This window comes from Xiphophorus maculatus, chromosome 4, assembly GCF_002775205.1.
Source record: "Xiphophorus maculatus strain JP 163 A chromosome 4, X_maculatus-5.0-male, whole genome shotgun sequence".
Classification (NCBI taxonomy): domain Eukaryota; kingdom Metazoa; phylum Chordata; class Actinopteri; order Cyprinodontiformes; family Poeciliidae; genus Xiphophorus; species Xiphophorus maculatus.
Genome location: NC_036446.1, coordinates 812,244 through 882,894, shown reverse-complemented (window position 1 = coordinate 882,894; position 70,651 = coordinate 812,244). Strand labels below are relative to the sequence as shown.

The window sequence follows — 70,651 nt, the reverse complement described above, 5'->3', positions numbered from 1 at the left end:
TGTAAATGCTCTGAGTGAGGTACAGATATGAATCTCGGGACTATCGCAGAAGACACATAGGCCTCTCATACGCTCGAAACGCTTTTTGAATATGTATTACGGTTCCCGAACAAGAAGGATTTGTTTCCAATGCTTTTTTTCAGTAAACCGTGTTGGCTCAAACACACAATTGTGTGTTTGAGCATGTATGACTCACAGCTCACACCTGCTGAGACCATTATTTACCATGGCAACGGAACTCAAGAGGCTGTTGGCTGCTGATTTGGACTACAAATACGCATCATTGTAGTTCTATCTATCCTCAGTTGAAACAGATCAGGACTGAGAACTGGCCTTTAGAACTACCCGCTGCTATGGGCTGTATATAACTGATTTAACTCAGTAACTGTTACACATGGGATTATTTTGGAACTTTAAAATTAAGCATACTGAAAATTTCAAAATAAAAGCCTTGAATATTTTACATGACGTAATTGCTCTTTTTGGTCGTATATGACTTTTTCATCCAAAGCAATGTTACACATGGGATTAGTTCGGAACTTTAAAATGGAGCATAATAATAATTTCAAAATAAAAGCCTTGAATATTTTTACATCAGGTAATTGCTGTTTTTGGCTTTATGTGACTTTTTCATCCAAAGCACTGTTACACATGGGATTAGTTTGGAACTTTAAAATTAAGCATAATGAAAATTTCAAAATAAAAGCCTTGAATAATTTTACATGACGTAATTGCTCTTTTTGGCTTTATTTGACTTTTTCATCCAAAGCACTGTTACACGTGGTATTAGTTTGGCCCTTTGAAATGAAGCATACTGAAACTTCCAAAATAAAAGCCTCGACAACATTTTAAATCGTACCGAACGGTGCACGTCCGCCTCGCTTAACGTTCTTGCGGTTCTCCGCGTGCCACTGATTACGTCGCGGCATTCTTTAGCGTCGACGCCGATTTGTGGCGTGACGACGCCGGGCCCATGCCCGACGGGCGCGCCTTGGCAGGCCCCGGCTAAATTTCTTCCGAAATTTTCTAGTTCTTTATTTTTCTTCCGTAACCGTTAATGCGGCTCATACCGCTTGGTGCACACCTACAAATGAGGTATCAAAATGTGCAGAAAATTCACGCCATTGGAGCTATTACTTCTGGTGGGATTTGGGCTTAACGTGGCGACATAATTCGCAAAAAACTACGAAAAAAACCCCATTATAACTCAATGGGAAAAATCCTAGAAATACCCTATTTTTGAGGATTTGCTGTGTCGTCACAAATTCACCTAGAAATGCCATTCAAATTTCATTTTGTAGATACGTCTGTGATCTCTTCGAAAGTGAAGACGGCTCGTCGATACCAGTTACGGTTTGTCCACAATTTGCCTCTAAGCGACCCAAAGTTTCTCATTTTTCTTCAAATTAGAGTGACAGCCCATCTCGGTTCATATCTGGCCACAACATTTCTTTCTCTCATCACTGTAAATGCTCTGAGTGAGGTACAGATATGAATCTCGGGACTATCGCAGAAGACACATTGAACTGTCATACGCTTAAAACGCTTTTCGAATATGTATTACGGTTCCCGAACAAGAAGGATTTGTTTCCAATGCTTTTTTTCAGTAAAGTGTGTTTGCTCAAACACACTTGTGTGTTTGAGAGCTCAGAGCTCACAGCTCACACCTGCTGAGACCATTATTTACCATAGCAACGGAACTCAAGAGGCTATTGGCTGCTGGTTAGGACTACGAATACGCATCACTGTAGTTCTATCTATCCTCAGTTGAAACAGATCAGGACTGAGAACTGGCCTTTAGAACTACCTGCTGCTATGGGCTGTATATAACTGATTTAACTCAGTAACTGTTACACATGGGATTAGTTTGGAACTTTAAAATTAAGCATAACGAAAATTTCAAAATAAAAGCCTTGAATATTTTACATGACGTAATTGCTCTTTTTGGCCGTATATGACTTTTTCATCCAAAGCAATGTTACACATGGGATTAGTTTGGAACTTTAAAATGGAGAATAATAATTTCAAAATAAAAGCCTTGAATATTTTTACATCAGGTAATTGCTGTTTTTGGATTTATTTGACGTTTTCATCCAAAGCACTGTTACACATGGGATTACTTTGGAACTTTAAAATGGAGAATAATAATAATTTCAAAATAAAAGCCTTGAATATTTTTACATCAGGTAATTGCTGTTTTTGGCTTTATATGACTTTTTCATCCAAAGCACTGTTACACATGGGATTAGTTTGGAACTTTAAAATGGAGCATAATAATAATTTCAAAATAAAAGCCTTGAATATTTTTACATCAGGTAATTGCTCTTTTTGGCTTTATTTGACTTTTTCATCCAAAGCACTGTTACACGTGGTATTAGTTTGGCCCTTTGAAATGAAGCATTCTGAAAATTTCAAAATAAAAGCCTTGAATAATTTTACATGACGTAATTGCTCTTTTTGGCTTTATTTGACTTTTTCATCCAAAGCACTGTTACACGTGGTATTAGTTTGGCCCTTTGAAATGAAGTTTAACAAAACTTCCAAAATAAAAGCCTTGACAACATTTTAAATCGTACCGAACGGTGCACGTCCGCCTCGCTTAACGTTCTTGCGGTTCTCCGCGTGCCACTGCTTACGTCGCGGCGTTCTTTGGCGTCGACGCCGATTTGTGGCGCGACGACGCCGGGCCCATGCCCGACGGGCGCGCCTCGGCAGGCCCCGGCTAAATTTCTTCCGAAATTTTCTAGTTGATTTTGTTGTCTTTAGCATTTATTATGTTTCATATTTTTTCTTTATTGTTAAATTTTATATTTGTAATTTTATGTACATTTTTTATATTTGTATTATCTGCTTCCTAGTTTTCATTGTATATTTATGAAATATTTATATATAATTTTAATTTAATTTTTGCATCTTTAATTAGTTAATTGTATGCATGTATTGTTATATTTTTATTAGTTTTTATTTCTTTTACATGTGGTATTTGAAAGATATTTTAATATATGTTTGAATGTTTTTATGAATTTCCTAAGAATTTAACTTTATTGTAATACGTTTTGTGATATTAAATTATTTTTATATTTGATATTTTTTTGCAATTCACCGTATTTTAAAAATTTTCATAGAAAATATAATCTTTTCTAAGCTTTATTTTTAATATTTGTTTTACTTTTTAATTTCTTTTTATGTAATAAAACTATATAAAGTACTTCACTGTAACAATAGTGGTATAAATAAAGTTGAGTGATTGTTTAATGTTATTTTTAATATACATTTTAAATGTATTTCTATCTAATGCACAGTAATATATCTTAAAATAATGTAAAAACTAAATAAAAAATAATCTTTTATATAGCTTTTATTTCCTATGTCTCTGTTTCCCTGCAGCTGCCAGAACCAGAACTTCATCTTCATCGTCTTCATCGCCGGGCCTGAAGTACCGGACCCGGACCCCGAGCAGACAGACTGTGTCCCGAGCCGTCTCTACCTCATGTTCCAAACCGGCTCCAGGAAACAGCAGCAGGGAACCAAAGAGACTTCGCTCCCAGTCCAAGCCTCCCAGCAAGGTGCGGCTGCGCAGCCGCAGGCGGGTGGCGGCGGCCCGCGCAGACGCCGTCCCGCTGGGCCTCAGGGACTCCAAGGTGCTGCCGTGTAAGAGCATCGTCACCGTGAAGAAGGAAAAGGACGGTCCGGAGGTGGCACCGCTTGGCCCGAGGGGCTGCCTGACCCGACACGCCTCCAAGGAGAACGGTGGCCTTCCCGACGGAGGCCGCGGCTCCGCCTACAGGACTCGCAGGTCCATGCGGACCCTGAAGGCCCCGGAGCCCACACCGGGCGCCAAGCTGGAGCCCGGCGCCATGGACGGGCTCAGTCCGGTACCGGGCGGCGTGGTCATCAAAACGGAGCCGGCGGACATGGACGAGTACCTGCAGCACGGCGGCGGCCTGTCGCAGCCGCCGGTGCTAGGCGGCTACGGCCGGAGGAGCTCGTGTTCGGGCCGGAAGCGGCCGTCCCGGCTCCGGACTGAGCGGACCATCAAATGCGAAGGCTCCGACTGTGAGCCGTTTGCTGCGGGGCGTGATGGCGGGAACGTGTTGCTGAGCTTCGCCGACAGACACCGGGACTACAACGGCGTGGCCAACGGCGGCAAATCCCTCCGCCGCGATAAGAGCAAGAGCGGCTGCCGCTCACAAGACAAGGCCAAGAAGAAGCGGCGCATCACGCGCTACGACGCGCAGCTAATCCTGGAGAACAGCGGCGGCATTCCCAAGCTGACGCTCCGCCGGCGGAGGGACAGCAGCAGCAGCAAGACGGCTGACGGCACCGACGCCGTGGCCTCCTCCACACTCAGCCCCACCTCCTCTAGCAAGATCAGCATCAAGTTCAGCAAGGAGCACGACAAGGACAAGGCCGGCTCCTACATCGCCAAGCTCAACAACGGCTTCGCGCCCGTTGTCCATGGCAACGCCACCAAGCTGAAGATCCAGCTGAGGAAGGAGGACGACGCCCGGCGGCTCCAGGCCAACGGGGATGCGGCCGGCGGCGTCCATCGCACCCAGAAGGTCCTGGCCGACCCTTCCTCTGACGAGGATGACGACGACGATGATGATGATGAGGAGGAGGAAGAGGAGGAGGAGGAGGAGGAGGAGGAGGAAGACGACTACTTCCACAATGACTTCGAGGACGACTTCATTCCACTTCCTCCGGCGAAGCGTCTGCGGCTGATCGTGGGGAAAGACTCCATCGACATCGATATCTCCTCCAGGAGGAGGGAGGATCAGTCTCTGCGGCTCAACGCCTGAAGCTTCTGTAAATACCGCTGCCGCCGCTGATGATGGACAGGAAGTGACGTGGAACTCGAATCACCACGGAGCGGACCCGGGTGCTGTTGACCTGCGGCAAAGCTCTGCTCTCCGCTGAACTTCCAGTCGGACCGGATCCGGTCCAGGATCCGGCCGAGTCTCCAGTGGAAACGGGCTTTGTTTTGAGTTGTACTGTTCCTTTAAGAGAATGCACTTGTTGTTTCATCATGGACGTGTAGAAAGTGTACAGATCATGGCTTCTGTCTCCAGGCAGGTTTTTGCTCAGTGTCCGCGCTCAGAGCCGTTTATCCAGAGGCATTAGAGCCGCTCCGCCGCCAGGTCCGCTTCCGGTTCTGCTGCCGGTTCTGCTGGGCGTCCGCCGATCAGCAGCCAGGGCCCCACAGCCAATCATGTTCCTGAATGAATCACAGCTTTAGGTCGGGCTGAGTCCAAACAGCTGCTGATTTTTCCTGATTTCTGGAATTCAGTCATAAAAAACCATCCGGATCTTCAGGAAAACGTCACAATAAGCTAATATAAAAAAACCAATATGGAGTCAGCTTCCCAGAAAGCTGCGCTGTCCCTTTAAGAGGAGCAGAATGGATTTAAACTGCTTCAGCCTGGAAAAATTCGATTTTCCAAATAAAAACGGAAACGGCGTATCCATCTTCATTTTTCCAGACATTATTCCGGATCATTTTCCAAACAGATCAGGAATCTGGGTTTCAGTTTTCATTTTTTAAACTGATTGTTGAAGTTCAGATCCAATATCCTGACATGCAGTTTGGATCAGAAAGCACCTCAGGCTTTTCCAAACTCTCATTCCCAAATCCTTCCTCCTATCTGCTTCTTATTTACTTCCAAGTTGAAATGTTTATTTCGGAACGGATCCGGTTCCCTCTGGATCTGCTTCATTACAAATCTGTTTCCAGAAAAGTTTCTGGATTCTGAAGTGATTCTAAAACAAATCCTGGAATTGTGAGTTTGGAAACTCTGGAACGGTAAATGTGGATTCCTGGTTTGAATCAATGAACATTTGGACCTGACCAGGATAAACTCGACCCGGTTCTGCTTGTGGTTCTGATTTCCCAATGGTATTCCAGATTTTTAATCCCAGATTGGGAATCAGGTTCCGGCCCGGTTCCCTGACCTGGAATCTGATGGTATTCCCTGCAGGAAAGCTGCTCAGCTCTGCAGCCTTTCAGAATTAAAGCACAGGCCTCCTCTTCCTCCTCACATCACAGCAGAACTGGAACCAGAACTTGGCAGCAGAATCCGGCTGGGCTGACGTTCCGACCTGAAGCTGATGTACAGAAGGACCTCTGACCTCTGACCTCTCCCCTCAGCTGAGTTTTCCCGCTCCTCTCCCAGTTTCCCATGATTCTCGGCGTCGCTGACACTACAGCCTGTCTCTCTTCTTCTGTGGTGCTACTCAGACTTCCTGTCCAGAGTCGCAGGAAGACGGCGGCAGGAAGTGTTTGTTTGTTTACAGGAAGTTGTTTTCAGCTTCTCTGAGGAAGACTTCCTCCTCCTCCTCTTCCTCCTCTGAGGTCAGCTCAGAGATCCCTGATCCCTGATTGGTTGTCACCCCATTCCTCCTCTGTCTGTCTGAGCAGGATCAGCTGGGAACGTCGACCCGTTTCTGTGTTACCGTTCACATCACCAGCAGCCAATCAGCGTCTTGTCCCGCCCCCGTCGGCCAATCAGCCGTCTCCCTCCTCTTTCACTGTAAACTCTTCCAGGTGCGGCCGCCAGCTTCCAGCGGCCTGAGGCGGAGGGCGGAGCGTTGCCGAGCGCTAGCAGAACTAAAGCAGGCAGATATTGTCCAATATGTAAATCATGTGAACACATCTTGTACTTATTTAACAGTTTTGAATACTTGAAAACTATATAAAGTTTCTTTGTGACTCTTGTTTCTGAGCCTGTTTCTGTCGGGTCGAAGTCAAACGCAGCATCTGGATAAAGTATTCACACACTGAGAAAAACATCCAAACGTCATGTTGCATGACCTCTGACCTTAACCGAGCAGGTGGCCAGACCAGGCCAATGAATTTTAACAAGTCAAAAATAAAAATGTCACATTTTTAAAATTTTTAATTTCATCAATTTGATTTATTTATAGGTTTTCCCTTTTATGTCTTAATTGAAGTTGATCCTGTCAGCCTTTCTATGACCTGGTAACATTTTTAAAGAGGGGCCATGGCCCCCTGCCGCCCTTCTCTTGGGGTCGCCACTGTGGCCGACCCACTGGTGGATCGGTTCTATGTTTATATCTGGTTTTCGTAGTTCACAATTTAAAACAAATGGGGGTGAATACTTTTCAGAGCCAGGAGGAGGGGCTTAGCGCTGTCAATCATCCTCGTGTACTCGCTGTTCTTTATTACCAACTGATTAGACAAAATTGAAGTTTCTGGAAGGTTCGCGTCTCGTTCCATCAGCTGCAAAACTGTCAGATACAGAAAATAAAAATAAAAAAAACTTTAAAATATATATTTTTTAAGTAACTAAATAGTAAACTTTATTTTGTGACATTTTAGGGTGGGAAAACATACATCCACTGCCCTCAGCCTTAGTACTGGCTCTCCACAGGGCTGTGTGCTGAGCCCCCTGCTCTATTGTCTGTACACATACGACTGCACCTCTGCCCACCACAGCAACACCATCATCAAGTTTGCTGATGACACCACAGTGGTGGGGCTCATCTCAGGAGGCGACGAGTCCGCCTACAGGGGAGAGGTGGAGCGGCTGTTGCAGTGGTGCAGGGAGAACAATCTGCTCCTCAACAACTCAAAGACAAAAGAACTCATAGTAGATTACAGGAGGAATAAAACGGACATTACACCACTAACCATTGGGGGAAAATGTGTGGAGAGGGTAGCTGATTTCCGTTTCCTGGGGGTCCACATTGAGCAGGGCCTCACATGGAACATGAACACCTTGGAGCTGATAAAAAAGGCCCAGCAAAGACTGAACTTCCTGAGGGTTCTCAGGAGGAACAGCATCAAGGAGAAGCTGCTGGTGTCCTTCTACAAGTGCTCCATAGAGAGCATACTGACCTACTGTATCTGCGTCTGGTATAACAGCAGCACTACGGCTCAAAGGAAAGCTCTCCAAAGGGTTGTGAATACAGCCCAAAAAATCATTGGCTGCCCTCTCCCCTCACTGGAGGACCTGCACAGCGACCGCTGTCTAAGAAAAGCACAACACATCACAAAGGACACTTCTCACCCCGGACCTTCTCTGTTCACACTGCTGCCTTCAGGCAGAAGATACAGAGCAACCAGAACCAGAACCAACGTCTCAGAGACAGTTTCTACCCGACAGCAATAACAAAACTAAATGCAATCAAAAACAACCATTAATCATCATAAATGATGTTGTGAGAATGTGGCTGTTCTTATTTTTATTTTCCAGTTGTTTGTTGATTCTTGCGTTGTGTGTGAATTGTGAGACAGTTATTTTTTGTTTTTGGGCATGTGCACCGACTGATGGCACCTTTTGAATTTCGTTGTTCTTGTGACAATGATAATAAAGATTTATCTTATCTTATCTTATCTTATCTTATCTTTTTAAAACTAAATGTGTATTAATACAATTAAAACATTTTCAAAAAGTTACATTTAAATAAAATGAAACTGAATATGTTAAAGTTTATGTTGATCAATTAAAAAAGAATGCCTGAATATTTAAAAATATATATTTAATTTCAAACAATTTAAACTTAAAAATATAAAAACTTTAAACATATTTTCAGACTAAATATCTTAAATAGACATAAACTGAAATAATAAAAAAATGTCTCAATTAAAATAAAAACATAAAGTACTAAAAACAAAAACATACCAACAATCAAACATGGTGGTGGCAGCATGGTGATCTGCGCTTTTAGCCGCAACAGGAAGGTTCTGGAGTGGCCTAGTTAAAGTCCGCAGCTGATTGAGAAGCAGGACCTTCACCACCGCGGTCCTGCAGAGGAGGAAACATCAGGAACAGACGAAGCTCCGAACCAGCAGCAGAACCAGGCCGGAGCGGCCCGGCTCATCTTGTAATACTCATGTTGGCCAGCAGGGGACAGCAGCGCCCGTCCAAGCAGGAAAACTCAACAAGTTTTACCTTCTATTTTAATTTAGTTCTTATGTTTTATTGTTTATCTTGTTTTCTATTGTGGTTCTGATCCATTTGGACCAGATTACTCTTCCTTAAAGATCCAGGTGGCAGCAGTAATGATACCGGTCCAGATCCGCTCAGCAGAACCGGTGGGATCGGAACCATCTCCGGGCCAGTCGACCCGAAGGCGGTTCCGACTCGTCCGGGTGGGTTCTGGTTCGGTTCTGGGGCTTGAAAAGTTATTGCTACCCGAAAGACTTTGGAAATGGCTCTGGTTCGGTTCTGGACTTGAACAGAACCCCGGACTGGCCGGGTCAGCTGTCCTTTGTGAGTCAGTGAGGTCATGAGGTCACGGTGACGTCAGCTGCAGGACGGCTGGCGGGTCTGAGGAGAGGCTTTGTGTTCTGCAGACCGAGCTGACCTCACCCAGAGCGGTCCAACAGAACCGTGGATCTGGACTGATGTGACGTCAGCAGAACTTTTTCAGAGTCCATGTTGGTTCATCTGAGCTGAAAAATCTGATGATCGGTTCGAGGTTACTGTGAATTTAACAGATTAGTAATCTCGTTCGGTTCGGTTTTCGGGGAACCGAACCGGAAACAGAACCGTCATCCTTCTAAAAGTTTTCACACGCCTTCATGTTCCCCACATTTTGTCTCGTTTCAAACTCAAGCTTCAGTTTATTTAAATTTCTGTGAAAACAGAAAAAAATTATTTCAGATTTATTTTTAAAATCTGAAAAGTGTGGAATGCTTTTGTTTCCACCTGAGTCAGGACTTTAGAGAACGTCTGCAGAGTTAAAAACTTCTCCAGCTCAGTCAGGTTGGATAAAGAACATCTGAGAACATCAGCTCTGTCAGGTCTGGGCTTTGATTAGGCCATGCTTTGAGCTAAACTATCCCATAAAATCTTTGGCTCTAAGTTCAGTCGGGTTGTCCTGCTGGAGCCAGAACCAGAACCTTCTGACCCACTGCTGGTTCCTCCATGACGCTAGAGGTTCGTTACAGAGTGCCGGAGGTCAGAACCAGAACCTGTGGGCTCTGGTTAGCTTCAGTGACTTCAGAGGAAGTTTTGATGCATGACTAGAAATGTGCAGCACACGTTTTCTGATTTTTATTTGTAAAAAACAAAACAAAAAACACAAAAAACAGAGAAATGTAAAACAGCATGAATACTTTTGAAAGGTAACTTTAAAGAGAAAATCGGTTGAGAGATTTGATGCCAGAGAAAACACCAGACCCCCAGGACCCAGACTAATGTCCGACCGAGAAATATTTATTTATTTTAAAATTATTTTTTTAAATATAATTTTTAATTTATTTAAATATTTCTTTAAATAAAATCATTTTATTTATTGAAATATTATTTATTTAAAAATATGTCAGTAATTAATAGTTTCTCCAGTTGACCTGGAGGCTTCAGTTGGTGAGGGCGTGGCCCCCCTGGTGGCCACCTCTGTGGACCGCCTCTGAACTTTAACGTTTAAAAAGCCTCTGATTATTAAACTTTACACAGTAAACAGCTGATCAAATATGAAATGACTTTGTTTTCTTGATCCGGCAGTTCCTCTGCCGGCCGCAGGGTGGCAGCACACCGGGGGGAGGGGTTCCTCCCTCCCCGCCAGTCCGCCTCCTCTCTCGGTCTCAACAGTCGCTGCCGCCTCGTTGTTCACTTCGACCCGCAGGTCAGAGAGTCCGAACCGCAGAGTCCCGCACAGAACCCGCACAGAACCCACTTCTCTCCGCGCCGCCGCCGGAACAACAGGTGAGTGACCCGTAAGTCTGGACCCGAACCCGGACCGGTTCCGTCTGTCTGCCATGGTGAACACGAGGCGTGCGCGGCTGCTCGGGTGATCGGGTTCGGATTGATCAGGGGGGGAGGCTCGGTTCTGCTGGGTTTGACTGCGTTTTTGTCGATTCGGTTCGGTTCTGACTGAAGGAGTTTGACCTGAAAGTTCAGGTTAGTCTGAGGAAAGTGAAACTGAAGCCAATCCGGCGATTCAGCTGGACTTTGTTCCGAACTGGAAACTCAGAACCGGTTCGGATCTGGTTGCCGATTCTGGTTGTTCGGGTTCGGTCCAGTTCGGTTGGGAGCTGTTGAGTCCCGATCAGAATTTTAGATGCGTTCTGATCCATTCTGCTGGTTCCGCCGATCCAAATCAGTTAAAGCCATGTTCTGGACCTCCCAGAACCTGAACCCGAACCCGGATCCATTTTAGTTTTAGAAGCACCAGCATGTCATGATGTGGATTCCTCCACCACAGAAAGTAGTCCCTCCTCTGTCTTCACTCAGAACCAGAACAGAACCAGAAACTGGACTCTGTGGATCTGAATTGTTCAGAGATGGTTCTGTGGACCAGAACTCAGTGACCCGGTTCCAGAATTGGATCAGGATACTTCACAGTAGAAGGATCTACAGTTCCTACAGAAGGTCCGGTTCTCCAAGAACTGGACCTGGAGTTCTGTAAGAACCCGTGTCCTGTGTCCAGGTCCGGTTCTTAGAGGAACCGAGTTCTGTAAGAACCCGTGTCGGTGTTTGTTCCAGGCTAATTTTCTCTCTGGAAAAGGTGGGAATCGCCATAGCAACCGTTAGACTGATGGTAAAGTCTGTGGTTCTGGTTCTGGTTCCACAGATTTCTGCTACTGGTTCATGTTTTCCTTGGTAAATGTGTTGGATATGAAACTGGACCCGGAATATTTCAGAATCAATCGGTGATATCGGGTCTTTGGCTTGGTTTGTTGGTTCTTTCCGGTTCCTCTGGGCTTCGACTCGGTTCTGTTGGATGTTTTTGTTTTTCAACGTTCATGTAAAGAAAAACATTTGAACCGATTCCGACTCTGTTCTGCTAAATATGGATACGATCGGTTTAACACAGGTGAGTCCAAAGTGGGTTCTGGAGGCCCGGTATCCTTCACGTTTTATTCTCTGCCTGGTTTCAGTAGCAACCTTTCAGCAGGTCGAGGTTCTTCAGCCTCTAATGATCCATCGTTGGGTCCAGGTGCCTTAAACCAGGGAGAGACTCAAACATGCCGGGCCTCCAGAACCCACTTTGGACTCCCCTGGTTTAACGTATCGATCGATTACCAATCTCCTAAAGTTGTAATGCAGCTTCATGTTGAGGCGTAGAATCGGTGACCAGACCGGACCAGAACGGACCGGACCAGAACGAACCAGACAGTGTGGTTCTCCAAGATGACTCTCAGAAGTTTGGACTTTGTGTTCTGGATGGGAACTGTTCAGAGAATGAATTATCAGGACAAGTTTCCTCAAGTCAAAATCATATGAAGTCTCTGTAACACCAACAGAACCGGGTCTGAAAGTCCTGGAGCCGGGTCTGGGGGTTCTGGAACCGGGTCTGGTGCAGGTTTCCTGCTAGCGGTTGCTTTGGCGTTTCCTCTGTGGCTTTCTGATGTTCTGGTCATGTGACCTGAGGTGTGAGTTGAGTCGTCATAGCAACCCAGGAATAAATGTCCAAACCTCCCAGTTGCTTCAGAATGAAAGCATCAGAACCGGATCCGGCCAGAAGAAGAACCATCAATACTTCTGCATGCGGCCGCGTTGAAAAGCGGCAGAAATGATTCTGAACGTTCAGATTAATGAGTCCAAACCCGAGAACGGAAAACAAAATGTCTGCCGATTTATTTAACATGAGAAAATTCTGATCGTCGTTTTACTCAGAAATATAAAATCTCCAGACGAAGTTCATGCTGCTGCTCAGACCAACTAATAAAATACTAATTATTTATTGTTTCTCAACAATAAATAAACTTTAAGCTCTAATAATCTTTTAACACTGGAGCTGGAAAACATTTTAAATCCAAAATAAAGAAACAAAACAAAGTGAAAGTTCTGATCGGATCTTTCACTTCTTCATCCTGAAGAACTTCTGATGGTTCTGCCACTGGTGGAAAAAGTCTGGCTCAGACGGATCAATCTTTTATTGGTGACCCAGTGCAGCGTTTCGATCGGACCGGGCCCCGGGCCCCCCGCGGCCCCCGGCCCTGGGTTCTGGTGAATGTGGGTCAGAGTTTCACGGCGGCCGTCGATAAATCCGACTTTTCTTTGTGACCTTGATGAGGTTTGGGCTGCTGGAGGTCGGACCGGAGCGGAATGTTTGGGTCCTGTTGAGTCACGCTCAGCTCGGCCCTCAGGCGCTCCCGGCTCCAAACCGGATCATCCGGTTCCGAGTAATGTCGCTGCAGGGAATCGGGCTGGATGGAGCTTCAACCTCTTCCTCACACGACGAAGACGAGCAGAGGCTCAACGCTCCTCTGCCTCCCGTCCAGAGAAAAGGTCAGGGAGTCCAAACCTCCAGAACCACAACCGGGTCTCAATCTGGTCAGATTCCCACGCCGGAACCAACCAGACAAACATCCACCAACCCAGACCCAAACCGGTTTGAGACCATTTTAACGGTTTTGATCCATTAAAACTGGATCTAAAATCAGGGAAAAACCAGATTCACACAATTAAAACGGTCTGAATCTACATTTCAAACCAGATCTGGAACTGGTTTAAAACGGCGTCCTAAACCTTTAACAATCCACATCCCAGAGCAGTGTGAACTGGAGCATAAAAACCAGTTAGAAACCAGATCTGAAACCAGTCTGAAACTGCTCTGGACCAGTTTAAAACTGGACCAGTTTAAAACTGGACCAGTTTAAAACTGGAATAGTTTAAAACTGCCGGGTTTTTCAGACGCAGAAAGGAAAACATGATGACATCATTACCTTCCAGCCGTCGCCATGGATACGAGGTAGTGTGACAAACCTGTGGATCGCTCTGTGGGCGGCCCTCTGACTTGTCGCCATGGTAACCGGCACGGCCGCTCCTTTCTGATCAAACTGGTTTTTCCTTTCTGTACTGGGATCTCACCCTCTTCCTCCATAAACTGCACTAATATTTGATCAGACATTCAGACAGAAAAACATTCAGTTTCTGATTTATTTCACATTTAAACCTTCAATGTTTAAAGGCAGACAGGAGAGAGTCTGAACTGTTTCACTCTAGAAGTAAAATTTCTACGTAAAACATTAAATTGTCAATCAGAGCTGAAGTTTGTCAAACTCTGAAACTTTATTTACTGTAGCAGGTTTGGAAGTTCACACAATCACAGTATTAGGGCCGTTAGGGTCAGTAATGAGGCCGATAGGACACAATGGCCCTATTGGTGACCTTACTGACCCTATTGGTGACCTTACTGACCCTATTAGTGACCTTACTGACCCTATTGGTGACCTTACTGATCCTATTGGTTACATTATTTTAGTTTTCATAAAGGTTTTATGGAGATATTTAAGTCTTCCTGATTCGGGCCCAAAGCCTGGCAGTAAGAAGGTTACTGACTGACAGTGACGTGCGGTCAGGGGAGGCAGGTGAGGCACTGCCTCACCTGCCATCATGGAAAGAAAGAAAATATATAATCATAAAGTAATTTAAATTGTTATATTCATCCGGTGGTTTGTACTAAAAAATATTTATTTTTGATGTAGCTTCACCAATTTCGATTTTTATTTGTTCAAAATCGCTGAATTTTCTTATTTTCCCATTCAAATGCTTGGAAGCGATGCCGGTGAGGCAGCAGCGAGCTCTGCCTCACCTTGGATTGCGCAACCCCTGGCTCTGCGCTGGCTGCTAAGCGGAGAGAGCATGTTGCTGTACGGCGTCAATAAAATGGTTTAAACAAATTTAATATGTGAACTTATTTCCAATAATTTAGCTTATGTATATAATGTACAGTGCTTTTTGTCACCAACTGTGTTTGTGTAACGTGTTTCGTGTAATGAGCGATTATAAACGGCAGAGAACAGGTTCGAGGTGAGGCAGGCAGTTCTCTTGCCTCATGGCAGGGGGCGCTCAAGATCCCAGACGTTCGTCTTGTTCACTCCTCAACTGCCGAGTAAGTGACAGCGAGCTAGGCTAAACGATTCGGGAAGCAAGTCAAGTGCAGCGATAGATTTTGTGAGCTACAGTTTGTATGTGTAAGGATGCAGAAGTGAAACATAACCTGTAAACTGCTGTCAATCTATGCATCTATTTGCAAATCTGATTCTGATGACGTCAGTGCCTCACCAGCTATGAACCTCACCGCACGTCACTGCTGACTGATGACGGATTCCCAGAGCGAATTATGGAGCCTGGTGTCAGAAGCCCGTTGAAAGGCTGTTTACATCGTTTAAACTGCGTGATTGTGAATAAAAATACCAGTAGGTATTTGGTTCCATGTAACACAGTAGGAGTGGAACCAGTAAAACTTTAATGGATGCAAAAGCAAGAACCAACTGGATGACTTTGTGTTTCTGTGTTTGATATGATGTAAAGCACTTTGAAATGCCTGCTGCTGAAATGTGCTATACAAATAACATTTGATTGATTGATTGATGGTTCTGGGATTTAACAGAAGAAGCGTTCCCACTCGTCCCAGTTCTCCCAGTATGGTCGGGTCAGAACCAGCAGGTGTATCCGGGCTCCTGGTCCTGCTGACTGATTTTGTCCGGGTGTCGGGTGTCAGAGCGTTGCCGTGACAAAACGCCGCTTCCCACCCAGAGCGACGCCGCGGCGGCGGATCGGGTTTCCGCTTTTGTTTCCGTGCAGAAAGACGGCATGAAAGGTGCTTTATGTCCAACAGAACCGGACCTGGGCCACAGAACCGGCCCTGAGCCTCAGAACCGAACCTCGGGGAGGTTCAAAGTGCTTTACATCATAAAAGCGTCACGCAGTCATTGATGGAGAAACCAGAAACAAATATCGGGAAAATAATCAATACACCAAACATATTGATCTCTGTTCCGTCTCGTAGCGATCTGAGTGGCTCGAACTGGTTTCTAACTGGTTTCAGTCCAGATTTAAAGGAGCTCAGGGTTTCGGCAGTTTTTCAGTTTCCTAGAAGTTTGTTCCAGATTTGTGGTGCTTAGAAGCTGAAAGCTGCGTCCCCTCGTTTGGTTCTGGTTCTGCAGACCTGACCAGAACCGTTCAGACCTGAGTGGTGTGAAGGTTGATACGACAGCAGCTGCAACAACACCTGCCCCCGCCCATCCTCAAGACCAGGGGTGGGCACTCCTGGTCCTCGAGGGCCGGTGTCCTGCAACTTTTAGATGCATCTCTACTTCAACACACCTGAGTCAAATAATGAGGTCGTTAACAGGACTCTGGAGAACTTGACTGCACTTAGGAGGAGATTCAGCTGTTGGATTCAGGTGTGTTGGACCAGGGAGACATCTAAGAGTTGCAGGACACCGGCCCTCGAGGACCAGGAGTGCCCACCCCTGCTCAAGACGTTCTACAGAAGCACCATAGAGAGCATTCTGACCAGCTGCCTCTCTGTGTGGTGTGGAGGCTGCAGCGCCTCCGACTGGAAGAACGTGAGGAGAGTGGTGCGGACAGCAGAGAGGATCATCCGGGCCCCCCTTCCCTCCATTCAGGACATTTCATCCCAGCGCTGCGTGTCCCGAGGCCGAAACATCATCAGTGACCCCTCACACCCCCACCATGGACTGTTCTCCCTGCTGCCCTCTGGAAAGAGGTTCTGCAGCATCCGGTGCAGGTCCACCAGGTTCTGAAACAGCTTTTTCCCACTTGCCATCAGACTGCTGAACTCTTAACTGGACTGCACTCAAAATCTGGTCTCCACTTCATACCTTGCACATGTACAGAGCTAAATAACTTCTATTTTACTGTCAGTCCTGCACTTTATATTTTATATTTATATTTATATTCATATTTTATACTGTATTTTATTTTATTCTGGAGTAACCTCACAACATTGAAAGCTCAAACATTGTCCTGAGCCGTATGCAACGAAATTTGGTTCTGTATTCACCCTGCATGCAAAATGACAATAAAGTCAGTCTAAGTCTCAAAGGAGACTGAGGTCAGAGGTCATCCTCTGGCTTCCAGCTGTTTCAGTTTTGTTTCTGAACTGGTTTCGTTTCCAGTACCGGGAAGCGGTACTGGGAACTGTAAACGGACCGCTTGCTGCTGCAGCAGTCAGTGACGCAGCCCTGAACTCTGACCACTTCCTGTTCAGATGTTCAGGAAGTTCTCCAGGTGAGGACGGGTCCGGAAGCCGATCCGACCCAGAAGGCGCCGAGCGGCTCAGACCTGAGGATGAATCAGAACCAGGAGCAAAAACCCAAACATGGTTCTGGTTCTGGTGCCAGGCGGGTTGGAGGACGGTCTGCACTGAAATCAAAGAGTACTGGTTCTAGAAAAATCTCGTCTGTAAAAATATTTCTTTCTTTGTTTAGTGATCAGTTTTTCCTGATGATTAATCGGATAAATTGTCTCGTTCTGCAGATTTCACATCACTGAAGTTTATTTTATACCATATTAGAAAAACATTAAAAATGCAAATAAACAAAAAATTGAATTTCCTTTTTAAATAATAAAATAAACATTTTATTTCCTTAAAGTCAGCAGCAGTTTTTAGGGAATAAAATAGATTTTTTTTCCAGAATGTGAAGCGAAACTAGAAACCTTCGTATTTACAGACATTTGAAGTTAAACAAAAGTCCAGTTCTACACAGGCTGACTGTTCTAGTTCTGCATGTGAAGCGGTTCTGGTTCTGTTGGTCCGTTTCATCATGAAGGATGACCTTGGTGCCTCTGACCAAACGGGTTCTCCTCTCCCAATGACGAGCGGCGAGACCGAGGAAGATGAAGGCTGATGTTTATCTGCTGTCTGGGTGGCGTCACCGAGCCGGGCGGGTCCGGTGCCTGGTACCGAGGAGGAGGAGGAGGAGGAGGAGGAGGAGGAGATGAAGGAGTGTTGATCAGACTCGTCTGTGTTTCTTGTTTCAACTTGCAGCTCCGATCAGGAAGGAGATGTTCCCCTAAGTTAATGAATCACTGAAACTGCGAGATCCTGATCAAAATCTGGATCAGGATATAGATCAAGATCAGGATATAGATCAGGATCTGGATATAGATCAAGATCAGGATATAGATCAGGATCTGGATATAGATCAAGATCAGGATATAGATCAGGATCTGGATCAGGATCTGATGTGAACGGTACAGCTACAGCTTCTCTGCAGGTTTGCTTCAGTTTTTACTTAAAATCTGAAGAACAAAAATCTTCTCTAAGGCTGCATCATTCAGTCCAACTCCAGTCCGTTTGTTTAGAAAGTCCGGTCCGGTTGGTATGAACGCTTTCCGTTTCCATGGCAACAAGAATGCTAAATTCTGCAGTTTTAGAGATATACTGGGTTCACCTAGTGGCTGCTGGTGGTTCTGCAGGAGCTGACTGCTGGTTCTGCCCAAGAACCTGTGAACTGAACCGGGCTTGGGTGATTTGGGTCATAACCGGGTCAGGACCGGGACATGTTCCTCAGAGCTCCAGTTTATCGGCTGGTTTTGTTCTGCGGCAGGTTTTCGTTTTAAACGCCCCCCGGATTCCAGAACGGCTCGTAAACCAGAACCTTCTGGGTTCCCAGCGGCGCTCCGGACCGGTTCTGCTTCCCTCTCCCAGCTGCAGAACAAACGCTGCTTCTATTTTTAACGCCGCCTTTATTTCAGAAGCACTTCTTCATTTTTAACCATAAAAACTTTGTCATGTTTGCAACCAGAACCAGAACCTGGAGCTCTGGGAGCCTCGAAGCCGTCTGCTCTTCATCATCTCGCATGAAGAGGAAGAAAACGGATGAAAATAAGAGATTTATGAGCTTTGTTCATGAATTAAATGTAAAACTTTGAAGACAATATTTGGAAGATATTTCCGAACAGAAACGGATCCAGCTGGAGGAGAAAATATTAAAAACCATCTGGAAACCCGATTCCACCATGAAAGGAAACATAAAAGTTAAAAGTCATAACTAGGAGAACAGAAGTCATGACTGAGTTATATTCCTGTAATTAAACTTTAAAACTGAATCATGACTTTCTGTTGGGCTTTTCTTTTTCCTTTTATGGCAGCAATGAGTTTCCATACGAGTTGATTTGTCATTGCATCTCCAATTAGAAAATAAAATAAAATGTATATATATGATAATAAAAGCATTCAGCCCCTGTGGTTCTGTAACAGTGACCCAGTTCTTGCCTAACCGGGTCGACTGCAGGGCTTCGCTGCGTTTTTCACCGGATCGCCATGGATTTATCGGACAGCAGAGCCTGGTGATGCATTCAGGTCACGCTGGATTTTCCACAGCCAGGAGTCAGTCGGTGGCGGCTTGTTTTAAGCGGATCGATCTGAATGAGTCGCAGCCGGTTTCCACCAGTACAGCTACATGCTGGTTTCCATTACAACCAGTAGGGCTGCTGGTTTTCAGTTGACGTTTTTAAAATCAAAGAGAGATGTGACGTTAAACATTAAACAGGAGATGAAGAACATTTCTGTCTGATCGCTACAGTTGTAGAGATCATTCAGAAAAGCTGGGCAGATTCTCCAGGAATGGGAAATTCATTTCTAGCTTTTCAGTTCTTCTCGGCTACATTTTAATTATTTCTGTAAAAACTTCCTTTTTTCTCTGTAAAATTTTTCTTGAAATATAATTTATAATTTCCAGTTGTGTAATTTTTGAACATCTGAAGGAATCTGGTTATTCTGATGTTTAAGAAGCAGAAATTATATCAATCATAACTGAACTGAAAGTTTATTCAGGGAGAATAAAAGGTTTTTTTATACGGCACATGGAAATATGTTGCTTTTATTTAAGTTAAATATCAGGAGGTAATCGTAGTCATTTCCTCCCAAGCCTCCCAGTGTTTCCATTATTCCTCAAACTGGTCGTCTTTATCTTCACCCAGACAGATTCCAGTTTCCCCAGTTTGAGTCGGGTTTAATGACTGAACAGTTGCAGATGAATCTCCTGCAGGAAGGCAGGAAATATTTCGGGGTGGGAGATGGTCGGACTTTAACTCATAAATAAATCAGCTGCAGAAACGTGAATATTAATGAGTTCCACCATAAATCACCTGGCTTTCTGTTCATTTCTGTTTCTCTGCCTCATGTTTGCAGATAAAGCACGATGGGGAAAGGATGCCTGACTGTCAGCAAGTACTTCCTGTTCCTGTTCAACCTCATCTTCTTCGTGAGTTTTTCTGCTGCCTGACTCAGTTACTTATAAAAATCTGAGTCTTTAGTTAAACTTGAAAACTGATTTTCTCAGATGTTGTCCATCCAACCTGACTGAGCTGGAGATGTTTCTCGGTCAAATGAATATAAAAAAGCTGAATAGAAATGCGCTCCACACTTTTCAGATTATTATTTGTATAAAACTGCTGAGGACCATGAATGATTTTTCTTCCACTTCACAGTTTTTCACTTTATTCATTTTTTATCATTTTTAGCTAAAGAGCCGTTGTAAGTTTGCAGATTATTTTACAAACTGACATTTCACTTAATTAATAAAAGTACAAAAATAGAAAAAAAATAGAAATCCAATTACTTTCAATTGTTTGTATAATGTGGTTGGTTTATTTAATTGTTAAATTAATGTCTATATAAAGGTTTTAAAAACTGAAAAGCTCAAGCTGAAACATGATAGAAGAGTGGTGCTAGCTTAATAAGTTTAGCTTAGCTAGTGCAGTTTACCGTTAGCTAAAACAAGCTAACAGCAGGCAAACAAAAACTTTTCTAATTTCACATTTTATTCATACATGTTTGATACTTGTCATATTTATTAAAGAAATATCAATAAGCTGGATTCCTTTCCAAAGCTAATGTTAGCATGACTCGGCTAGCATTAGCTGGATGTAGCGGCTAATTTTCCTGCTCATTTTAATTGCAACTGTTGCAGTTTTTACATGAACGCGTTTAATGTTACGTTAGAGATTGGTTAACCTTTTGAGCTAGTCATTGTTCTGTTGGCGTAGACGTTTATTTTGGCGGACCCAGACCGTTCTGTGACTCTTTTCTGTTCTCATGTCGCTCTCCAGCTGCTCGGTGTTGCCGTCCTGGGCTTCGGACTCTGGCTCCTCCTGGACAACGAGAGCTTCACCGTGGTCATCAGTAAGTGTCGCATCCGGCTTCCCGTCATCCTGACCAACTCAAACATTTCAAATGTTTTCCTGACTAAACCACATTTAGTTTGACTAAACCACAAATGAGGAAATCAGTATTTCCATTTTATTTATAACTGCATTGAAACCAGAATAACTGGGTCACAAAACTGGACTTCACCTTAAAATGACTTTATTCTCCACAGCTGATTATCCACTTCACTGATTATCGAAATAAAACGCATCACATGACTCATAGATAAAATGTATTTTAACTGAAGATGAACCTTTAAACTGCTTTATTTTGCTTCTGGGTTTGATGTTTATAAATTCTTTAGTCCAGAATGACGCTGAATGTGAGAGAGACTAGCAGCTTTTCCTCTGTTATTGGAGGGTTTTTTGTTTTTAAAGCACCAGTCACTCAGAGGAAACTCAGGCTACAGAAACGCTAGCAATGCTGCTACTCCACCCCCTGACTCTCCACTAGGGGGCGTGTCTGAGTAAGATGAGTCTGAGAGTCGTAAACTAAAAGAAAACTCAACTGCAGTATCACGGTTTAACCCAAAGAGGGCAGCACCACGATGGTTTTAGGTCAGAATGTTGCAGAATTAAACAAACTTGCATGAATAAAGCACAATTTTACGGTGGCCGACAGGTGCAAATGCGCAGCAAAAGAGAAACATGCAAACAACAAAAAAAAAACGCGCACAAATTAAATGCGGCAAGCAAAAAGCGAATAAAATGCAGCAAACAAAAAGAGAGACGCAAACAAAAAAGAAGACACCCCCGAATGAAATGCAGCAAACAAAAAGTGAGACGCAAACAAAAAAGAAGACACCCCCGAATGAAATGCAGCAAACAAAAAGTGTTGAAAACGGAAGTGCTCCAGACCACTAGGGGGAGTCAAAGAAAATAGTATTCATTTCTATGGGACCAGATGCAAGATTCAGAGAAAGAAATTTGAAAGAAAGTAAAGGTATCTCTCTGAATCTTGCATCTGGTCCCATAGAAATGAATACTATTTTCTTTGACTCCCCCTAGTGGTCTGGAGCACTTCCGTTTTCAACACTCTTTGTTTGCTGCATTTCATTCGGGGGTGTCTTCTTTTTTGTTTGCGTCTCTCTTTTTGTTTGCTGCATTTTATTCGCTTTTTGCTTGCCGCATTTAATTTGTGCGCGTTTTTTTTTTGTTGTTTGCATGTTTTCTCTTTTGCTGCGCATTTGCACCTGTCGGCCACCGTACAATTTGCATAGAAACATAAAAATAGAATCCTTAAGCAGCAATTTTACAGTTTATCTGCAACAAAAAGTTGATTTGGGGTATAATTAATCTTTAAAAGATGGAATAATTTCACAGGATTGAGGCAGATGTCAGAACTCTGACATGATTAATGTCCAGGATTGAAACTTTACAGAGTGTGATAACTAAGAAATGGCGGCCAGCCGTCATGACTTCCTGTTTGGTCTGCTAAACGCGGTGGTTTGACGCAGTCAGAACCGCAGCAGCCGATCATGATGATCAGAGATTAGCATCAGGTTTAGAGGAAGACGCTCTAGTCTGAATTTAACCTCTTTTACAGCATTTTGTCTGATTGCAGAGTTTCTCTGTTGCAGTTGTTTTTTGTGTATTTGCGTGTTTTGGAGTTTGCATCATGCATGTTTGCTGCGCGTTTACACCTGTCAGCCACCGTATTTTAGATCATGAAAACATTAAATCAACCAAAAATAACCAGCGCTAGCTAGCATTCGATCCACGGTTCATGATGAGGGTGAAAAATGTTCCCAAACCAAGCCGGTGTCCTGTCAGATCAGCATATGATCTTATTTAATCAGCTACATAGAATCATGGCGTAGATCGTCACACACTTTGTTATTAACAGCTGTATGACATCCTGACTTAGCGGTTCAGTAGGTTAATGAGTTTATACGGCGTGTTGTAGCTGACTGCAGCTTTAGCTAGACTCTGCTTTAAATACACTTTGAAACCACGACAAATATCTATCTAGTTATCATTGAAAACAATTTAATGACTTATTTTCGTCACAACCGTCCGCTATGCTGAACTGACAGCTCCTCTGGCGGTCAGACTTCTTAATGCGCATGTGCAGGCATGCGTACTCACTGCTTTAATGCATGCTATTCTGATAGAGCAGCGGTCAGACATGAATAGCCGCAGTGGAGCCTGTCTGACAGCGGAAAGTCGGCAGAAGACGTTTAAATCTGACCGGGTTTAATGTTGATGATGTAAAGAGCTGAGTGTTTATGTGACGTGGTGATGGAGACGCAGTGAGCCAGAGGCGAAGCGTGGTGAGGATGAGGAGAAAGAGACGCGCAGTGTCAGCGGACATAAAGGCTGTGAAGCAGAATGACGGAGCCGAACACTGAGCGAGTGTAACGGCGCGGGATCCGGGCCGCCGGCGTCACTGAGGACGTTTGTCCGCTCAGCAGGTGTCCTCCGCCGCACACTGGCTCCTTTCTGCTGCGGCCAGCATCAGCATGCATCACATCACCGCCTTACTCATCACCGCACACTCGGCCCACTCTGCAGCGGCGCCGCGCCCTCAGGGCTGCCCAGCTGTGTGCCTGAACGTAAATAACACGTATTGATGTTCAATGGGACGTTTCATGAAGCAGTTGTTGGGTCGGAGTGACGTCCACAGCGAATCAGTGATAAGCCAGACTCAACCAAGATGGCGCTGAGTCAGACGGAGAAGAACGGAAGCCGACTTCAGGTCAGAGTTCAGAGTCGCTCTGTAAAGTTTCACCGCCTGAAATGAACAGCAATGATTTGGGTCGTTTATCTTTTACAGAACAATAAGGGTTTACTTTTCAGAGTGTAATGGTACAGATACCACAAAGGAATTAATTCATTTATAAATGTCACAGTTTGAAGCTAAATTTTTAGTTTTATGTAGTTAACAAGCTCGCCATTTAGGTTGAAGCTAGCTGCTTAGTATGAAGCTAAATATTTACCTTGCTGGCTAAATATTTTAGAATAAATATTTGCTGGTATTATTTATAATTATACAGGTTTTATTTCTATTAGTAGAAGTTCTGCTAATATTTTAAAGCAACAGAACCAGAATTTGAAACTGTTTCACAACTTAGATTAGCGTTTAGCATTGCTAGCGCTACTAAAACATGGCTCTCTGTGTGAATTCCTGGAAGGATCCAGATCTTCCAAACCCAGCAGCACTTCCTGTGATTAGAAGTTTTTCTTTTTGTTTGTTTGTTTTAGTTTGTCAAATAAATTTTTAAAAAAGTTTCAATCAAACTGAAAGTTGCAGTTTTCCAGCTAATTTGTTTGTTGCATCTGTAGTTCAGGCCGTAGCCACAGTGACCCATAGGCCTGATAACAGAAACTACAATCCGAACTATTTTAGGATCCTGATTCTGCTGTTTAGATTTAGGAAGAATTAAAATATTTGGCTCAGAATGGAGGAAAATAAAATGTTGTGGACTGATTCTGGTGCAGCAACATGTCTGGTTTTCCCATCATGCAGTGCAAAACGTGGTTCCAGATCTGATCATGTGGATCTTATATGCTGTAACATGGACAAGGATTTGGTTTTTTTTTGTTTTTCAGTCACTTTTAGTTTAGTTCCCAAAGTTCCTTACTCAGTACACTGGACATTTAATATTTTTTCTTTTTCCAGTTGGGTTCACCTTTTAAAAACCACAGATTGTTTGAAATGTAACCTTTTCTGTGTAGTGTAAAAAACAACGTGACAGTTCCTGAATGATACCAGAATACATTCAGTGAAGCTGAAGTGATACTTTTTAAAAACTTCTGATATCACCAACCAGGCTCCAGCAGAAGTGAGACTGAGCCTGGAAAAACCTTTAAGTCACAGCTGTCTAAGAAACCATGAGTTTATTTTTACTACGTTGTTTTATTTAGAGAGCAAGCCACGGTTTCTGTTAGCGCTTCCTCCAGCTGCGGGGCCTGCTAAGGTCAAACCAGCTGTTCTGTTTTCAGCTGTGGTGGTGAAACGTCTGTTGAGTAAAGTTCAACATTATGTTGAAGTTTTGGTTTTTGATGGCTAAGAATTCTTTATGTAAAGAATATTGATTGCTTCATTTAGAGGTTTGCTTACCTAGCAGCTCCATTTCCTCCCCTCACCTTCTCATTTTTTCATTTTTTTTCATATAAACTTTATTAAGCAAGTGGTAAGTAACGACTGCTGGCGTTTCTCCTCAGATAACGTGACGTCTGTGAAGGTGGCCTGCTACATCCTGGTCGCAGTCGGTGCGTTCTCCATGCTGATGGGCTTCGTCGGCTGCGTGGGAGCCATTTACGAGATCCGCTGTGTGCTGGGCCTGGTGAGTCCTGGAGCTCATCCAGATTATTTCCTCTGGATCTCCGACAGATTATTTCAGAATAACTTTGTTTGGTCGGATCAGGATTCCTGCCTAACTTGCCTCTTCCTCGTCTTCCTCAGTACTTCACCTGCCTGGTTCTGATCCTCATCGCTCAGATCGTTGCCGGTTCTCTTATCTACTTCCAGAAGGAAGAGGTGAGTGATGTCACTTCCTCTTCAGTCATATTAGTATCTAAGTTTTCAGTTTCTCTTCTAGGAAATGTCGACTTCAGCATTCAGTTTGTGGTTAGCCCAGGAAGCTCTCTGATTGGCTGGTTGGTGATCACATGACAGGACAACCTGAGAGACAGCAGCTGGTGCTCTGGCGCCCCCCGCTGTTCAAACGGGGGCGTTTATTTTAATCTGCTGCATATTTTAAAATTTTTAATCATATTATATGTTAGTCTTTCTCTCTCCCAATATTTTCAGTGAATTTTGTTTTTATGAATAATTATTATTTTATGTTTAGATTAAATGTATTTTTTTTCTAAAATACTTTCAGGCGACATTATGAGTTTGTGCTGCATAAATAAATGTTTGAAAAATATATTTATTAGCGTCTATAAAGGCAACACATAAAGTTATCCTTTGAACAGGTAAAAAATAAATGTTAATTACTTTGTAAAATAAATAAAGAAAGCAATATGTAAATAAAATTATTTTTAAAAAACTAAAATGAAAAAAAACATAAACAGCAAGTAAAATAGTAAATAAAAGCATAATTAAATGTAATAGAAAAAATAAATGTGTTCAAAATATTTAACATTTATTTTAAATAGAAATAAACAATTCAATGAAAAATTACCAAATAAGAAAAAGGAAATATAAAGTGAAAATATTTTACAGTTTTATTATTCAGCCAATCGATATATTAAAAAATAAGGAGAAATAAAAATAAGAATGAAGGAAACAGATTGAAGTTGTTTATATTAAACTCATACAGAAAGCAGATTTATTTTATTTATGTGCTGGTTTTTTATACGAACCAATCTGGATCGCCATCAGAACCAAACAGGCTTTTCTAACTTCCTGTCGTCTTCCAGCTGCACAAAGAGATGTCAAAGGTCATCGGCGAGGTGCTGGAAGGTTTCTCCGACAATAACACAAGCACGGAGCGGGCCTGGAGCTTCGTCCAGAAGAACGTGAGTTCAGCGCTAAGCAGCCTCGCTCTGTTCGGATCGGAAACCGATCCGGGACAGAAACTAGTTCCTTTAGCTGTTGTTTTGATGACCTTTGACCTCCCTGCAGATGGAATGCTGCGGCTGGACAGACCATGAGGACTGGAAGGTGAACCAGGTGATCAAAAACAGTTCTGAGGTTCTGTTCCCCTGCTCCTGTCAGAATGTCTCTATGACCCACCTGAACCCGGCCGAGTCCGACCCGGAAAACAGTTGGCTCTGCAAGTCCAAGACGGCCGACTGGCCCGTTTACAGCACGGTGAGAAAGAACGCCGTTCGGTCCGGTTCAGTCCCGCCGAATACAGCTCAATTCAATTCCAGTTGAATCCGGTTTTATCCGGTTTATCTGGCTGAATTCCCGTCTGGTTTCTGCCTCAGGGTTGCTCTAAGAGCGTGGAGAGCTGGCTGCTCACCAACATCGGCGTGGTGCTGGGGGTCTGCGTGGCGGTGGCATTCATCGAGGTACGATTTGTGTTTCCTGAGAACATCGCAGAACAAACAACGTAGAACAAACATCGCACAACGAACAATGCTGAACGACCATAGCGGAACGAACATCGTAGAACGAACATCGCGGAACGAACATCGTGGAACAAACAACGCAGAACGAACAACGCAGAACGAACATCGCAGAACGAACAACGTAGAACGAACATCGCACAACGAACACCGCGGAACGAACATCGCAGTACAAACAACGTAGAACAAGCATCGCGGAACGAACATCGCGGAACGAACATCGTAGGACGAACATCGCAGTACAAACAACGTAGAACAAACATCGCAGAACGAACATCGCAGAACGAACAACACAGAACGAACATCCCGGAACGAACATCGCAGTACAAACAACGTAGAACGAACATCGCAGTACAAACAACGAAGAGCAGACAACGTAGAACAAACACCGCAGAACGAACATCGCGGAACGAACATCGCGGAACGAACATCGCGGAACGAACAACACAGAACGAACATCCCGGAACGAACATCGCGGAACGAACAACACAGAACGAACATCCCGGAACGAACACCACGGAATGAACAACGTAGAACGAACATCGCAGTACAAACAACGAAGAGCAAACAACGTAGAACAAACATCGCAGAACGAACATCGTAGATCGAACATCGCGGAACGAACATCGTAGAACGAACATCGCGGAACGAACATCGCAGTACAAACAACGAAAAGCAAACAACGTAGAACAAACATCTCGGAACGAACAACACAGAACGAACATCGCGGAACGAACACCACGGAACGAACAATGTAGAACGAACATCGCAGTACAAACAACGTAGAACGAACATCGCAGTACAAACAACGTAGAACGAACATCGCAGTACAAACAACGTAGAACGAACATCGCAGTACAAACAACGAAGAGCAGACAACGTAGAGCGAACATCGCAGAATGAACATCGTGGCACGAACATCGCGGAACGAACATCGTAGATCGAACATCGTAGAACGAACATCGCGGAACGAACATCGCAGTACAAACATCGCAGTACAAACAACGAAAAGCAAACAACGTAGAACAAACATCGCAGTACAAACATCGCAGTACAAACAACAAAAAGCAAACAACGTAGAACAAACATCGCAGAACGAACATCGCAGTACAAACAACGTAGAACAAACATCGCAGAGTGAGCATCGCGGAACGAACAACGCAGAACGAACATCGTAGAACAAACATCGCAGTACAAACACTGCTGAACGAACATCACAGAACAAACAACGTAGAAGGAACATCGCGGAACGAACATCGCAGTACAAACATCGCAGTACAAACAACGAAAAGCAAATAACGTAGAACAAACATCGCAGAACGAACATCTCGGAACGAACAACACAGAACGAACATCGCAGAACGAACATCGTAGAACAAACATTGCAGAGTGAGCATCGCGGAACGAACATCACAGAACAAACAACGTAGAAGGGACACTGCGCCACGAACATCGTAGAACGAGCATCGCACTACAAACAACGAAGGGCAAACAACGTAGAACAAAGACCGTAGAACATGTTGAAGTTCTGTGTCGGTGGTTGGAGGGAAACTTTAGGAACATAAATGATCAAAGAGTTAAGCTAATTAGCAGCATTATTACAAATGTTGGTTGAGGCATATTCCTCACATATTACATATACTTCTAGAAGTGCTTTGATACCATCTAGTGGTCGGAGGATGAACTACATGGAAGTGCACAATGAGCAGATTAACTCAGTAAATGATCGTAACTCAGAGCGAGGTCGTGTAATAAAAAGGTTTTATTATTGTTTTCTATAACTGATATATTAAAACAGACAACATGTAATCATTATTACTTATTCCTCATCATTTATATGTTATTTTTTCATAGTCTAAAGTAATCCTTTGGTTCAAAGTTACATAATTGAAATATATACGTAGAAATATATATGTACCATTTCAACAATTATACCTTAATTACACGTTCTCATTAATACTAGAATTACTCATGTCCATTCTTTATCTGCCAAGCGTCGCTAAAGAGCTTCAAACCCAAAATGAGAAATAACTTTTAGAAATATGAATTACATAAACATATTCTATACTGTAATACAAAAGGCTCTTTATTGTGCAATGGAGGATAGAAAGGAGTCCGGCTCCCTGAGGAACGCCTCAGCTCAGGGACGGACAGGAATGCTGGAGCTGCTCCTGTTTTAATCAGATGTTTCTGTGATCTGCAGCTGCTGGGGATGGTTCTGTCCGTCTGCATGTGCAGAAACTTCCAGGAGGATTACAGCAAAGTGCCCAAGTACTGAGGAACTGGGAGGAAGAGTTCAAACCAGTTTCAGCCTGGATTTGCTGAACTTCTGTCCATATGTTAAATAATGAGTATTTTCTTTGTTTTATCAGATTTTCCTTCTGCTTTTGTCAGACTAGTTTCCTTTAAGCACTTTAGAAACGTTTGTAGTTTTCGGATCCGAACGATGCTGAAAATGAAAATGAAATTAGAAATTCGATGAATGGGTGGAGTAAAAAGCGAGCAGCTCTTCCCAGTCCTCCCAGTTGGAGCAGCAGGTCTGGATCGGATCTCTGCTGGTTTTTACTCCCACCAGCTGACATGTGAAATGTTTTTAGTACTTTGTATATAATTTAAAGGATTATTTCTATGAACTCCAGCAGGTTTCCTGTATTATTAAAGTTTTCCTCCTGACTGGGTTTAGTGGTACTACACATACTGGTTTCCAGTTTAAACTTTACTTTAGCTTCACAGCAAGTTTAACTCTGAATTTAGTGGAGAGCTGACAGAAACCTTTGAGCCTCGCTGTATTTTTTAAAGTTTTTGTATTGTCTGAATTAAAAGTGGATTAACTTTGTAATAACTGGTGGGATGAAAACGTTGTGGAGGGAAAAAGTACTCACATCATTTATTATGTTTTTGTCAATAAACTGAACAACGTTTTATGTTTGTGGATTCATTGTGTTACCGGTTGGCGCGTGGTTCTGGTTCTGGTTCTGGACGACTCCTCACCGTCTACAGGAAGTTAACGTTGATGTTACTTTGATTCACCAACTGAAGCCAAACTTTTTACTCCACTGGTGAAGAAAAACAGCAGAACGTTTTCCTGCAGGTCTAACGCTGGACCTGAGCCGCTGGACCTGAGCCGCTGGACCTGAGCCGCTGGACCTGAGCCGCTGACCCGTTTGGCGCCTTCAGGACTGGGTTCTGATCCGTTTGTTTTTTTCTGGGTTTCAGTGATAAATAAGGCAATACTGTTATTAATAAATAATTAATACATACTCAATCAAATAAATAAATGTCCACATAAAATGAAATACAGATTTTAAATATTTTCTAACAGTGGATGACAAAATACTCCCTGTTTCATTATTTCACTATTTGCTGTTTTTTATTTATATATATTTTTTCTTTTATTTGGATAAAAACCACTTCATGTTTTATTCTGACACTTATTTCTGTGGACTTTTATTTGTTTAAATCCGTTTTTATATCAGTTTTTTTTTATTCCATGTTCTATTTAAATGAGGTGGAGTTTTCTAAGTAGCCTTACAAAATAAAAGTCAACATAAAAATAAAAACATTTTGAAATGAATACATCAGAAAATGCATAAAATAGTCTTGAAATAAAATCACAATTGATGAAATTGACTAAATAAGCCCATCGTTAATGGTTTGTTTTTACATGTATTTTTCTTCTGTTTTATCATGAGCATGTTTATGGAGCTAATACGCAGATATTTATTTATTTGGTGTATTTATTTATTGAATTCATTTGAATAAAACGCCTCCCCATATTTAACAGCCCCACAGGAAGCTGGTGATAAACATCCGTGGTGCTTTTATTCTGAAGAGCCAACCGGAAGCGGCTCTGGTCTCTTGTCGGTTCGTTCAGCGGCGCGTCGTCGCCACTCACCGCGGATCGAGCCCGCAGCGGAGCGGCTGCTGCCGGACTCTTCACCTGGTCGCTCGGCTTTTCTCGGAAACACTCGAGTTCGTTTGAAGAACTCGGAAAAATCCGGTTCGGATCCAGAAACCCGGTGAGTTCGGTTCATTATCTTTATCAGCAGGAGGCGTGTTGAGGTATAAATGGATATTAATCATATTTTAGCTGTTAGAGATTCAAATAGTGAAGAAAGTTATTTATGCTGAACTGAGTTTAACTTTCATTAAATTCAGTTTGTTGCAGTCAATGTTCAGCTGCTATAAATGAAGACTAAATATTTGGTTTTCCTGATTGTTGCTTTAAGACGAGCAGAAACTTTGTAGTGGTACAAACTGATTTACAGCTTATTTCTCTGATCAGGTTTGGGTTTTATCTTTTTTTTTTGTAAATTAGCAGAATTAAAATAGAGTTGATGTGGAATCAAAGCTAAAACCCAACCGGATGTTGGGTTTTAGCTTTGTGATCCCTTTGAATAAAATGTTTATATAATCTCTGGTTCTGTAAACATCAGTGGCCATCCAGAATCACCAGAACCAACGACCCAGACGGCCTGAAGGTTCTGGACCTTTAAAGCAAAAAGAGCCCAAACCGGGAGCCGAGTCCAGGAACCGACCAGAACCCAGAGCAAACTGGACTGGATGTTGGGTTTTCATTTTCTGTGATCCAGAAGCAACAAAAATAAACTGAAAAATGTTTTAGATGCTTTGATAGAAAATGAAGTTCAGTGCAGATCAGCAGAGAAAAATCAGTCAAACCAAAAGATTACAGGCCAGAAAAATAAATGAAGCCGCCGTGGTTTTAACTAGGCAGAAACGTATCAATTATTGTAGATCCAAAACTTTAAAAAGTTTTTGCAGGTTTGGTTTACTAAAAGCTTTTTAGTTTTTTAGGTTTCAATTGAAAACAAAAAAAGATTTGGTGAATTTTGAGAAATAACAGCATAATTTAGGTCTCTCTCTGTGAAAATACTTCCCGTTTTTATAAAAGTTTAATGAATTAAAGTAAAAAATAGAAACATAAAAAGTTTCACAAATGACTGAAAGCAGATTTGGTTGCAGAAATTTGTGGATTTTAAGTCATAAGTTAGACGTGAACCTGGCAGGAAATATTTTCTGTTAATAACATTTTAATTTGTGACAATTTCACCAAAATTAAAATTAAAGTCTTCATTTAAATCAACTTCCTGTGCATGGCGCCAAATTTCTATCCTTCTTGACTTTCAGTCAGGGGCCACAAAACGTGAGTCCAGGGGCCACACAGGGCTCTGGAGCCGCGGCTTGAAGCCCATGATGGTGCGTTTATGGAGCAGGAAAAGTGGGACTTTCCCGCTTTAAAGCCTTTTTAATTGTTTTCAGTTCGGATCGCAGGTCAGAACCAGTTGGTCCGATCCGACCCAAACGACTTAAACATGATGGAGAATTCATCCTCTCTAGATCTGGTTCTGCTGTAATCTGATTACTGTAGCAGAGAACATTCTGTACCTGAATCAGAACAGAACAGGTTCTGTGTGCTGTCGGTCGGTTCTGAATGAATCAGAACCGGTTTCTCTGCTCTAACTTGAAGAGGTCAAAGGTCACCAGTGTTCCTGGAGGTGCCCCACACCATCTGCTGTGTAACTGAGTTAGAGTAACTGTAATCGGGTTAGAACCAGAGGGAGCCCTCTGCGGGTCGGAGGATCCGGGTCATGTTCAATTAATCAGCAGATAACGACCTTCCTCCTCTTCCTCCTCTTCCTCCCGTCTGCTGTTCCCATCGCTTCATTCACTTGAATTTATGTTTTGAAATCAATCATTTATAATCAATAATTCGTCTGTATCTCTGTGGTTTCTGCTGTCTGGTTCTGGATCCTCTTATTTGGGCCGAATCAGTTCCGTTTAAAGGAACAGTTAGAATTGTTTTACTGGGTTTTTGTTGAACCAGAGGCCAGCAGGTGAGGATTTTATTTTTTCCCATGGTCTTTAAACACATCAGAGCTGAAAAATGTCCTTCAGAAAAACACAAAGCCTCACTCCTTTCTCCTGGGCGTCCCGTCTTCAGTGAGGGTCTGGGCGCCCCCTGGTGGCCTGGAGGACTTCCTCTGTTTCTGGATCCAGTTGCAGCTTTTTGGGGCCTGCCATGCAAAGCAATGGCAGGAACCTATTGCTATTGTCGGAGAAAGTGTTTCTTTATTGGGGCCTGCCATGCAAAGCAATGGCAGGAACCTATTGCTATTCTCCCAAGAAAAGTTTCTTTATTATTATTATTCTTTATTTTTCATCCGTAACCGTTAATGCGGCTCATACCGCTGCGTGCACACCTACAAATGAGGTATCAAAACGTGCAGAAAATTCACGCCATTCCAGCTATTACTTTTGGTGGGATTCGGGATTAACATGGCGACATAATTCGCAAAAAACTACGAAAAAAACCCCATTATAACTCAATGGGAAAAATCCTAGAAATACCCTATTTTTGAGGATTTGCTGTGTCGTCACAAATTCACCTAGAAATGCCATTCAAATTTCATTTTGTAGATACGTCTGTGATCTCTTCGAAAGTGAAGACGGCTCGTCGATACCAGTTATGGTTTGTCCACAATTTGCCTCTAAGCGACCCAAAGTTTCTCATTTTTGCTCATATTAGAGTGACAGCCGACCTCGGTTCATATCTGGGCACAACATTTCTTTCTCTCATCACTGTAAATGCTCTGAGTGAGGTACAGATATGAATCTCGGGACTATCGCAGAAGACACATTGAACTGTCATACGCTTAAAACGCTTTTCGAATATGTATTACGGTTCCCGAACAAGAAGGATTTGTTTCCAATGCTTTTTTTCAGTAAAGTGTGTTTGCTCAAACACACTTGTGTGTTTGAGAGCTCACAGCTCAGAGCTCACACCTGCTGAGACCATTATTTGCCATAGCAACGGAACTCAAGAGGCTATTGGCTGCTGGTTAGGACTACGAATACGCATCGTTGTAGTTCTATCTATCCTCAGTTGAAACAGATCAGGACTGAGAACTGGCCTTTACAACTACTTGCTGCTTTGGGCTGTATATAACTGATTTAACTCAGTAACTGTTACACATGGGATTAGTTTTACACTTTAAAATTAAGCATATTGAAAATTTCACAATAAAAGCCCTGAATATTTTTACATGACGTAATTGCTCTTTTTTGGCTTTATTTGACTTTTTCATCCAAAGCACTGTTACACATGGTATTAGTTTGGCCCTTTAAAATGAAGCTTAACAAAAATTTCAAAATAAAAGCCTTGAATATTTTTACATCAGCTACTTGTGTTTTGAGCATTATATAACTATTTTAACCGAAGGACTATTACGCATGGGATTAGTTTGGCCCTTTGAAATGAAGCATCCTGCAAATTTCAAAATAAAAGCCTTGAATATTTTTACATGACGTAATTGCTCTTTTTGGCTTTATTTGACTTTTTCATCCAAAGCACTGTTACACATGGTATTAGTTTGGCCCTTTGAAATGAATATTAACAAAAATTTCAAAATTAAAGCCTTGAATATTTTTACATCATGTAATTGCTCTTTTTGGCTTTATTTGACTTTTTCATCCAAAGCACTGTTACACGTGGTATTAGTTTGGCCCTTTGAAATGAAGCTTAACAAAAGTTTCAAAATAAAAGCCTTGAATATTTTTACATGACGTAATTGCTCTTTTTGGCTTTATTTGACTTTTTCATCCAAAGCACTCTTACACGTGGTATTAGTTCAGAACTTTAAAATGAAGCATACTGAAAATTTCAAAATAAAAGCCTTGAATATTTTACATGAAGTAATTGCTCTTTTTGGCCGTATATGACTTTTTCATCCAAAGCAATGTTACACATGGGATTAGTTCGGAACTTTAAAATGGAGCATAATAATAATTTCAAAATAAAAGCCTTGAATATTTTTACATCAGGTAATTGCTGTTTTTGGCTTTATTTGACGTTTTCATCCAAAGCACTGTTACACATGGGATTACTTTGGAACTTTGAAATGAAGCATACTGAAAATTTCAAAATAAAAGCCTTGAATATTTTTACATCAGGTAATTGCTGTTTTTGGCTTTATATGACTTTTTCATCCAAAGCACTGTTACACATGGGATTAGTTTGGAACTTTAAAATGGAGCATAATAATAATTTCAAAATAAAAGCCTTGAATATTTTTACATCAGGTAATTGCTCTTTTTGGCTTTATTTGACTTTTTCATCCAAAGCACTGTTACACGTGGTATTAGTTTGGCCCTTTGAAATGAAGCATACTGAAAATTTCAAAATAAAAGCCTTGAATAATTTTACATGACGTAATTGCTCTTTTTGGCTTTATTTGACTTTTTCATCCAAAGCACTGTTACACGTGGTATTAGTTTGGCCCTTTGAAATGAAGCATACTGAAAATTTCAAAATAAAAGCCTTGAATATTTTTACATCAGCTACTTGTGTTTTGAGCATTATATAACTATTTTAACCCAAGGACTATTACGCATGGGATTAGTTTGGCCCTTTGAAATGAAGGTTAACAAAACTTCCAAAATAAAAGCCTTGACAACATTTTAAATCGTACCGAACGGTGCACGTCCGCCTCGCTTAACGTTCTTGCGGTTCTCCGCGTGCCACTGATCACGTCGCGGCGTCCTTTGGCGTCGACGCCGATTTGTGGCGCGACGACGCCGGGCCCATGCCCGACGGGCGCGCCTTGGCAGGCCCCGGCTAAATTTCTTCCGAAATTTTCTAGTTGGGGCCTGCCATGCAAAGCAATGGCAGGAACCTATTACTCTACACCCAACAAAGTGTCTCTTTAATATTATTATAATTCTTTATTTTTCTTCCGTAACCGTTAATGCGGCTCGTACCGCTGGGTGCACACCTACAAATGAGGTATCAAAACGTGCAGAAAATTCACGCCATTGGAGCTATTACTTGTGGTGGGATTTGGGCTTAACGTGGCGACATAATTCGCAAAAAACTACGAAAAAAACCCCATTATAACTCAATGGGAAAAATCCTAGAAATACCCTATTTTTGAGGATTTGCTGTGTCGTCACAAATTCACCTAGAAATGCCATTCAAATTTCATTTTGTAGATACGTCTGTGATCTCTTCGAAAGTGAAGACGGCTCGTCGATACCAGTTACGGTTTGTCCACAATTTGCCTCTAAGCGACCCAAACTTTCTCATTTTTGCTGAAATTACAGTGACAGCCGATCTCGGTTCAGATCTGGGCACAACATTTCTTTCTCTCATCACTGTAAATGCTCTGAGTGAGGTACAGATATGAATCTCGGGACTATCGCAGAAGACACATTGAACTGTCATACGCTCGAAACGCTTTTCGAATATGTATTACGGTTCCCGAACAAGAAGGATTTGTTTCCAATGCTTTTTTTCAGTAAAGTGTGTTTGCTCAAACACACTTGTGTGTTTGAGAGCTCACAGCTCAGAGCTCACACCTGCTGAGACCATTATTTGCCATAGCAACGGAACTCAAGAGGCTATTGGCTGCTGATTTGGACTACGAATACGCATCGCTGTAGTTCTATCTATCCTCAGTTGAAACAGATCAGGACTGAGAACTGGCCTTTAGAACTACTGCTGCTATGGGCTGTATATAACTGATTTAACTCAGTAACTGTTACACATGGGATTAGTTTGGAACTTTAAAATGGAGCATAATAATAATTTCAAAATAAAAGCCTTGAATAGTTTTACATCAGGTAATTGCTGTTTTTGGCTTTATTTGACGTTTTCATCCAAAGCACTGTTACACATGGGATTACTTTGGAACTTTAAAATGGAGAATAATAATAATTTCAAAATAAAAGCCTTGAATATTTTTACATCAGGTAATTGCTTTTTTTGGCCGTATATGACTTTTTCATCCAAAGCAATGTTACACATGGGATTAGTTTGGAACTTTAAAATGGAGAATAATAATTTCAAAATAAAAGCCTTGAATATTTTTACATCAGGTAATTGCTGTTTTTGGCTTTATTTGACGTTTTCATCCAAAGCACTGTTACACATGGGATTACTTTGGAACTTTAAAATGGAGAATAATAATAATTTCAAAATAAAAGCCTTGAATAGTTTTACATCAGGTAATTGCTGTTTTTGGCTTTATTTGACGTTTTCATCCAAAGCACTGTTACACATGGGATTACTTTGGAACTTTAAAATGGAGAATAATAATAATTTCAAAATAAAAGCCTTGAATATTTTTACATCAGGTAATTGCTTTTTTTGGCCGTATATGACTTTTTCATCCAAAGCAATGTTACACATGGGATTAGTTTGGAACTTTAAAATGGAGAATAATAATTTCAAAATAAAAGCCTTGAATATTTTACATGACGTAATTGCTCTTTTTGGCCGTATATGACTTTTTCATCCGAAGCAATGTTACACATGGGATTAGTTCGGAACTTTAAAATGGAGCATAATAATAATTTCAAAATAAAAGCCTTGAATATTTTTACATCAGGTAATTGCTGTTTTTGGCTTTATGTGACTTTTTCATCCAAAGCACTGTTACACATGGTATTAGTTTGGCCCTTTGAAATGAATATTAACAAAAATTTCAAAATAAAAGCCTTGAATATTTTTACATCATGTAATTGCTCTTTTTGGCTTTATTTGACTTTTTCATCCAAAGCACTGTTACACGTGGTATTAGTTTGGCCCTTTGAAATGAAGCTTAACAAAAGTTTCAAAATAAAAGCCTTGAATATTTTTACATGACGTAATTGCTCTTTTTGGCTTTATTTGACTTTTTCATCCAAAGCACTCTTACACATGGGATTAGTTCGGAACTTTAAAATGGAGCATAATAATAATTTCAAAATAAAAGCCTTGAATATTTTTACATCAGGTAATTGCTGTTTTTGGCTTTATGTGACTTTTTCATCCAAAGCACTGTTACACGTGGTATTAGTTTGGCCCTCTGAAATGAAGCATACTGAAAATTTCAAAATAAAAGCCTTGAATATTTTTACATCATGTAATTGCTTTTTTTGGCCGTATATGACTTTTTCATCCACAGCACTGTTACACATGGGATTAGTTTGGAACTTTAAAATGGAGCAAAGTAATAATTTCAAAATAAAAGCCTTGAATATTTTTACATCATGCAATTGCTGTTTTTGGCTTTGTATGACTTTTTCATCCAAAGCACTGTTACACATGGTATTAGTTTGGCCCTTTGAAATGAAGATTAACAAAAATTTCAAAATAAAAGCCTTGAATATTTTGACATCATGTAATTGCTCTTTTTGGCTTTATTTGACTTTTTCATCCAAAGCACTGTTACACATGGTATTAGTTTGGCCCTTTGAAATGAAGCATACTGAAAATTTCAAAATAAAAGCCTTGAATATTTTTACATGACGTAATTGCTCTTTTTGGCTTTATTTGACTTTTTCATCCAAAGCACTCTTACACGTGGTATTAGTTCAGAACTTTAAAATGAAGCATACTGAAAATTTCAAAATAAAAGCCTTGAATACTTTTACATCAGCTACTTGTGTTTTGAGCATTATATAACTATTTTAACCCAAGGACTATTACGCATGGGATTAGTTTGGCCCTTTGAAATGAAGCATACTGAAACTTCCAAAATAAAAGCCTTGACAACATTTTAAATCGTACCGAACGGTGCACGTCCGCCTCGCTTAACGTTCTTGCGGTTCTCCGCGTGCCACTGGTGACGTCGCGGCGTTCTTTGGCGTCGACGCCGATTTGTGGCGCGACGACGCCGGGCCCGAACCCCACGGGCGCGCCTTGGCAGGCCCCGTCTAAATTTCTTCCGAAATTTTCTAGTTTGTTATTGTTCTTCTTTATTTTTCTTCCGTAACCGTTAATGCGGCTCATACCGCTTGGTGCACACCTACAAATGAGGTATCAAAACCTGCAGAAAATTCACGCCATTCCAGCTATTACTTCTGGTGGGATTTGGCCTTAACGTGGCGACATAATTCGCAAAAAACTACGAAAAAAACCCCATTATAACTCAATGGGAAAAATCCTAGAAATACCCTATTTTTGAGGATTTGCTGTGTCGTCACAAATTCACCTAGAAATGCCATTCAAATTTCATTTTGTAGATACGTCTGTGATCTCTTCGAAAGTGAAGACGGCTCGTCGATACCAGTTACGGTTTGTCCACAATTTGCCTCTAAGCGACCCAAAGTTTCTCATTTTTCCTAAAGTTAGAGTGCGTCTCTGGCTGCTTAGAGTGAGAGATGAAGACAACTTTTTCAGCCCAAATCATTTTTGAAATCGCCATCACGCCCACAAATATCGCACGATTAGTATCAAAATCGGTCCTGACATTGATACGCCTGTCTGCTCCGGTAAAATGTTTTCGAAATTTATCTAGACCGTACGGTTTTCTGTCACGGTGCTTCAGAGCAAAGTCATGCGACAGGATTTTCTGAGGCTGTCTGAGGCTCTCTCCCATGTATTTGAATAGAATTTCAGATCTGGGCACAACATTTCTTTCTCTCATCACTGTAAATGCTCTGAGTGAGGTACAGATATGAATCTCGGGACTATCGCAGACGACACATAGGCCTCTCATACGCTCGAAACGCTTTTCGAATATGTATTACGGTTCCCGAACAAGAAGGATTTGTTTCCAATGCTTTTTTTCAGTAAACCGTGTTGGCTCAAACACACAATTGTGTGTTTGAGCATGTATGACTCACAGCTCACACCTGCTGAGACCATTATTTACCATGGCAACGGAACTCAAGAGGCTATTGGCTGCTGATTTGGACTACAAATTCGCATCGCTGTAGTTCTATCTATCCTCAGTTGAAACAGATCAGGACTGAGAACTGGCCTTTAGAACTACTGCTGCTATGGGCTGTATATAACTGATTTAACTCAGTAACTGTTACACATGGGATTATTTTGGAACTTTAAAATTAAGCATACTGAAAATTTCAAAATAAAAGCCTTGAATATTTTTACATCAGGTAATTGCTCTTTTTGGCTTTATTTGACTTTTTCATCCAAACCACTCTTACACGTGGTATTAGTTCAGAACTTTAAAATGAAGCATACTGAAAATTTCAAAATAAAAGCCTTGAATATTTTTACATGACGTAATTGCTCTTTTTGGCTTTATTTGACTTTTTCATCCAAAGCACTCTTACACGTGGTATTAGTTCAGAACTTTAAAATGAAGCATACTGAAAATTTCAAAATAAAAGCCTTGAATATTTTTACATCATGTAATTGCTCTTTTTGGCTTTATTTGACTTTTTCATCCAAAGCACTGTTACACGTGGTATTAGTTTGGCCCTTTGAAATGAAGCATTCTGAAAATTTCAAAATAAAAGCCTTGAATAATTTTACATGACGTAATTGCTCTTTTTGGCTTTATTTGACTTTTTCATCCAAAGCACTGTTACACGTGGTATTAGTTTGGCCCTTTGAAATGAAGCATACTGAAAATTTCAAAATAAAAGCCTTGAATATTTTTACATCAGCTACTTGTGTTTTGAGCATTATATAACTATTTTAACCCAAGGACTATTACGCATGGGATTAGTTTGGCCCTTTGAAATGAAGTTTAACAAAACTTCCAAAATAAAAGCCTCGACAACATTTTAAATCGTACCGAACGGTGCACGTCCGCCTCGCTTAACGTTCTTGCGGTTCTCCGCGTGCCACTGCTTACGTCGCGGCGTCCTTTGGCGTCGACGCAAATTTGTGGCGCGACGACGCCGGGCCCGAACCCCACGGCCGCGCCTTGGCAGGCCCCGGCTAAATTTCTTCAGAAATTTTGTTTTTCTAGTTATAATTCTTTATTTTTCTTCCGTCACCGTTAATGCGGCTCATACCGCTGGGTGCACACCTACAAATGAGGTATCAAAACGTGCAGAAAATTCACGCCATTGGAGCTATTATTTTTGGTGGGATTTGGGGTTAACGTGGCGACATAATTCGCAAAAAACTACGAAAAAAACCCCATTATAAGTCAATGGGAAAAATCCTGGAAATACCCTATTTTTGAGGATTTTCTGTGTCGTCACAAATTCACCTAGAAATGCCATTCAAATTTCATTTTGTAGATACGTCTGTGATCTCTTCGAAAGTGAAGACGGCTCGTCGATACCAGTTACGGTTTGTCCACAATTTGCCTCTAAGCGACCCAAAGTTTCTCATTTTTCCTAAAGTTAGAGGGCTTCTCTCGCTGATTAGAGTGAGAGATCAAGACAACTTTTTCAACCCAAATCATTTTTGAAATCGCCATCACGGCCACAAATATCGCACGATTAGTATCAAAATCGGTCCTGACATTGATACGCCTGTCTGCTCCGGTAAAATGTTTTCGAAATTTATCTAGACCGTACGGTTTTCTGTCACGGTGCTTCAGAGCAAAGTCATGCGACAGGATTTTCTGAGGCTCTCAGGCTGTCTCACTGACACTTCACACCTTGGTGTGAAACTTATTTAACATAGCAACGGATCTCAAGAGGCTATTGGCTGCTGATTTGGACTACAAATACGCATCATTGTAGTTCTATCTATCCTCAGTTGAAACAGATCAGGACTGAACTGGCCTTTATAACTAATTGCTGCTATGGGCTGTATATAACTGATTTAACCCAGCAATTGTTACACATGGGATTAGTGTGGCAATTTAAAATTAAGCTTGATGAAAATTTCAAAATAAAAGCCTTGAATATTTTTACATCAGGTAATTGCTGTTTTTGGCTTTATTTGACTTTTTCATCCAAAGCACTGTTACACATGGTATTAGTTTGGCCCTTTGAAATGAAGCTTAACAAAAATTTCAAAATAAAAGCCTTGAATATTTTTACATCAACTACTTGCATTTTCAGCATTATATAACTGATTTAACCCAATGACTATTACACATGGGATTAAAATAGACTGTTTTGCATGAGCAGCAGATAGATCCTCTATTGCACATGTGTCAAACTCAAGGCCCGCGGGCCACATGTGGCCCGCTACGTCATTTTATGTGGCCCTCTCCCCCCTACCACCGTTTTACAGCCCCATTGATTGACTTAAAATAGGTTTTGAGCACGAATTGACTACAAACTACATATCCCATAATGCCTTCCGATTCTTACCAACCAACATTACGGCTTCTCGCCACTAGAGTGCAGCAGAGCCACCTCAAGCTGATTATTAATTTTCCCAGCGAATAAAACTGAAACATCGACAAGCTAAGAAGCTAAAGAGCGAAGTCCCGTGATGTTTCAATCGAGGACTTTTACTTTTACCGTCTACTGCCCCCTGATTTGATGCCACAGCTTCGACTCCATGCAGCTCGTATTTTGTCCACGTTTGGAAGCACCTATCTGTGCGAAGAGATGTTTTCAATAATGACTTTAAACAAGACCAAGCACAGATCGCGCATTACTGACGAAAACCTACACGCCGTTTTGCGGATTGCCACAGAATAGAACTAAAACCAGACATCGACAAACTGACCAGGGGAAAACGGTGCCTGACATCCGGCCAGAAAACATTGGTAAGCACAAACAAACTACATTTAAATAGAATGAATGTAAAACCAAAACTCAGTATACTGGAATATGCATATAGTTTATTGATTTTGCTTGTGTTTTGTTTATTTACAGAACACAACACAATGAGGATGTGTGTGAGTTATTGACAGGGTGAAGAGGGATCAGCGTTGTGTTCAAGGACAGGCAACGTCACCTCATTGTTTTGTTCTTATGTGAAATGCATGTTCGTTGCGTAATAAATAACGAAAAAGTTTTGTGAATGAAGTTGAGAGTTAATATCAAAACTTGTTTTTTATTATTTGTCTGCTTATCTTCAAAGCAGACAAAGAATAATTTTCCCAGCGAATAAAACTGAAACATCGACAAGCTAACGAGCTAAACAGCAAAGTTTAGCTGAGCAGTTTAAAAATACTGAGCATATTTTTAAACTGCTCAGTTTAAAAATACTGTAATTTTTAAACTGAGCAGTAATTTTACATCCATGCAAACTCAAATGTAATATTTAATTGAGGTGTTGTTTAAAAATAAAAAAGATAGCAATTTCTTTTTATTGCAGAGACATTAGATTCTTAAATTTATGGTATTCTTTAAATGTTGTAATTTTGGTTCATTGTAAACTTTACCTGTAAAACGTTTGTAGAAATCTTTAACATAAGGTCAATATATATTTTTAAACTGTAATATGTTGTGTGTGTGTGCGTTATTGAAAATTTATATTTGTGACAATCATTAGGTAAATGCTAATGAACTGCCTTCCTGCAGTTTATGAGCATTGAACTGTTACTAAACAGTTCAATGCAAGGTTCATTAGCGTTAGCATTTTAGCTTCAATAAGCTATTAGCTATTTATTTTACTTTTTAGCAATGTTTAGTATACTGAATGGAGTAAATCAATTACAGAAAATATCCTAGTGATTTCCCACATACTGATGAAAGCAATGACGCTAACATTAGCGTTTCTGCTGATTTTAGCTGATATACTTACTTTATAATACTGAACGGTGCACGTCCGCCTCGCTTAACGTTCTTGCGATTCTCCGCGTGCCACTGATTACGTCGCGGCGTTCTTTAGCGTCGACGCCGATTTGTGGCGTGACGACGCCGGGCCCATGCCCGACGGGCGCGCCTTGGCAGGCCCCGGCTAAATTTCTTCCGAAATTTTTTATAATTCTTTATTTTTCATCCGTAACCGTTAATGCGGCTCATACCGCTGCGTGCACACCTACAAAAGAGGTATCAAAACCTGCAGAAAATTCACGCCATTCCAGCTATTACTTTTGGTGGGATTCGGGATGAACATGGCGACATAATTCGCAAAAAACTACGAAAAAAACCCCATTATAAGTCAATGGGGAAAATCCATTGAAAACCCTAATACCCTACTGGCTAAAACAGAGAATTGTCTCCCCCAGCTGGCTCAAATGAAGTATTGTAAGTCTGAAAAGCGAAAAGAGCAAGTATGAAAAAAAAAAAGATTGTGCCTTGGATATACTGGATTAAACAAAACTTTAAATTTGATTGGTAAACATCCAACAGGTAGATGTGAGTGTGGTATGGATATGGAAACAGTAGAACATGTAATAATTAATTGTGGAAAATATAAAGCAAGTACAATAAATTAGGAAATATGATATAGAGACATTTAAACTTAATAAGATATTAATTAAACACAAAATAAATAAAGCGGTTATTACATGTTTGAAGGTAACAGGATTATATGTAAGACTTTAGATTGGGGAGCGGTTAACTGAAACGTGGGGCGTGCTAACCCCCTGCGCCACCACAGCACGCCCCATGAATATTTATGTTATTTCATAAAATTTCTTAAGAAAACTAAACTGATAGAAAGGATTTAGTGTTTTTTTTTTTAAGTTGCGCCCTGATCCACACTCCATACCAGTAGGTGGCGGTAATGCACACCATTAAGTTGCTTGCCAACCGCCATTAAAAACAAAAAGAAGAAGAAGAGCTTTCTGCTTCCGACTGTTTGGTTAAGGTAAGAAGTGTTTGTGTTATGTCCATAAAATATACTATTTAATTTCATTACTATATTATTAGAACTGCTTACAGTTGTTAAATGTAATGTGTTCTTTAAGAAATGTGATCGATTTTAAAAGTTTGACTGCTGTGGGATATTTTGTTGTGGCTCTGATAGCGTAGCTGCTAGCTTGATGGAACCACAATTTGTTCACATGTTAGCACTTTGCTAACTGGCTTTCGTGAAACCAGTTAGGCTACAAAATCTCTGTTAACATCAATCTGATCAGCTGAAATAAGGCAATTTTGTTTTACCTCAACCTAGAGCTATTGTGACTTGCAGAAATTGCCACAAATAACCGGAACTAGCATATTAAGCTACTTCACTGAATCAGTTGCTTCGGATACAGATACTCTCAGCTGCCGTCTTGTGCCGACAGTGAAAAACAGCAGAACTACATAATATTAGCTTGGTATGATGTAAATTATAATTTTTGTTTGAATTACATAAAATAACTTCATGATCTGAGTTTTTTTTCATTATGCTTGGCCTATCAATAATTTCAAATAATAAAACATAAAATATCTGGGTTTATTTTGTTCATCCGAACCAGAACCTCCAGGTTCTCCGTTGTAGAGTTTTACTGAAAATCAGCGGAGAAATATCTGTAGCGCAGCAGCTGCGGTACAGTCTGCCCACTACAGTAGAACTGAACCGAACCAAACATGAACGTATTTCATCGCCTAACGAAAGACAAGGAAGCAAAGAGATTTCGGCTAAAGAAATCTGAACTTGATTACATTGCAGCATCCTTTAGCGTCGATGCCAATTTGTAGCGTGACGACGCCGGGCACAAACCAGACGGGCGCGCCTTGGCAGGCCCGGGCTAAATTTCTTCAGAAATTTTGTTTTTCTAGTTGGGGCCTGCCATGCAAAGCAATGGCAGGAACCTATTGCTATTGTCGGAGAAAGTGTTTCTTTATTCTTTATTTTTCTTCCGTAACCGTTAATGCGGCTCATACCGCTTGGTGCACACCTACAAATGAGGTATCAAAACCTGCAGAAAATTCACGCCATTCCAGCTATTACTTCTGGTGGGATTTGGGCTTAACGTGGCGACATAATTCGCAAAAAACTACGAAAAAAACCCCATTATAAGTCAATGGGAAAAATCCTAGAAATACCCTATTTTTGAGGATTTTCTGTGTCGTCACAAATTCACCTAGAAATGCCATTCAAATTTCATTTTGTAGATACGTCTGTGATCTCTTCAAAAGTGAAGACGGCTCGTCGATACCAGTTACGGTTTGTCCACAATTTGCCTCTAAGCGACCCAAAGTTTCTCATTTTTCCTAAAGTTAGAGTGCGTCTCTGGCTGCTTAGAGTGAGAGATGAAGACAACTTTTTCAGCCCAAATCATTTTTGAAATCGCCATCACGCCCACAAATATCGCACGATTAGTATCACAATCGGTCCTGACATTGATACGCCTGTCTGCTCCGGTAAAATGTTTTCGAAATTTATCTAGACCGTACGGTTTTCTGTCACGGTGCTTCAGAGCAAAGTCATGCGACAGGATTTTCTGAGGCTGTCTGAGGCTCTCTCCCATGTATTTGAATAGAATTTCAGATCTGGGCACAACATTTCTTTCTCTCATCACTGTAAATGTTCTGAGTGAGGTACAGATATGAATCTCGGGACTATCGCAGAAGACACATAGGCCTCTCATACGCTCGAAACGCTTTTCGAATATGTATTACGGTTCCCGAACAAGAAGGATTTGTTTCCAATGCTTTTTTTCAGTAAACCGTGTTGGCTCAAACACACAATTGTGTGTTTGAGCATGTATGACTCACAGCTCACACCTGCTGAGACCATTATTTGCCATAGCAACGGATCTCAAGAGGCTATTGGCTGCTGATTTGGACTACAAATTCGCATCGCTGTAGTTCTATCTATCCTCAGTTGAAACAGATCAGGACTGAGAACTGGCCTTTAGAACTACCCGCTGCTATGGGCTGTATATAACTGATTTAACTCAGTAACTGTTACACATGGGATTATTTTGGAACTTTAAAATTAAGCATACTGAAAATTTCAAAATAAAAGCCTTGAATATTTTACATGACGTAATTGCTCTTTTTGGCCGTATATGACTTTTTCATCCAAAGCAATGTTACACATGGGATTAGTTCGGAACTTTAAAATGGAGCATAATAATAATTTCAAAATAAAAGCCTTGAATATTTTTACATCAGGTAATTGCTGTTTTTGGCTTTATGTGACTTTTTCATCCAAAGCACTGTTACACATGGGATTAGTTTGGAACTTTAAAATTAAGCATACTGAAAATTTCAAAATAAAAGCCTTGAATATTTTACATGACGTAATTGCTTTTTTTGGCCGTATATGACTTTTTCATCCAAAGCACTGTTACACATGGGATTAGTTCGGAACTTTAAAATGGAGCATACTGAAAATTTCAAAATAAAAGCCTTGAATATTTTTACATCAGCTACTTGTGTTTTGAGCATTATATAACTATTTTAACCCAAGGACTATTACGCATGGGATTAGTTTGGCCCTTTGAAATGAAGTTTAACAAAACTTCCAAAATAAAAGCCTTGACAACATTTTAAATCGTACTGAATGGTGCACGTCCGCCTCGCTTAACGTTCTTGTGGTTCTCCGCGTGCCACTGATTACGTTGCGGCGTTCTTTAGCGTCGACGCCAATTTGTGGCGTGACGACGCCGGGCCCAAGCCCGACGGGCGCGCCTTGGCAGGCCCCGGCTAAATTTCTTCAGAAATTTTGTTTTTCTAGTTCTTCTTTATTTTTCTTCCGTAACCGTTAATGCGGCTCATACCGCTTGGTGCACACCTACAAATGAGGTATCAAAACCTGCAGAAAATTCACGCCATTCCAGCTATTACTTCTGGTGGGATTTGGCCTTAACGTGGCGACATAATTCGCAAAAAACTACGAAAAAAACCCCATTATAACTCAATGGGAAAAATCCTAGAAATACCCTATTTTTGAGGATTTGCTGTGTCGTCACAAATTCACCTAGAAATGCCATTCAAATTTCATTTTGTAGATACGTCTGTGATCTCTTCGAAAGTGAAGACGGCTCGTCGATACCAGTTACGGTTTGTCCACAATTTGCCTCTAAGCGACCCAAAGTTTCTCATTTTTCCTAAAGTTAGAGTGCGTCTCTGGCTGCTTAGAGTGAGAGATGAAGACAACTTTTTCAGCCCAAATCATTTTTGAAATCGCCATCACGCCCACAAATATCGCACGATTAGTATCAAAATCGGTCCTGACATTGATACGCCTGTCTGCTCCGGTAAAATGTTTTCGAAATTTATCTAGACCGTACGGTTTTCTGTCACGGTGCTTCAGAGCAAAGTCATGCGACAGGATTTTCTGAGGCTGTCTGAGGCTCTCTCCCATGTATTTGAATAGAATTTCAGATCTGGGCAAAACATTTCTTTCTCTCATCACTGTAAATGCTCTGAGTGAGGTACAGATATGAATCTCGGGACTATCGCAGACGACACATAGGCCTCTCATACGCTCGAAACGCTTTTCGAATATGTATTACGGTTCCCGAACAAGAAGGATTTGTTTCCAATGCTTTTTTTCAGTAAACCGTGTTGGCTCAAACACACAATTGTGTGTTTGAGCATGTATGACTCACAGCTCACACCTGCTGAGACCATTATTTACCATGGCAACGGAACTCAAGAGGCTATTGGCTGCTGATTTGGACTACAAATTCGCATCGCTGTAGTTCTATCTATCCTCAGTTGAAACAGATCAGGACTGAGAACTGGCCTTTAGAACTACTGCTGCTATGGGCTGTATATAACTGATTTAACTCAGTAACTGTTACACATGGGATTATTTTGGAACTTTAAAATTAAGCATACTGAAAATTTCAAAATAAAAGCCTTGAATATTTTTACATCAGGTAATTGCTCTTTTTGGCTTTATTTGACTTTTTCATCCAAACCACTCTTACACGTGGTATTAGTTCAGAACTTTAAAATGAAGCATACTGAAAATTTCAAAATAAAAGCCTTGAATATTTTTACATGACGTAATTGCTCTTTTTGGCTTTATTTGACTTTTTCATCCAAAGCACTCTTACACGTGGTATTAGTTCAGAACTTTAAAATGAAGCATACTGAAAATTTCAAAATAAAAGCCTTGAATAATTTTACATGACGTAATTGCTCTTTTTGGCTTTATTTGACTTTTTCATCCAAAGCACTGTTACACGTGGTATTAGTTTGGCCCTTTGAAATGAAGCATACTGAAAATTTCAAAATAAAAGCCTTGAATATTTTTACATCAGCTACTTGTGTTTTGAGCATTATATAACTATTTTAACCCAAGGACTATTACGCATGGGATTAGTTTGGCCCTTTGAAATGAAGTTTAACAAAACTTCCAAAATAAAAGCCTTGACAACATTTTAAATCGTACCGAACGGTGCACGTCCGCCTCGCTTAACGTTCTTGCGGTTCTCCGCGTGCCACTGCTTACGTCGCGGCGTTCTTTGGCGTCGACGCAAATTTGTGGCGCGACGACGCCGGGCCCGAACCCCACGGCCGCGCCTTGGCAGGCCCCGGCTAAATTTCTTCAGAAATTTTGTTTTTCTAGTTAAACTTCTTGTTTGTTTTTGCAACATTTTATCTCATGGTGATGGCAACGTTTTCATTTGCTTTTGTCTTTGGTGAGTTGGAGTTTGCGTCATTCATGCGTTTGCAGCTCAATTCGAAGTTTTCTGTGTGTTTTATATGGAGAGCCATGATTACCAAACATTTACATCTGGCTAAAAAGTCATGCCAAAATAATGGATGTAAAGTACGACAACAATCTACTCAAAACAGCTGCAAAATTCCAACATTTATGTTGGTCACTGAACGCTGTTTTGAACGTCAAAATTATTTTCTGCTGTTTTAAGCCACAAACCAGCATTTTTTGCAGAAATTTTTAGCCATATGCACAGTAAAAGGACTGATATATGCCCCATGTGGATTTCTGTAATTTTAACTGTTTTCTGTGTATTTTGTGTTTACAGCACGATTCGCCGTTTTCAGTTTGTTCCGTAGTTTGTGGCACAAATCCTCCGTTGTTCAGTAGTTTTACGATCTGCTCTGCTTTGTAAATATTTTACCTCTGGTGTTGCTGCTTGTTGCTTCGTGTTGCTGCTTGTTGCTTCGTGTTTCTGCTTGTTGCTTCGTGTTGCTGCTTGTTGCTCCGTGTTGCTGCTTGTTGCTTCGTGTTGCTGCTTGTTGCTTCGTGTTGCTGCTTGTTGCTTCGTGTTGCTGCTTGTTGCTTCGTGTCTGCTTGTTGCTCCGTGTTGCTGCTTGTTGCTTCGTGTTGCTGCTTGTTGCTTCATGTTGCTCCTTGTTGCTCCTTGTTGCTGCTTGTTGCTTCGTGTTGCTGCTTGTTGCTCCTTGTTGCTCCGTGTTGCTCCGTGTTGCTGCTTGTTGCTTCGTGTTGCTCCTTGTTGCTCCTTGTTGCTGCTTGTTGCTTCGTGTTGCTCCTTGTTGCTGCTTGTTGCTCCTTGTTGCTCCGTGTTGCTCCGTGTTGCTGCTTGTTGCTTCGTGTTGCTTTGTGTTGCTGCTTGTTGCTGCTTGTTGCTTCGTGTTGCTGCTTGTTGCTTCTTGTTGCTGCTTGTTGCTTCGTGTTGCTTTGTGTTGCTTCTTGTTGCTGCTTGTTGCTGCTTGTTGCTCCGTGTTGCTTTGTGTTGCTGCTTGTTGCTGCTTGTTGCTTTGTGTTGCTGCTTGTTGCTGCTTGTTGCTTCGTGTTGCTTTGTGTTGCTTCTTGTTGCTGCTTGTTGCTTCGTGTTGCTGCTTGTTGCTTCGTGTTGCTGCTTGTTGCTGCTTGTTGCTTTGTGTTGCTTCTTGTTGCTGCTTGTTGCTCCGTGTTGCTGCTTGTTGCTGCTTGTTGCTCCGTGTTGCTTTGTGTTGCTTCGTGTTGCTGCTTGTTGCTCCGTGTTGCTGCTTGTTGCTCCGTGTTGCTTTGTGTTGCTGCTTGTTGCTGCTTGTTGCTCCGTGTTGCTTTGTGTTGCTTCGTGTTGCTGCTTGTTGCTCCGTGTTGCTGCTTGTTGCTGCTTGTTGCTTTGTGTTGCTTCTTGTTGCTGCTTGTTGCTCCGTGTTGCTGCTTGTTGCTGCTTGTTGCTCCGTGTTGCTTTGTGTTGCTGCTTGTTGCTGCTTGTTGCTTCGTGTTGCTGCTTGTTGCTCCGTGTTGCTTTGTGTTGCTGCTTGTTGCTTCGTGTTGCTGCTTGTTGCTTTGTGTTGCTTTGTGTTGCTGCTTGTTGCTTCGTGTTGCTGCTTGTTGCTTCGTGTTGCTGCTTGTTGCTTCGTGTCTGCTTGTTGCTCCGTGTTGCTGCTTGTTGCTTCGTGTTGCTGCTTGTTGCTTCGTGTTGCTGCTTGTTGCTTCGTGTCTGCTTGTTGCTTCGTGTTGCTCCTTGTTGCTCCTTGTTGCTCCGTGTTGCTCCGTGTTGCTGCTTGTTGCTTCGTGTTGCTGCTTGTTGCTTCGTGTTGCTCCTTGTTGCTGCTTGTTGCTTCGTGTTGCTCCTTGTTGCTCCTTGTTGCTGCTTGTTGCTCCGTGTTGCTGCTTGTTGCTTCGTGTTGCTCCTTGTTGCTCCTTGTTGCTCCGTGTTGCTGCTTGTTGCTTCGTGTTGCTCCTTGTTGCTCCTTGTTGCTGCTTGTTGCTCCGTGTTGCTGCTTGTTGCTTCGTGTTGCTCCTTGTTGCTGCTTGTTGCTTCGTGTTGCTGCTTGTTGCTTCGTGTTGCTCCTTGTTGCTGCTTGTTGCTTCGTGTTGCTCCTTGTTGCTCCTTGTTGCTGCTTGTTGCTCCGTGTTGCTGCTTGTTGCTTCGTGTTGCTCCTTGTTGCTCCTTGTTGCTCCGTGTTGCTGCTTGTTGCTTCGTGTTGCTCCTTGTTGCTCCTTGTTGCTGCTTGTTGCTCCGTGTTGCTGCTTGTTGCTTCGTGTTGCTCCTTGTTGCTCCGTGTTGCTGCTTGTTGCTTCGTGTTGCTTTGTGTTGCTGCTTGTTGCTTCGTGTTGCTTTATGTTGCTCCGTGTTGCTTTGTGTTGCTGCTTGTTGCTTCGTGTTGCTTTGTGTTGCTTTGTGTTGCTTTGTGTTGCTGCTTGTTGCTTCGTGTTGCTGCTTGTTGCTTCGTGTCTGCTTGTTGCTCCGTGTTGCTGCTTGTTGCTTCGTGTTGCTGCTTGTTGCTTCGTGTTGCTTTGTGTTGCTGCTTGTTGCTTTGTGTTGCTGCTTGTTGCTTTGTGTTGCTGCTTGTTGCTTCGTGTTGCTTTGTGTTGCTGCTTGTTGCTTCGTGTTGCTGCTTGTTGCTTCGTGTCTGCTTGTTGCTCCGTGTTGCTGCTTGTTGCTCCTTGTTGCTCCGTGTTGCTGCTTGTTGCTTCGTGTTGCTGCTTGTTGCTTCGTGTTGCTTTGTGTTGCTGCTTGTTGCTTCGTGTTGCTTTGTGTTGCTTCGTGTTGCTTCGTGTTGCTGCTTGTTGCTCCGTGTTGCTTTGTGTTGCTGCTTGTTGCTTCGTGTTGCTGCTTGTTGCTTCGTGTTGCTTTGTGTTGCTGCTTGTTGCTTCGTGTTGCTTTGTGTTGCTTTGTGTTGCTTTGTGTTGCTGCTTGTTGCTTCGTGTTGCTTTGTGTTGCTGCTTGTTGCTTTGTGTTGCTGCTTGTTGCTCCGTGTTGCTGCTTGTTGCTTCGTGTTGCTTTGTGTTGCTGCTTGTTGCTTCGTGTTGCTTTGTGTTGCTGCTTGTTGCTTTGTGTTGCTGCTTGTTGCTTCGTGTTGCTGCTTGTTGCTTCGTGTTGCTTTGTGTTGCTGCTTGTTGCTTCGTGTTGCTTTGTGTTGCTGCTTGTTGCTTCGTGTTGCTGCTTGTTGCTCCGTGTTGCTGCTTGTTGCTTCGTGTTGCTGCTTGTTGCTTCGTGTTGCTCCTTGTTGCTCCGTGTTGCTGCTTGTTGCTTTGTGTTGCTTTGTGTTGCTTTGTGTTGCTGCTTGTTGCTTCGTGTTGCTGCTTGTTGCTTCGTGTCTGCTTGTTGCTCCGTGTTGCTGCTTGTTGCTTCGTGTTGCTGCTTGTTGCTTCGTGTTGCTTTGTGTTGCTGCTTGTTGCTTCGTGTTGCTGCTTGTTGCTCCTTGTTGCTCCGTGTTGCTGCTTGTTGCTTCGTGTTGCTGCTTGTTGCTTTGTGTTGCTGCTTGTTGCTTTGTGTTGCTGCTTGTTGCTTCGTGTTGCTTTGTGTTGCTGCTTGTTGCTTCGTGTTGCTGCTTGTTGCTTCGTGTTGCTGCTTGTTGCTCCTTGTTGCTCCGTGTTGCTGCTTGTTGCTTCGTGTTGCTGCTTGTTGCTTCGTGTTGCTTTGTGTTGCTTCGTGTTGCTTTGTGTTGCTGCTTGTTGCTCCGTGTTGCTTTGTGTTGCTGCTTGTTGCTTTGTGTTGCTGCTTGTTGCTTCGTGTTGCTTTGTGTTGCTTCGTGTTGCTTTGTGTTGCTGCTTGTTGCTTCGTGTTGCTTTGTGTTGCTGCTTGTTGCTTCGTGTTGCTTTGTGTTGCTGCTTGTTGCTTCGTGTTGCTTTGTGTTGCTTCGTGTTGCTTTGTGTTGCTGCTTGTTGCTTCGTGTTGCTTTGTGTTGCTGCTTGTTGCTTTGTGTTGCTGCTTGTTGCTCCGTGTTGCTGCTTGTTGCTTCGTGTTGCTTTGTGTTGCTGCTTGTTGCTCCGTGTTGCTGCTTGTTGCTTCGTGTTGCTGCTTGTTGCTTCGTGTTGCTGCTTGTTGCTTCGTGTTGCTTTGTGTTGCTGCTTGTTGCTTCGTGTTGCTCCTTGTTGCTCCGTGTTGCTGCTTGTTGCTTCGTGTTGCTGCTTGTTGCTTCGTGTTGCTTTGTGTTGCTGCTTGTTGCTTTGTGTTGCTGCTTGTTGCTTCGTGTTGCTTTGTGTTGCTGCTTGTTGCTTCGTGTTGCTTTGTGTTGCTGCTTGTTGCTTCGTGTTGCTGCTTGTTGCTTTGTGTTGCTGCTTGTTGCTTCGTGTTGCTGCTTGTTGCTTCGTGTTGCTCCTTGTTGCTTCGTGTTGCTCCTTGTTGCTCCGTGTTGCTGCTTGTTGCTTCGTGTTGCTTTGTGTTGCTGCTTGTTGCTTCGTGTTGCTGCTTGTTGCTCCGTGTTGCTGCTTGTTGCTTCGTGTTGCTGCTTGTTGCTTCGTGTTGCTCCTTGTTGCTCCGTGTTGCTGCTTGTTGCTTCGTGTTGCTTTGTGTTGCTGCTTGTTGCTTCGTGTTGCTGCTTGTTGCTTCGTGTTGCTTTGTGTTGCTGCTTGTTGCTTCGTGTTGCTTTGTGTTGCTGCTTGTTGCTTCGTGTTGCTCCTTGTTGCTCCGTGTTGCTGCTTGTTGCTTCGTGTTGCTTCGTGTTGCTGCTTGTTGCTCCTTGTTGCTCCGTGTTGCTTTGTGTTGCTGCTTGTTGCTTCGTGTTGCTGCTTGTTGCTTCGTGTTGCTTTGTGTTGCTGCTTGTTGCTTCGTGTTGCTTTGTGTTGCTGCTTGTTGCTTTGTGTTGCTGCTTGTTGCTCCGTGTTGCTGCTTGTTGCTTCGTGTTGCTCCGTGTTGCTGCTTGTTGCTCCTTGTTGCTCCGTGTTGCTGCTTGTTGCTTCGTGTTGCTCCTTGTTGCTCCGTGTTGCTGCTTGTTGCTTCGTGTTGCTGCTTGTTGCTCCGTGTTGCTCCTTGTTGCTCCGTGTTGCTGCTTGTTGCTTCGTGTTGCTTCGTGTTGCAGCGTGGTTCTGACTCAGCCCGGGCTCCTGACCCGCCGGCGCTGTGAGGTTTGTGAAGCGGGTCAGAACCGGAGGATCTGCGGCTCCTCGCTGTCATCCTGTGAGTCACGCTTCGCTCCTTCTGCTTTTCTCCGCTTCTTCAGACAAGCGATCAGAAAACAAGAGCGCCGTGAGTCACACGGTGAGTCAGCGTTTCCCACGGCCGAGCATCCTGCTGCAGCGTCCTAGCCGTTGCCATGGAAACGCCCACACTTTGAAGCTCCGCATTTCGACTCACCTCTACTTTGCCCACAAAGAGACTGAAAGGTTTTCAGTTGGAGAGAAGAGCTGCAGGTCCAGATGTTCCCCAAGCGCAGCCGGACTCCTGTACCGGTCCGGAGTTCTGGTTCCGCTCAGCTCGGCCCGCAGGTTCTCCACTGATCTCAGGTCTGACATTGTTTACATTCCCACCGTCACAGTTCGATCCGCTTCAACCCGACTCCAGTCCGTTTGCTATAAAGTCCGGTCCGCTTGGTGTGAATGCTAATTGACCTCTGACCTCTGGTCCTCCAGACCTCGGTCTGGGTTCTGTTGAAGTGAACTCTGGTTTGGTTTGAATGTGAACGCCAAGCAGAGCGGAGACCGCTCCAAAAGCAGGAAGTGGACTACAGCGCAGGGCATTCTGGGTAAATACAACCAAAGCTAATGTGCTAGCCTAGCGCTAGCAGCAGAAATGGCTCCTGGTCTTCAGCCAAAGACTAAAGAGAAATCCTCCAACACTAAAATCCTCCATCTTGTTTCCATCTGGTGAAGAAGGAAGTTGCTCTCAGCGTCTTCAGAGGTTTTTGTGTCGTTTCCTTCAGTGGTTCTTGGTGCAGCGCCCCCACAGGCCAGGAGGGGAACAGGTTACTCAGAGGCTTTGGTTGTTGCAAAGCTCAGTGGTCTAGTTCAAGTTTCTGTTTGTGATAGTTGGAGAGGAAGGAAAGGACTCGACCTGACGCCTCGCTCTCTCTCTCCTCTCAGCAGCTCATGTGAAGCCGATTGGATTCGTCTCATCATTAGGAAGTTTAACAGGTACAGATGGTGCGACACTTCCTGTCACTACCTGTCACTTCCTGTCACCATGACTCCGCCCCTGCTCACCTGTGAAGCCTCTAAAAACGAAGGTTTGGGTCGGAAATCTGCAGAATTCACAACCCGGGACATTCTGACCTGGTTTGTCAGGACCCAGAATGTCACAGAAAATCACTGCCTCTGACCCCCGCTGACCTCTGACCTTCGATGACCTCTGACCCCCGCTGAGCCCCTGACCTCCACCCAAACCCTGACCCCCGCTCACCTCTGCCCTCTGCTGATCATGAATCAGCCTCAGGTTCTGTTCTGGCGTTTGGATGTTTAGATGTCTGGCGTTGCTGCGATGATGTCAGCGATGATGTCAGCGATGATAAGCAGCAGCACTCTGCGGGCGGCTGTAGTCCGGTAAACACCAGCTGGTCCCTTCACACCAACACATCCAGCAGGGACAGTCTGTCCCCGTCTCAGCACTGAGCCTCAGCAGAACTTCACGCCTTCAGGTCCAGTACCAGCCCAGGTTCTGGTTCCGGTCCGGTTGGACTTTGATTTTTATCTCAGATTTTTATCGTCAGAGATAAAAATTATTCCACATGTCATTCTGTTCCTCAGTGGAGAAAATAGTTTTCCTAGATAAAACCTGAACAGTGCGGCAGGCCTGTGTCATCCTGTCCGGTTCAGTTAAATCCACACAACAAAACGACCCGGTTCTGATATTTTAACTCAAAACATCCAACCTGTTCCTCTTCCACATGTAGAACCAAACCCGATGGTTTTCAGAGCGTTTTCTGAACGTCGCATTTTTCTGACTTTTACATAATCAGCAGAAGAAGAAGAATCGGACGTAAACAACGTCTGGAGATGAAAGAGTCAGTGAACGCATCACCAAACAGAACCGGGCCAGAACTGCTCCGGTCCTGGTTCTTTCTCTGGTTCAGCTCCCAATCCCGGTTCTGGTTCTTATTCTGGTCCTGTTCCTGGTCCTGGTCCTGGTTCTGGTTCTCGTACTGCTTCTGGTTCTGGTTCTGGTTTTGGTTCCGGTCTGACTGTGGTTCTGTTGGGTCCAAACAGGAAGAGCTTGTGGCCATGGAGGGCGACTGCCTGAGCTGCATCAAATATCTCATGTTCGTCTTCAACTTCTTCATCTTCGTGAGTTCAGATTTTACTTCTCACCATTCAGAGGTTAAGCCCCGCCCCTAACATAGCCCCGCCCCTCACTTCAATAGAACAGGAAATAAATCCAGACAATAAAAGTCCATGAAATATTATGAATATTATGAAATTCATTAATGAATAAATCAATAACTAAATAACAGTGATTGACTAAATAAGCTGTCTATTAAAAATAATTTTAAAATATTTATTTTACTTTTCTTACTTTTATGACTTGGAGTGTTTATTTTCTATTAATAATGTATTTATGACTGAAGCGGTTCTGACCTCTCCCCTCCCCCGCCTGTTGCTGCAGCTGGGCGGCTCCGTCCTGCTGGCCGTGGGCGTCTGGGTGTCGGTCGACCCGCTGGGCTTCAGGGAGGCGGTGGCGGTGAGCCCCCTGCTGGTCACCGGCGTCTCCGTGGTTCTGGTTCTGGGCGGGCTGCTGTTCCTGCTGGGCTTCCTGGGCTGCTGCGGCGCCGTCCAGGAGAACCGCTGTCTGCTGCTGCTGGTGAGTCAGGAAGTCCTACTGGGCCGGTTCTACTGGTTCTACTGGACCGTTTCTACTGGGCCGGTTCTACTGGTTCTACTGGATCCGGTTCTACTGGGCCGGTTCTACCAGTTATACTGGGCCGGTTCTACTAACCGTTCCGTCTTGCCTTCTCAGTTCTTCATGCTCATCCTCTTCATCTTCCTGGCGGAGCTGGCGGCGGCCATCTTGGCCTTCCTCTTTAGGGAGAACGTGAGTTTTGATTCTGGATCAGCAGAAGAACCACTGAGTATCAAACCGGGTCTGAAAACTGGATTAGTTGTGTTTGACTGGTTTAGACTGGTTTTGGTTTGGGTTTTTGAATCATACTGGTTTTAGTGTCCAGCTGTTTGATGAAGTATTTTTTTTACCTCTGTGTTGGTTTTTCTGTAAACTGGTACCGGTTGTAGACATGTAGTGAGAGTCCGGTCTGGTTCTGACCCGGTTCTGTGTGTGTTCGGCCCAGTTAAGCAGAGAGTACTTCAGCCGGGAACTGAAACGCCACTACCAGGGCCGGAACAACAGCGATGTCTTTACGTCCACCTGGAACGTCATTATGACCACGGTGAGTCGCCCGCCGCCCCGCCGCCCCGCCGCCCCGCCGCCAGCTGTCTTCATCTTCTTCTTCTTCCTCCTCCAGCTGGAGTGCTGCGGCGCCAGCGGCCCCGATGACTTCCAGCAGAGCCTGTTCCGGCTGCTCCACCCCAACCAGCTACTTCCTGAGGCCTGTTGCCAGGGTGACGGCCACCTGGGCGAGGGCGGCATTGAGCAGTGCGTCAGCGGCGGCGTGGCGTTCCGGCACAGCAAGGTCTGATGAAGAACTGTGGCGTCGCAGGATTAAACTGGAGCGATTTAAAGGGCCGGTGTCGATCTTTCCATCATGTTATAAAGTTTCATCATCAAAGCAAACCTGCAGTAAATCCTTCAATCTCCATGGCAACCATTCAGCTGCTAAACCCCTGGGTGGACCTAGCCCCGCCTCCGAGGCGTAGCTCCTCCCCCACTCAGCTCCTTCAGACTAGCCAGCAGCAATTAGCAATCAGCTGTTGAGCTCATTATAGGAGCTGCTGCTCAGAGCAACGCTGGTAAAAACATTAAAGGCTTAATAGAGGAGCCATGTTGGATGACTTCCTGGAGGCGGAGCTTCAGGAAGAGCAGGAGCTTCTTAAAGAGACAGAGACCCAATTTGTAAATATTAAATCAGGAAGACAAATCTGCCTTAAGTCATGTTTGGAAGGACACATGGTTACTGATTGTACTGTAAAATGATAAAATGTGGCTGTGGAACCGATGGTACCGGCCCTTTAAGGCTCTGTGTGTCCGGTCTGCAGGGCTGCTACTCGGCCTTGGTGGAATACTTTGAGACGTACATCTACGCTGCAGGAGCGCTGACCATCGGCGTGCTGACCATCGAAGTAACTCAGAGTTTTATGTTTCCTTCAAACATCTGGACACAAACAGCTGCTGAAGATAGATAGATAGATAGATAGATAGATAGATAGATAGATAGATAGATAGATAGATAGATAGATAGATAGACAATAAAACAGTGTGTTTTAACAAGTTTGATAAAAATAATAAGATAATTATACAATTGGCAATTATACATAAATACATTTAAAAATCCTCCATTATCCAGTAATCTAGTGTAATTAATATTTTTATAGACGCTGTGTCTGATTAATTTATCTGGTTTGTTTCCTGAAACAGCAAAATAATAAATGAATTTCATATTTATCAGGATAAAACACAGATGAACATTTTCCATAACATCTCCAGCTGTTGGCTTCATCAGCTCCTCACTAATAAAATGGATTATATGGGATATATTTTCAGATTTCTAGTTTTGTAAATGTGTTTTATTTTGAAAGGTCTGAGCATCAACATGAACCTGCAGATGGTTCAGTTCTGACTCCATGTTTGTTTCTCCCTGCAGCTCTTCGCCATGGGCTTCGCCTTGTGTCTGTTCAGAGGCATCCAGTAGACTCTTCCTCCTCCTCCTCCTCCTCCTCCTCCTCCTCCTCCTCCTCCTCCTCCTCCTCCTCCTCCTCCTCCTCCTCCTCTTTGACCTCTTTGACCTTCCTCAAAGCTGGTCTGAATGTTTTTCTGCTTTTGGTCTCAAAGTTGTCTAAATGAGTTTGATTTAGTTCAGGTTTGAAGACTAAGCAATAATTTGGTTTTTTAATCTGTCATGAGAGAAAACAGTGAGTTTCTTTTTCCAAAGTCATAATTTCACCATATTTTAATTTATTCATAAAGGTTGCAGTTTAAAACTTAATATTTACTTTGAGGCTTGCCTCTAACTGATCACTTAGCTTTTTAACTAAATATTTATTTTGAAACTTCTATATTTATTTAGAAAGCAACATGTTTAATTTACAAGCTAAATATTTGCTAAACTGAAACTAAACTGAACTTTTAGCTTCAATCTGAATTTTGCCTTTGGAACTAAATATTTAGCTCAAAACTAAATAATTAGCATGAAACTGAAACATACATAAAGAATTGAATAACATGGCAAAAATAAGAAATAAACTTCAATTTTTTCTCTTATGACCCAAATTATTGCTGTTAGTTTTTGGATGTGTAACTTTACAAACTGCATCCTGTATGTATTAATATCGCACAGGAACAGAGAACAGAAACATATTTATCAGAGTTTTGACTGAAATCCGTCATAAACTCATAGTTTCAGTTTTTGCTTCACAGTTTCTGCACATCCCTTGGGCGGGAAGCAGCGCCCCTAGTGGCCGGAGGCAGATTGCCTCTTTGTTTCTACCAGTTTGTGACCGTGTTGCTTTGAGTGAACAAGTGATTCATGTTTGAGTTAGTGATCTGTGATCAGATGATTTCTTCTGAAATGTTTCAGTGATTAATGTTCAATAAATTCATCTTTCTGCTTTTATGAAATCTGTTTGTTTCTTTAAAAAAATATCAAAATTACTATAAAACTTCAATTTAGTTTTAAAAATGACAGAAAATGGCTAAGAATATCTAAGAATATGCAAAAAGAGGTTCAGAAAATGAGTGATGAGTGCTGTGGTGGCGCAGCGGGTTAGCACGCACCACGTTTGGAGGCCTTAGTCCTTGTCGCGGGTTCGACTCCCGGTCCCGACGACCTTTACCGCATGTCTTCCACCCTCCTTCCTGTCTGCCTACTGTCGGAAAAAATACGAGCCACTAGCGCCGCAAAAGCTCTTCAGAGAAAAAAAAAGAAAATGAGTGACGGGTTGCCATGGTGATTCCTTTTTTTTTTTTTTAGAACGGAGCCCACAGCACCATGCTGCCACTTTCTCCGTTAGACAGGAGGACTTATCTGTTTCTGTGAAGTTACCTTGGCTGCCCAGTAGGTGGGCTCGTCACACCAACAGTTGTCTCTAACTCACAGCTTGACTGTAAGAAAATAAAAATAAAATGTAGAAATCAAACGTCACAGATTTTCCAGACTGTGGAAGTTTGTCTTCCTAAAACAGGAAGTAAACAAAACATTTAATGTAAATAAAACTTCACTGATTGATTCAATTCATTTCAAACTTCATTACAGACACAGAGAACAGGCCTGAAGGAGAGAAAAACAGAAAGAAAAGAACAGAAGGATTATTTCCTCAACATGTTTTCCATGATGCAGTGAAACCTGGAGATTTAAAGGGCCGGTATCCTGTAAAATAAACCTTTTCATCTTTTGTTATAAAATTTAATCAGAAACAAACCTGATGTGTTGCTTTGATTCCTCTACGTTTGAGAATTATTTTAATCTCCAGGGCAACCATTCAGCTGCTAAACGCCTGGGTGGATCTAGCCCCGCCTCCGAGGCGCAGCTCCTCCCCCACTCCGCTCCTTCAGACTAGCAAGCAGCAATTAGCAAACAGCTGCTGAGCTCATTATAGGAGCTGCTGCTCAGAGCAACGCTGGTAAAAACATTAAAGGCTTAATAGAGGAGCCATGTTGGATGACTTCCTGGAGGCGGAGCTTCAGGAAGAGCAGGAGCTTACACACATGGTTACTGATTGCGGTGTAAAATGATAAAAATGTGTACCGGCCCTTTAAGGCTCTGTGGGTCCGGTCTGCAGGGCTGCTACTCGGCCAATGTTAAGGAGTTAAATCAGGAAGTCATTTTGATTTATAAAAAGCACTTTTAGAACTATTTATAAGGTAATAGAGTTGATATGCTGTAAAATGTAAAACACATGATACCGGCCCTTTAACCCTTTCATGCATAGTGGTTACTACAGTGGACAGCTTTCTAAAAGCCATTTTCTTGTGCTTCCTGTGGATTTTTATGTTATAAATGCACACAGACCACTGAAGTGGACACTAATGCATCATAAAATATACCATCAACTACTGGCCATCAGCTGCAAATGCAAGAAATTATTTTTGTTAAATACAATATGGCCGACAGACAAAAAAGCATGAGAACCGACCCGGTCCCTCCTTCTACTGTAGACGACTCTTGCAAGTAAAAAACATATTGTGACATCAGATAAAGGAACAATACTACTGATGTATTTTTCAAATAACAACTTTGTATTTGGAGAAAATTACAATTGATTACATAAAAATAAAAAAAATAAAAAATTATTTTTACAAAAAGATTTTCCTACCTTTTTTATGCCTTAAGAAAAGAATTTTAAAAAATGGGAAAAAAAATTCTGACACAAAGGATCATAATTCATGCATCAGAGGGTTAAATGTCTGGAAGTATATCCAGCTGATGATGACGATGATGGTGAAGAAGGTCTCCAGAACCAGAACAGAAACTGAAACATTTTCAGTCACCTGCCGAGTCACAGAGCTGGATGAACTCCCCCTGACTGAGGCTCATCTCAGCTCCGGACCGGGCCAGAACTGGGCCAGAACCCAGGGATGAAGGCTGACCCTCCTCTTCCTCAGTAGACTCAGGTTGCAGCTGGAGGCTTGGAAAGCGACACCTCTGGAAAGCAAAAGTAGAAACTCTGTTTGGACTCCTTCTGGTTCCCAGGCGGGGTGTGAATACTTTAACCCAGCAGGTCGACTAGAACCAGAACCAGAACCAAACCCAGATGTGGTCAACGGCTGTGGAGCAGACGCTGTACCTTGGACTGGTTCTGTCCCGCCTGGCTGGAGAAGGTGAGTTCCTCCACCTGACAGGAAACAGCCTGGAGGTTTCTGGGGTCCAAAAGAACCAGAACCAGACCAGACCTCCTCTCCAGAGAGGATCCATTCAGAGCTCTAAGAGCTGATTTATACTTTAAGGTTTCAGAGCCGTACCAACAGGAGAGCAGGTCTCACCAGAACCGGCAGGAAGCCCATTTGGGTTTCTGGAGAAAGTTTTGCTATTCAGACGAGACAAACGTCCAGATGCTTAGAAACCAACAGCCCTGCGGGGTGTACAAACTTTTTGAGGCTGAAGTTGTCCACCTGAAAACAACTGCAGCCACTAAAATGGTCTAAAACCTTTAGTTTTAACTGTTCAGTAATTAATTTAAATTTGATGAAAAGTTTGATGTTGTAGAGACAGACGTGTAAATCGATAGAAAACATTAAAAAAGCCCAAAGTTTCCTGGGTTGATTGTTTTTATTCAGTAACATTTAAGAAAAGTAGATCAACATTTCTGAAAAATCTTTCAGAAATGGAATTTATTTTTGTACATAATATTTCTTAAGAATATGTAATTTATCTGTAAATGATGTTGACTAAATGTCTGCATCAACCGGCCAGGCTTCCAGGCCAGATTTGCTTCTTTGGGGCTGCAAATGGCCCCCGAACCGCGCTTTGGACACCCCTGCTGGAAGCCACTGTTCAGCACAGTGGTGGCGGCATCATGCTGTGGGATTGCTTCAAATCCCACTTGACCCAGTTTAAGTGAACTTTAAATCCCAGAACGGAACCAGAACCTCGTCGAAGGCTGCAGGTTTGCTCAAAGCCACCAGGGGGCTCCAGAGAGCTGCAGTCCCTTTTATTCTGTATTTTATTCACGCTTCACACATTTATCCCAAATTATAAAAGATTTTAAACATGTTTACTGTGAATTCAGATTTTGTCTAAAGCTGTTACTGATGGGTTCTGGTTCTGGTCCTCCAGGCGGTGCGGTCCAGCTGTTCTGCCGGCCCGGTCAGCGGCTCTCACTGCCTTGCCCGTACGGCTTTGAGGATGGGCAGAACCTGGAGCGGCTGACAGTGCGCTGGACGAGCCCCCGCAGGAAGCTGCTGTGCCACTACATCAAGCACAGGAAGTACCAGAACTGCAGCGCCGGCTACGCCATGCGGTACCGACCCGGCAGCATCCAGCTGTCCGTCCAGCGGGCCCAGAACCGGGACCTAGGGACCCATGTCTGCTCTGTGGCGAAACCCCACGAATCGCAGGACTTCAGCATCCATGTGGCCTGGATGGAAGGTAGTCGTCATCAGCCATGTTAGCATGTAGCTGCCACCATGTTAGCATGTAGCCACCAGCCGCCATGCTAGCATGTAGCCTCCATCCACCATGTTAGCATGTAGCCTCCAAGATAGCATAGCCGGTTAAGATAGCATGTAGCCTCCTTCTGCTGTGTTAGTATATAGCTGACACCATGTTAGGATGTAGCCATGTAGCCACCATGTTAGCATGTAGCCTCCATCCACCTTGTTAGCATGTAGCTGCCGCCATGTTAGCAAGTAGCCTTCATGTTAGCATGCAGAACAGCTGGCTCTGGCAGGAAGTTAGAAATGTGTCTAAGACAATAGACCTAGCCCCTACAGAGGTTTCACACCAAATCAACAGATTCATTTTTTGTGCTAATCCATACTTGCGTTGAAAGGCGTCTGGGTTAAGTGATGCCAACTCCCACCTACAGGTGGCAGTATTTCTTCTTCTACTAGTCTGCTGCCTCAGCCTGACTTGATGTCTGTGATCGATGAGGCGAGTAACAAAAAGTCACATTTGCGTCTAACATAGGAGGAAATATCAACGTTTCCTGCAAATATTTTTAATGTTGCGCCACAATTGATGATGATTTAAATTACCAAAAAATTACATTAATGAAATCCTGGAGGCACTGTAATATTAGAGAAGGAAAAGATGGCATGTTGTCACTGTAGCGCAGCTCTCTCCTGCAGGAAATTAAAACATGTGTTAACGTTTATTTGAGCCATTTTCCTTTTTAATCTGAAGGCTCATTGATGAATTGTTTTTCCTGTAGAGTCCATTACGTCGGCACCAGCAGGTGGAGGGAACCGGCCAGGTATGTTCATGCTGAGCAAACTGAACAACGTTTTATTAATATCATCAGTTTACTGCATCAATATTCACCTTCAGATGAGGATCAATGACAGGCAGGAACTCTGATTCTAAAGTGTTTTCAGGCTGCAGCTGGAGTTTCGCCGTCGTCACTTTGACCTGCTGCCTCGTTTGCTGTTAGGAGAGAAAACAGCGACTGAAACCCAGAGGCTTCGTGTTCAATCAGTCAGACCTTGAAGCTGCGCATATTTAACAGAGCTCTAACTGAAAACTACAAAGATAAAAAATGTGTTTGTTGTTTCTGAACACTTTACAACCTTTCTGCTTCACAATAAATAAAAGAAATAGTCCAGGAATTTTCCATTTCTGTCACAAAAACATGAATCAAAACTGAGGCAAAGCAACTGAAACTTGATATTTAAAGCAAAAAAACATTTTAATCCAAAACTTGTTTCATTTTCACTAAAGAGAAAAGAAGGAATAAATAGTGCTGAGTTCAGAGTTTCTCTGATGGATCAAGAAACATGAAATGTTCACATCTTCATCAGCTGCAGGAAAGAAAATCATCTAATAAATCCATTAATCTGTGAAAACTCCAAACATCAGATTCTGTCTTCTGGACTAATTATTAAACTTACTAAATATATTTTCAGTGTTTCACTAATATGAGATTCTCCTGGTTTGATCAGTAAAATGATATAATTTAATCTAATTGAACAATTCCTGCTGCAAAACAATAATTAACATTATGTTAATGATATCTATAAAATTAGTAAAATATCTGCATCATTTCTGATACATTAGCATGAGCTGAAATAGAGACTAATTTATAACATTTATCCTCTAGAATATTACATTTGACTGATTAATCACCAAACATAATTTTGTTTGTTTGTGAGGAAGAAGTGCAGCATCTTTCTTTCAGCCAGCTGACTGACAGTGTGCAGCATTAGCTGCATTAGTCTGTGTCCTATCAATTAGACTAAAATACTGTTATTAAATAAAGTGAATTTCTGTTTGTGTCTGAGGAAACTGGACTGTTCTGTCGGTGCAGAGATGATTATTAGTTATTATTAGTAATAATAATAATGAATGCAGCTAATGCTGCAGCAAGATCGACTGCAGCAGCAAACACTGAAACATCCAGCATCCGTTTTCCAACACACCTGGAGCTGAGCTGAGGGACTGATGACAAACATCCCTGAATAAAACTCTATTAAACATGTTTAGTTGTCTTTACATATAAAGGTTCCGGTGGGAACTTTTGTATTTGCTGGTTTCTGGTACGCCTGTAAATCTGATGCATGACTGGCATCCACTAACAACAATGATGGAGAACAAAACGTTTTTTTATTTTGAATAGGTTCAAAATTTTCATGCAATTTTTCTTTACAGTCCCAAGGTGGAACCTTTGTATTCCGTCTTTATGTTTCTAGTCCAGCCGTAAATGTGATGCGCAGCTGCATCCGCTAACAGAAGCAACGAAGCAACTTTTCTCGGTTTATTTCTGCTTCTAAGCAATCTGATCAGATGCTGGAAAACACTGTTATTGTGTTCAAGTTGTGCTAAAAGGAGCTAGCCTATTGGAAGCTATGCTAGCCTAAATTAGCATCTCAATGCTAAAATGTTGCTAATGCTAATATTAGCGTCCACATGTCTAAAGAAACTCCATATGAAAGCTCAGAACCTCCTGAAACTCTGGAAAGATAAATTTAACAGATCATAAACTAAATATCTTTATTATTGAGCTCTTGTGTCTATTTATTTAATAATAAATGCTGTTTTAATTAAAAATGTTGCTTTTTTTAAGTTTAAAATGTGATTAATTAATTTCAGACCCTGAAATTTATTTGATTTTTATACATCCTCATTAGTTTTATAACCTGTGCCTCTTCACCATCTGTCTCTGTTTGGGCTCCATGTCTGAAATATGAGAAAAAATGATCAACTTCTTTTAAAAACATAAAACCAAAAACAGTTAATCATATATTTAATGAGGCTTTTAACAACATTTGTCAGAAACATTTTAGCATTAGAGATTTGTTGCTACAGAAGTCAGAAATGAACACAGAACATGTTCAACTGTACAATCCTGAGTGAAGAAACTGGTGTTGCTTCAGGTCCAGTTCTACATCAAGAAGTTTTTAAATATGAAGGTCAAACATTTTCACAACATTTCTCCAGAAAGCAAACATCACTTCCAGCCGAGTCGTGAAAAACTGTCCTTCATGTTCAGGAAGCATCAACAGTTCGTGATGATGATGATGATGATGATATGTCTTCATCATCCGGTCACAGCTTAAACGTCTCTTAAATGCTTCACGTCTGTCCCACCAGCAGAAAGCTGCTCATCTAGTCGCTGCAGCTCTACGTCAGGCAGCAGGTCAATGTTTTGGTACTTTATGGAAAGCCATTTAATACTTAATAATAGTTAAAACTATGCTGTGTTGAGTAAACTATAAGTTCACAAGTTATTCAAATATAAGACTTTATATTCATTATAGGAAGTTATACTGGAACGTTTCCTCATGTTTTCCTCTCCACTGTCGCCACATGCTTGATTTCCTCAGGTAGAAAAACCATCAGCTGGAATAATAAACTGAACTGTCCTGGATGTGAAATGACCTGATCTGACTGGACTGATAACGTATTTCTGGTTTTTATTATGCTCCGGCTTCGTTCTCCCGTATTTATCTAATTATTTAAAGATTTAGATTAAAAATGACATTTAAAACCTAAACAGAAGCTGCAGTGATTTTACAGTTACTGTGAGAAAATATTCACCCCTCAACCTGATGCCTGGTTGTTCCTCCTGCTGCTGCAGCACTACTGAGGGTGAACTTTGACCCCATCTGCTTTAATAATAATAATTTTTACTTTATTCATCCCAGCAGGGAAATTATTTCACACACGACAGGAGCTGCGCCTGCAGGCAGCCATTTTTTGAAGGAGGACATGCGGCAAAGGTCGTCGGGACCGGGAGTCGAACCCGCAACGTCCGCGGGTCTAGGGCCTCCAAACGTGGGGCGCGCTAACCCCCTGCGCCACCACAGCACAGGGGTGTTGAATTGATTTAATTCAGACACAGGGTTTTCCAGCAGGAACCAGTCAAAATATGATTGATTGATGGTTAATCACGTCGGATTCAGGATTTATCTAGGGGTGTGATTACTTTTCCACATAGCGACGTCCTGGAGAAGAAAACTTCTCTCTGCATTTACTCATCTTCTGCTAACCAGAAGAAACCTGGGAGGGGTAAACATCGTATACAGAGACACTTTGAGCAGTTTCTTAATTATTTGCCGGTGATGAAGACTTCCTGTGGTCTTCATCATGGTTGCTTTGTCTACCTGGTCCGGTCCGGTCCAGTCCGGACCAGGATCATAAGCGCTTCATTTGTCTTCATAACATCTCCAGAACATTTCTGAACTCTGCTACTACGCTAATTTGCTTAGCACTTTAGTTAAGGTTTAGCATTATCATTGCCACATGGTATCAACATGGCTGAATTTAGCAGTTTAGCATTAGCTTCTGCTAAACTCTGTGTTGATATAGAGCGTTAGTGTTATTATCTAAAAGGGAAATGAGTCTGGAGTGTTATTGGACATGTCAAACCTCCTACAGGACAATCGAAGTTCTCCACAGTCCATGAAGTTGATGTTGCCGTTGTGGACGGAGTCAGAAGACTGACGTTTCCCTTAGCTGCTGCTCATGCTAACCTGACACACACCATGTTTACTGCACATGTGCAGTAAAGCTGTTATGCAAACACTGCAGCAATAAGCCAGTGATAACTTTAGTTAAAATTATGCTTCACTCACCTCAGCATGCTGGATGCTTTAAAGTAAAAGTGAAACTGGTAGCAGGCCCTGGTTTATGATTAATTTGGCTAATATTCACTTGACCTCTTGGGGGCGCTCACAGAGTATTGTTATTTTATTCAGTGAATTCCTTAATGTGTCATAAAAGCAAAACAAGACTGTGATTTTGTATCAGATATCCCGTCCTCACACAGCAGAACCTAGCGGCCATTTTTAACGAAACACACGGACCCAAACCTCTGGTTTGATGAAGGTCAGTGAGCAGCAACCATAGACCTGAAATTGTTTTGTTTTTTCTTATATTTATGATCATCAGCAGTGGGCACACTTATGCTAACCTGCTAATGCACTAATTTGTTGTATAGTGCTTTCGCTTTTTTGCTAACTTTGAAAGTGCTTACTTCCTCCAAATAATTTTTTTCATATAAATTCTACAGGCCTGATTTACCTGAATAAAGTTTTACATTTGAGTTGAAGTTTTGGTTGTTGGCTCTTCTGAATTTTTCTGGTAATTAGACACTTATACTTGTGCTCTTATTTTGAAGGCTGCAGCTCAGTTTCCTCTCCTCACATTTTCTTTTTATTTTAAAGAAACTTTATTGAGCAAGAAGGAAGTGTCATTGACACATGATGGGTGTGGTCAGGGTTGAAATTAGTGCTTAGCATTAGCTTCCAACAAATTATCAAATTGGTGTAGCGTGTTAGCGTTAGCGAAACTAATGTTTATGGTTAGTTCTTTAGAGTTAGCGCTGCTAACCTTTTAGCTAGCGGTGCCCACCACTAAGGTTTGCTTTTATCAGCGTTAATAAGCTGGGTGTTGCTGTGTGGCATTGTAGGGGTGTGGCCTAAATCGTTGTCATGGTAACGGCGTGGGTTAGAGGTCGGAGGAGGTGAACTGATTGAACGCAGCAGTGCATCAACAATATTCCATAAAACATCCAAACATTTTATCAGACATAAATCAGATCCGCAGTCCAGGTCCGGCTCTGCGGCGCCACCTTCTGGACAAACATCTGGATATTAATGCAGAACATTACTATAATGTTCTGGTTCCAGAGGAGTTTGGGTCATGTGACCAGGTAAGGTCTGTGCTGATTGGACAGAACACAGGCAGATTTAAAGTCCCTCCTGCTGAGTCGAGCAGGGAGGATCATGGGAAATATTTCAGCCTCCTCAGCGGGCTGCGCAGGTCGGATCGGGCGGCTCTGGCTGGTCTCTGACTCACCAGGCTCATAAGTTTTCATACAGCAGCATGCCGTTGAAGACGGTGAGCGGCTCCACGGAGTGGGGCAGCCTCCCCCTCACCAGGTCCACGCACACCGTGTCGCCGCGCTGCAGCGGCAGCACCAGGCTGAACACGGCCAGCGAGCCGCTGCTGACCTTTGACTCGGCCACCGGCTTGGCCTCCAGGTCTTCGGGCTGGTACCCCCCTGAGTCCACCCGGGCCACGCTGTAGTTGGACTTGGCCAGAACCGCTTCGATCTTCTCGTTCTTGTGTCCCGTCAGGACGGCGCTGAAGTAGTAGTGTCCGTCCACCGGGGCGGTGAAAACACCTGAGGAGGACGGCTTTATCTGTCAGAGCTCACAGCGGCCGGCTGGACCAGAACCACCAGAACCCGCTCACCTGTCACCGGGTTGTAGAAGTTGCCCTCGTTGACGAAGATCTTGTTAAAGACGACGGTTCCTGGCGTTTCCTTCAGGGCGGTTAGACCTGCAGAGAACGACAGCCTGGGTCTGTGAGCGTCCACACCTGGAAGACCTGAGGACAAGAAGAGACAGTGAAGCACTGTGGACCGGCTGCGGCCAATCAGAGGCAGTGTGGACCGGCTGCGGCCAATCAGAGGCAGTGTGGACCGGCTGCGGCCAATCAGAGGCAGTGTGGACCGGCTGCGGCCAATCAGAGGCAGTGTGGACCGGCTGCGGCCAATTGGAGGCCGGCAGGACGTACCTGGTTCACCTTTAGGACCTGAAAAAAAAACAGGAATATCAGTTGTTAGAGATTTTAATTTCCCACATTGCCTTCTCTCTAGCTCTGCATTGTTGTTTCCCACTGATCATCATCAGACATGAATTATGAGATCAAAATGTAATAATTACCTTCAAAACTTTTGAAATTCACTAACAGTTATATTCTAATGATTTCAAATATTCTGCTCATCTTAAACCTGATCAGATGTAATATTGAGCCCATTAACAGTGGTGAGAATATTTCCAATTAGCTGCTAAAGCTAATTGCTTGCATTTTTGCTAACTTTGAAGCTAATTTTATTTTCTTGTGTTTTTTTGTAAACTTTAAGTTGAATAAAGTTCAGCATCTGTGTTGGAGTTTTGGTTTGGACTCTATCTGAAGTTCAATATATGAAATAAAGACGATAAAATCAGGAAATTATGTTTTTTGCTGCAGATGTTTGGAAGAGGGAATAAAATGTTTACTGTAAATAATAAAGTTAATTTATGAAAGTTCTGTATCACTAAAGTCACATTTTTCTATCGCAGATAAAACTGCCTTTCATGTTACAGCAATTTTAAAGATTTCCATGAAAAGTTTGCTAGATCCTTTCACAATGTTTTTGTATAACATCGATAATCCCAAAATGCAGTGTTGAAGTTAGCGTTTAGCATTAGCTTCTGCTAACCACCATTTTGATGCATCAGTTTAGCGTTTGTGTTCCTAATGTTTATGGTTGGTGGTTAATGTTAGCGCAGCCAGCAGTGTGTTTTAAAGGAAACTGGAAAACAGCTGATTCCTGAAGACTTTTTACCTTAGAAAAATCTCACTGAGATTAAAAATGTTTTCACACCTGGATAAAAACTAAGACTGAT

The 70,651-nt window shown here is 42.4% G+C and overlaps 4 protein-coding genes across 8 annotated transcripts in view; 3 read left to right on the top strand and 1 right to left on the bottom strand.

Annotated features, from left to right (window-relative positions):
• kmt5b (lysine methyltransferase 5B) overlaps nucleotides 1–6,715 on the top strand; it is a 16,127-nt gene extending 9,412 nt beyond the window's left edge. For all 3 annotated transcript variants that reach the window (XM_023332750.1, XM_023332749.1, XM_023332751.1), the window contains exon 10: nucleotides 3,388–6,715. In XM_023332750.1, coding sequence (XP_023188518.1) covers nucleotides 3,388–4,802 — 1,415 coding nt within the window. In that variant the 3' untranslated portion in view covers nucleotides 4,803–6,715. The remainder of the gene's footprint in view (nucleotides 1–3,387) is intronic.
• A 3,808-nt stretch (nucleotides 6,716–10,523) lies between these two features.
• On the top strand, nucleotides 10,524–29,827 carry LOC102223607 (CD82 antigen-like). Of its 2 annotated transcripts, none has more exons than XM_023332757.1 (9): nucleotides 10,524–10,673; nucleotides 19,864–19,936; nucleotides 20,784–20,856; nucleotides 25,047–25,168; nucleotides 25,288–25,362; nucleotides 26,250–26,348; nucleotides 26,455–26,643; nucleotides 26,763–26,846; nucleotides 29,107–29,827. In XM_023332757.1, exons 2-9 carry the CDS (start codon nucleotides 19,874–19,876, stop codon nucleotides 29,179–29,181), a joined length of 780 nt encoding a protein of 259 aa, XP_023188525.1. In that variant the 5' UTR covers nucleotides 10,524–10,673; nucleotides 19,864–19,873; the 3' UTR covers nucleotides 29,182–29,827. The 2 variants fall into 2 exon arrangements, with proteins under 2 accessions (XP_023188525.1, XP_023188526.1); XM_023332758.1 differs by having other exon boundaries at nucleotides 10,524–10,684.
• Nucleotides 29,828–30,646: 819 nt separating this feature from the next.
• Nucleotides 30,647–58,836, top strand: LOC102226190 (tetraspanin-18-like). The gene is made up of 8 exons (XM_023332759.1): nucleotides 30,647–30,922; nucleotides 56,200–56,277; nucleotides 56,597–56,791; nucleotides 56,948–57,022; nucleotides 57,276–57,374; nucleotides 57,450–57,617; nucleotides 58,141–58,224; nucleotides 58,746–58,836. Exons 2-8 carry the CDS (start codon nucleotides 56,215–56,217, stop codon nucleotides 58,791–58,793), a joined length of 732 nt encoding a protein of 243 aa, XP_023188527.1. The 5' UTR covers nucleotides 30,647–30,922; nucleotides 56,200–56,214; the 3' UTR covers nucleotides 58,794–58,836.
• Nucleotides 58,837–66,989: 8,153 nt separating this feature from the next.
• Nucleotides 66,990–70,651, bottom strand: part of LOC102226959 (EMILIN-1-like) — a 17,900-nt gene continuing 14,238 nt past the window's right edge. For both annotated transcript variants that reach the window (XM_023332747.1, XM_023332748.1), the window contains exons 12-14: nucleotides 69,777–69,794; nucleotides 69,453–69,587; nucleotides 66,990–69,381 (exon numbers count right to left, since the gene is read on the bottom strand). In XM_023332747.1, the coding sequence (XP_023188515.1) occupies nucleotides 69,059–69,381; nucleotides 69,453–69,587; nucleotides 69,777–69,794 (476 nt within the window). In that variant the 3' untranslated portion in view covers nucleotides 66,990–69,058. The remainder of the gene's footprint in view (nucleotides 69,382–69,452; nucleotides 69,588–69,776; nucleotides 69,795–70,651) is intronic.

Excerpts from the sequence above, each read along its gene's own strand:
- LOC102223607 (XM_023332757.1), top strand. The coding sequence starts at position 19,874 with ATGGGGAAAGGATGCCTGACTGTCAGCAAGTACTTCCTGTTCCTGTTC. Across the intron at positions 25,363-26,249 it reads TCTACTTCCAGAAGGAAGAG|CTGCACAAAGAGATGTCAAA; the intron begins GTGAGTGATGTC and ends GTCGTCTTCCAG. Across the intron at positions 26,349-26,454 it reads GGAGCTTCGTCCAGAAGAAC|ATGGAATGCTGCGGCTGGAC; the intron begins GTGAGTTCAGCG and ends ACCTCCCTGCAG.
- LOC102226190 (XM_023332759.1), top strand. The coding sequence starts at position 56,215 with ATGGAGGGCGACTGCCTGAGCTGCATCAAATATCTCATGTTCGTCTTC. Across the intron at positions 57,023-57,275 it reads CCTTCCTCTTTAGGGAGAAC|TTAAGCAGAGAGTACTTCAG; the intron begins GTGAGTTTTGAT and ends TGTTCGGCCCAG. Across the intron at positions 57,618-58,140 it reads TGGCGTTCCGGCACAGCAAG|GGCTGCTACTCGGCCTTGGT; the intron begins GTCTGATGAAGA and ends TCCGGTCTGCAG.